We start from the raw sequence: 72,089 nt of genomic DNA on the forward strand, positions 1-72,089 counted from the left end.
TTCCCAGCACTGCAAAGAATAAGCCATAAAGATCAACCAACATAGAGCATAACAATTTTTGCATATCACAGTGCAGAAGTAACAGAGTACCTGTAGCGTCCTGCAAGACAGGTTTGTTTCCAAGTCTTTAGGGAAATTATAACTAAAACTGAGAAGGAGAGAGTACAATAAGAAGCAGTGTGTTACTTGCACGGCATTGTTTCTCTTGGGCCCATGAAATTTGGAAGCATTTATAGAGGTGGTCTGAAGCCAGCTGGATTCTGATGAATTTTAACCTCAGCCTCTTAGTTTCTGAAAATGAAAATACAGTAAACCTCTGCAAGCTGGTACAGCAGTCCCGTGAAGACTGGAAGCTGGTCAATCCTGCCATTAGCTCAATGTACCAAATTACACTAAATAAATGAAACCAATGTTTCCCTATCAGCTTGCACAAAAAATTCAGGCTAGAAGACTTTGATTAAAATACAACGAAAAAGTACGTATCTGATGCCTAGTCTTGCCAGAAACAGAAATGAGTTGTTACAAGCTTTTGAATTCTGCTGTGCAAAGAGAAGTCTCATGCGGCTGGTCTGAACCCACAGTAAAATTCATGTCCTGATACCTCCAGCCATATTTGCACGTTCCGGACTTTTGCGGAGCTCACGTGCGAACACCCAGCTTTTTCCCTTCGCCGTGTCTCAGCAGGAGCAGGCTGCCTTAGCACCCTCTCGCCAGCTACCAACGGATGGAGGCGGCAAGGGACGGCCCCCCCCCCCGCCCCGACCTTTACTGGGCGATAGCTTCTGCAGGACCGAGGCCAGCTTCTGGCGGGAGGCTGAGGTCCGAGGCCGGGCGGTGCGGGAGCGGGCGCGGGTGCCGGTGCCGGGGGCGGGCGCGGTGCCCGGAGCACGGCGCGTCCCGCCCCGCGGGGTGCCGGGGAGGGGTGTCCGCCGCACGTCACCGCCGCCCGCGATAAATGCCCGGCGGGGCGGGAGCCAGGAGGAGAAGCGCTGAGCTGCTCGGGGCGGCGGCGATCCGGAGGCCGGCGGGGGAGGCGGCAGCGGCGGCAGCCCCTCGCCGCGGCTCCGCTGCTGGACACGTCCGCACCCACCGCGGCTGCCCGCCGCAGCGAGCGGGACGAGGCCGTGCCTGCGCCCCCCCGACCCCGGCCCCGACGCGGGCCTGGCGAGGAGGTGGGCGGCGGAGCGAAGCTGGCTGCGGAGAGAGGAGGCAGCCGCCGCCGGAGGGGTAAGGGCGTTGGCGGGGGGCGGCCGGCGGCCCCCCGCAGCATCCTCCCCGCGGCGGGGGGGGACGGGGGGGGGCGGCGGCGGGGGACGGGGGGGGGGCGGCGGCATCCAGGCCCCGGCGGCCGCGGGGCCCTGCGGTGGGGGAGCGGCTCCTCGGAGCCGGCTGCGGGCGGCGGCGGCGGCGCGCCGGCGAGAGCCCGGTTCTGGCCCCTTCGCCTCTTTTTGTTTGCCTCGCAGCGGCCGGGTCCGGCGCGGCCGGCGTGGCGGGCTTCACGCTCTTTGACCCAGGGTGAGGGAGCGACCGTGGCTTTCCTACCTAAAGCACTCAGTCATGTAATAGGCGGTGTCGGAATACTGTGTTCTTGGAAGCGGTGCTGCTTCTTCTGAAGTTATCTATGCTTTCCTTTGTTTGGTGAATACAATAACCACATCTCCCCCCACTTGCTTGTCTGAGTTGACTACCTTTAGTTTTATTAAAACAAAAGCTTCAGTCAAAGTCGTATTTTGAAATGCACCAAGAGGGGATATTTCTTATCAACTTCATTGTGGTTTTCAGTACCCATTTTGGCAACGAATGCAAGCCTTTTAACTTCTTTTTGTTCTTAAATTCCAATACTGGAAGACGTTATCTGCAGTGTAATCTTCATTGATGTCTGGCTCCTTTTAAGTAGATATGAAAAGCATGCTGTCTTGCATGCAGGCAGTGAAATGTGCATGCCAGTGTACTATATAAAACCAGTTGAACAAACTGAAGTTCATGAGGTTGGAGATAAGCCATCTTCCCAAATCCATGGTGTATACTTAGTAGAGTAAAAAAAAAAGTAGCATCCTGGTTTCTCCCCCTAAAACAACAGTGGCAAACTCCATACAAACTACAGGTTTTGTTGCTTAGTAAGTTCACACAGGCCAGTACTTCAACCTCCAAATTACATTACTCTCTCTTATGCATTTACAGCCAACAGACCTGGAAGAAAGACTTTGTCCTGGAGCTAACTCCTGAACATTTTGAGATCATTCATCATGAAGTATGTAGTACAGGAATGGCTCAGAGTAACTACCTTGATATTCATAGCTCAAGCAGTTTCTGCAATGGTTCTTCCCAATGCCACGCTCTTAGAGGAACTTTTGGAAAAGTACATGGATGAAGATGGTGAGTGGTGGATCGCCAAGCAGAGAGGGAAAAGGGCTATCACAGACAGTGATATGCAGAGTATCTTGGATCTTCATAATAAATTACGGGGTCAGGTGTATCCACCAGCTTCCAATATGGAATATATGGTAAGGAAAAACTGATAGCGACATGCAGAAAGAAATGTTCTTAGAATAGTTACTGTCACTTTATAAAACAGCATACTTTCAGTCTTAGCTTGCTTGTATTCTCATTTAAAGCACTTGTTACTCGTTTGTCTTTTTTTTTTGTACAGGGGCGAACTGCGCGATAAAAATGCCTGTTTGTGGATCAAATGTCATGTTCTACTGATATTAATGGGTTTAATCTCTCATAGCTCTCCTGAATTTAAGTGGCAGTTCCTCAGTGTTAGGGGCCAATTTCCAAAATTTCATTACTCAAAATAATTGATTGTCTCCTAAGAATTTACCATCTAAGAAGAGTACTGAACTATGAAGTTTCAAAATAACATGGATTCTCTCCCACGCTTCTAGGTTGGACGGAATTTCTGGGCAAAATGAGGCTTCTATAACAAGAAAGTCTTGTATTTAAGTTGGCATGTGTTACTGGACTGGAGTCCTGTATGTTCCTGTGTTTAACAGATTAATAATGTAATACATAATTTCTGTTTGTGTTTTGTGCTTAAGAAGCCTCTGTATTTGGTTTGTTATTAGTAGACTTAAATCTCCCATGTTTTTGAACTTTGATTTTATGCCATAGTTCAAGGCTAACTCTCTCCCTCCTTGCTAATTAGATCAAATCAGGTCATTAGGGCTTTTAAGAAGTCCCGAGGTCTGACAAGAATGGGCAGTTTTTCTTCTGTATTCTTGTTTCTGCAGGAAAGCTCAAATCTCTTTCCTGTGTCCACACTGTGTATTACTTGTTTATCTGTCCAGGCACAAGAGAAATAGCATTACTACAGTTGGGTTGTTTATACCAAATATTACACAGGTTTCCTGACACTTTCCCTTGTAAAGTTATGACAGAGGATCATATTAACACATTTCAAGATAAAGATATCTTTCCCAGCTTGGAGTGATGTCTCTCAGCTTGGAGATCTGATTGAACTGAGCATATATGCATCCTGGAGAAACCACGCTTGCTTAAATCATCAATAAAGGTAGTTTAACTTAAGTTTACCTGTATAAGTGTTACTGTATTAGACTAAGGGCCATCAGAGTATTAGTTACCACATTGCATCTCCAGACAAAGGGCTGATAATATCTGAAACCCCTTTAACCTTTTCAGTTACAATTGTCTGCGCATATCCTTAAACTTTGTTTTCTGTTGTGACTTTTTCAGACCTTATTATAATATAGATTACCTTTTTGTTCCCAGTAACTCAGATTGATTTATTTCTGGAAAACTTAAGGAAAAGCTGTCCAGCCTTTTTGTAAAATGAGAATAGGGAAGACTGTATTGCTTTCCCATGTTAAAATACCACAAAACTTCTTCCCAGGATTCTAAAAAAGGGTAGCTTTGACTCTTTAGTTATGTGCCTTTTTCCATTCCTAATGCCATTCTACATTTGCCTGTGTTTGTTACATATCTCGGAAAGAAGAATTTCGATGTACTCATTGGAGTTAGATTTTTGACAGCTGTATTCTTCAAAGATTCCTCCTGCACTGCACACACTTTGGCCTAGACTTTGTGTTAGGTCTACATCTGGAACAAGTTTTTTGGGTTTTGTTGTTGTTGTTTTTTCTGTGCTCCCCTATGACCTCTGACCCAGAGTACAGGTAGCATGGAAAAGAGATTACCCAATTTTAATGTTGAGGAGAGATTCTTATGTCCCGTTATTCAGAACGCGACAGCAGCTTTCAAGAGATTGGGATTCAATTTTGGCATAATATCCAAGGGAATCAGGGATTGGGATGGGCAAGAGTTTGGGATTTGTGAATGCAAAGGGTCTGTGTAAAGGGTCTGGTCAAAGGGATGGAAACATGTTCAGGGACAGGGACCCATGAGAAGGGCATGGAGAGAGGCTGAGAGTCTGGTCAAGAAGGTGTTGAGAAATCAGTGGTATGGAGGTAAAGAGCATTTGATGAATAGATGTGGTTAGGGGAAGAACTGACTCTAGGCAGAAAAAAACTGGGAGCAGGAGTTTATGGAGGGAGGGTAAGAACACAGAAATTTGCTAAGAGGCTACTTAAAAAGACTAAGCCTGGGAGTGAGTGGGAAGGGAGATTGTACCCAGAGGAAGCAGGCAGGAGTCAGCATTGAGAACTGCGAGAGGATGGTTTAGGAGACAGCAGGAGCCCTCCACTGCTTGAACGGAAGGAGGAGATGACGGGATTTCTGATTGCACATATATTTTTATGACACCGTTTGTGATTGTGTGATTGTCCACCTTCTTTACTATACGAGGTGTCATAAAGGAATCAGGGCTGTTTTATTGTTCAATAAGAGTGAAATTTGAGTACAAAATTGTAAATGTGGTATGGAGCCACAGATTGAACAGCAAAGAAGGAGCAATAAATGATAGCCCATTAAGGAAGCATGATTTGTTTTGTGCAAAGAGATTCCTTTGGAAAAAACTAATATCTGGTCATTATCATAGTGCATCGATGCAAGAAATAAATTACAGAAGCAAACTCCATTCTATCATTTCATAACTTTTGACAGATACAGCTGTATAACTATTACTGCTAGCTTTTTGTGCATAATTAAACCAAATGCCTGTTTTGACATTTAATAGTCACTTTATTTTTCTAGATGCATATTAATAACAAGATGGACAAGTCCCACTTTTCCAGATAAAGAAATAAGCACACTTAGATCTGCTTTTCCAAGGGTCTGTCACCTCTGGGTCAGTTTTGTGGATGACAGAAAGTTCAAACACCTAAGTATTGATTGAATTAAAACTGTACTTGGCTATTTTTTGTAAAATAAAGGATGAGGATAAATGGGGATGTTTAATTTAAAAAAAAGTTTCAGCAGATAGACACATACCACTAAAAAAACCCCTTGCAATGTGATACATTGGGCCTTACCAAAGGTGCGTTCCAGTGCTCCAGCATAGGGAAACAATCCCTCTAGAGGTTTGCCTGATGTTTAGTGAGCTAGATAAGTACAGCTGGAATACTTTTATCCACTTTGGGGGTGCTTTATTAGTATAGACATGCTGGCAAAAAAATCTCCCGCTGTGGGCACAGTCATGTCACTGTAAGCTGCCCCTTGTACTAGTAAAACCTTTTCCTTGTAAATAGAGCTAGCTCTGCCTGTGGAAGTGAAGTTTTATGTCTTACTGACTCCAAATGGTCCGGGTGCCTCACTGGTACAACTGTCTCTCTAGAAGGCTGTTGTATAGTTGAAAAGTTTAAGATCTCCAAGAGTGCTTGGGGCTGGGAGAAGGTATCTGGGGTCTGCATGCTCTCATTGCACTGTTAAGAGTGTAACAACGAAGCTAAGCTAGCAGGTGGCTCTGGCTGAAATGCCTCTGTCTTGCTCCTGCTGCTGGCACGTATCTAAGTTGATGATGAGACTGATGCAAGGACTTAAAGAATCATATTTTATTTTTTTTAATTTAATTTTTTAGCTTTTTTTCCAGTCTGAGTCATGAAACCGGCTCCCTACATGGCTGAATCAGATGAGTACCAGTGCTGATAAAAGAGGGTGGGAGTGCATAGCTAACGAATGGGAGGGATGAAGACCCACACTTTGGGTAGGAGCTAGTGGTTATATGCCTTACTTGCAAAGTCCAGCCTTACCTTTGAGAGAACTGCAGGGCTAATGCCACTTTTTGGTTTAAGTCGTGCAAGGAGAAAAGCTTTTGAGGATGGTCTCCAGCATAGGTGGTCTTGGTTCTATTTAAAAAAAAAGGAAAACAAAAAGGTTGAATTACTCATTTTCTGTACAGCTGTACACTCTCCCCTTATGCCTTGAAAAAGAAAAAGGGTACTGGGCTATCACAGTTCAGAGACCTAAAGTTACTAGCTGCAGTAAGTTTCACTGTAGATATGTCTAATGAACAGAACGTTCTCATGGTTTTCTGGCTGAACTTGCCAGATGAAAAGTTCATCTTCCGAAGTACTGTGGCTCTGGTGGTGAGCAATAATAGGTTCCTAGGGTAAGAGGATAAGAATAGAGCATGTGAACAGAGAAACTTCTGCAATAAAACCCTCCAGCTTCCAGCAAACAGCAGCTTAGGGACTTCCTAAATCTGCTGTTATACTTTTTGTGTCCAATAGTCTTAGATGGAATTTTGTTTTATGAATCTGGATGCTTTTGAATCCATTTGTATTCTTTGAATCCATGGCATCAAATTGCAGAGCTCTATAAATTTAATTATGCACTGTGTGAAAAAGTACTTTTTTTTGCTTTAAACATGTTCTTTTTTTTGACGCCTTGTTTTTCTTTATTGTAAGAAATAATAATTTCCTCAGTGATCACATTTTTTTCAGCTGAAGAGTCCTTACTGCTCTTACTTGAAAACTGTTCTATCTGAAAAGCTATTCCATTTTGTTTTCCTTCTCTATCTGCTATGGCTCTACTGTTTTCCTGTTAATTCAAAGGGAACAAGCCAAACTGTTGATAGTTATGGCATACTGCAAATTGATATAGTTGTGGGTTTTTTTTCTTTTTTTTGCCTCCTAATAATTTCTAACATTCTTCTACTTTTTGACTGTGGCTAAACCAAAGCCGACATTTTCATAGAGCTATTTACAATCACTCCAAGATCTTTCCAGTGTGCTAAGAGGTCATTTACTACACTACAATGTATGTATAGATGGCTGTAATCTCCAGTAATGTGCTCATTATTTTGCATGTGTTCACATTGAATGCTATCTATCATTTTGTCTTCCAATCACTTAGTGGGTCTCCTATCTCTATCTTTTATTTTCCTATCTTGTTTTTAACTACCTTAAGTAGTTAATACCATCTTGCATTCCCTTTTCCTGGGCTATTGTGAAGAAAGTATATAGCAGAGGACCATGGACACATCTTGCCGGGAATTTGAAAAATGATTTTGTATTCTTAAATCTGTTTTCTGTTTTTTATCACTTTTTTCTTTACCTCATGATAGCTTCATTTTATTCATTTATTGATTTTTTTAAAAATTTAGGAACTTTGTAGAAAGCTTAACTGCATTTAATCCTTTTCCACATGTTCTTGACACCTTCGAAGTCTAATATATTTGGGAGGAACTCATATTATCCATATATTTAATATGTTTTTTAACTTGTCCTATGAAATCATCCCAATGGAAGTCAGTTTGTAGTCTGCAGTTTCTCAGGATCTATTGGAAGCTTTTTAAAATATTAACACCAGGTGCTGGTTTTTGTTACTGTGGTAATGAGGCCATTATTTTAGGAGAAGTTGTTTACCACACAGGAATTGAGAAGTTTCAGGATCAAGTTCTTCCAGATTCTTGAAGGATATTGTCTAGTCCTGGCAATTTGATACTATTAATATTTTCAGTTTCATCCAATGTTTCTTAAGTCTGATATGGATCCTCTGACTTGTCTTCTCTCTCTTTCTCTGTATAGAAGGATTCTGGTGTGAGAACCTGCGTAAGCTCCTCTGTAGGGAACAGCAGTCCAACAAATTCAGTTCACTCCTCTGCAGTGGCCTTATATGACCTTATGACTGCATGTTAGATCATTCTTTCCTAGACCTCTTCCTTCAATGCTGAGAGAGTTTTTGAATTGTCAACATTATGACTTCAGTAGAAAAAAAAAAAAATCTTTCTTGAGGTTATCATCAACAGTTTGTTATGAAAATGTATGGCAGATGCATGCTGTATATATGTTTATCCTGCCATATGCTGTGAACAATTGTTTCCTAGTAAAGAAAGGAGTAAGGAACATTTTCTTTTTGGTGCGCACAAGAATTTAACAGCACTGGAAAGAGAGCAAAGAGGGATGACATTTCCCTGCTGCCCTTCCAAAGCATCCGAACAATGCTTATCAAAGCGTTGTGTAAAATATCATGCTTTCAAATTTCCCACCCTCGGCCATTGACACCAGTGTGGCCTTCACACCATGTACACACTTGGGGTACATCTGTAGAGAAGAGATATCTGAGCTAGTACTGAAATCTGCAGGCAGTTTGGCCAAAGCAGTGTGCAGTTGAGGCTCTGCTGTTCTACCTTTAAGACAAAAATGGGAACCATTGTGCTTTGTCATATACTTGTCAATGTATGTAATAATCTCGGAATATATAAGGCAATACATTCTTTTTGTGGTTAAAATCATTATTTGGTGAATTGACTTTAGACAACCTTATGCACCCTACTGCCATCAATCCCACCCTTAAGTAAGTATCATACAAGAGACTGTGACCAAATCAGGAAATTGGTCATTGGTTTGTTGTCAATTGATGTGGAAGGCCTTATTTAGTGTTATTCAGTTAGAAAGGGTTTTATTGCATTATTAATAAATTCTTAGTAGATTGTAAAGTGTTAATAAAACTTGAAAGACTTGTTTTAGACACCATAACCCTACAGCTTCCTAGCCTCTTGATCTTTTTTTTTGTAAGCATTATTTGTGTGTCATGGACTGAATTTGCAAAAAACCTTCCCCCCCCCCCCCCATAATTACATTGGCAACATTGCACCTTAATAAATCTGAACATATTAATGACAACTGAGTTTTTTTCATTATTATCATGGTCAACACTTTAAAAATAGTCATTATTATTTGGATAGTGGAAGTTGTTAGTTCCCTTATATTCCAAACAGTTGTAGTCTGCAAAATAAAAGGACCCACCAAGAATAAAATTTACAAAACCAATTTTGATTGATGAATTTATAATGCATTTTATTTTAAACAGTTCTTTTATTATTCATTCCTTGATTTCATACATATTTTCCCAAACAGATGAGTAAGTCAAATAGTTCATGCAAGATACTCTTTCCGTGTATGTGCCTTTGCTGTACTGAAAAGTGTTTAGGTTCCCAGCTTGATAGATAGCAGTGCATTTCAACCTGGTACTTCTTGGCACCTAGCCACACACTGCATTTTGTGATTACTGTAATTGGAGAACATCAGTATCCTCTAGGGCAAGAAAGTCTTTACTTATTTAATTATTTTTAGTCGTCTTTTGGCCAGATCCTGCCAATAAATGCTAGGGTTGTCATTGCAAAGCCCATAGCTTGCTTCTATAAAATTTTATTTTGCAGACCTGGTAAGGAAAATGCAATTTTCTAGAGGTACTTTTTAGAAAGTTCTGGTTAGAATAATTTATTTGGTATAGCTGCATGGTTCTTAGGGACAATTATGGATGTGTATCTGGCAGCGGTATTGGATCCATATTTTGTTCATGGGGAAAAAAAAAGAAATATATTTATTCTTACTTTGTGTTGGTATAATACCTCTGAAGGTCTTAGTTTCAAAACCTTGATAGTGATGTGTTGAAAGTGCTGATACCATATAATTCCTTTCAAAACCATGACTGACTCGTGACTTATGTGGGGTCTTATATTTTGGGAGGCTTGAAGGTTTGCCTCTCCCTTCCAGTAACGTCATGAAGACTTCTAAGAAGAAGAAAATTAAGAATGACTGTAAATATTTCTAATTTTTTAGATTTTTCTTATTTTTTCCTCAGGCAAATTCCTGCTGTATTTAAATACAAATCATTGGACTTTGGATCATATGAACCCACTAGCGGATAGAGCTCTTGCATGGATAATAGTAAAATGTTGTTCATGTCATCATAGTGACTGAATAGGGATTGAAACAATTTTTTGGCTATTGCGATGCTTTTAGATCCTATGATCTGCATAAGTCTGGATGTAGCAGTTTTTCTCTCTCTATGTGTATCTGTCAGCTCCCAGCTGAGATATTTTGTCTGTAGTATATTTGGGAGAATTGAAACAGCATTAGGAAACATAAAGGAAGGCCTTGTAGTGGACTTAGACATTTTGGTGAATTTTTCTGTGCTGAATAGAAGTGCCCTGTTAAATTTCCTAGGCCTTTCCGACAAAACTTTTTCATGTCTCTGTTTAGTGTATCTATGTTGTCTGTTTTGCCAAAACTTTTCAGGGATGCTTGGTTAAAAACAATTCCCATTCCTTTTGAGCAGAGGACTTTGGTTTGTGGAATCCCTTAAGTGGCTGGAGAGCACTTTGGGTGCCAAGAACAGAGCAGCTCTTTTCAGAGTGAACCTGCCTGCTTTCCCTCTGGTTTTCCACTTTTCTGCTCCACTTCAAAGGTTGGTGGAAGTGCTTCAGCTCCTTTGCCTGTGCTCAAAGGCTACTGACAGTGCATCAAAGAACACAGTGACGTTGACTTATCCTCTTATTCTCTCTGGCAGTTTTAGCAAAGAATTGTGCAATGTGAAGTGGCCAAGAAAGCAAGTCGATAAGTCCACGGTATGACTTTTATTGATGTAATGCCAACAACAACTAAGCAACTCCAAGTAAAGAAACTGAAAGTGGAAAGTAGCAGAAAGGCTCACTGACTCAAAGTTTAAGGGAGCCTTCCCAAAATAAAATAATTAACAACACAGGGCAGACACTGTTCATCTTTTATTTTTGCTGTCAGAAAACTTCTTCATCCCCCATGTCAAGAAGATTATTAAAAATTAATCAGTAGTAGCAGAATCAGAGCTTAAATACAAAATACGAACTGAACACAGGAAGAATCAATGAGATTTATAAAAGTAACTCCATGTAGCTTGTCATCTTCATGATATCTGCCTGGGAATCTTCTTTAACTTAAGATTTTTTTTAGTTGAGAAAAAAATATTTATTGTTTAACAAAATTTCATTGAAATGCTGGATATGAATTTATCCTGTTACCTATAAATATAGTCCTCAGCCTTAGATTTGGCATCAGCAGAGTGACTATCATAGTTAAAAAAGTGTGATTCATTAAGGCAACCATCTTCTGTCCATATAGAGAAGGACAATTTTTACTTTATTATGAAGGAAGATAACAGGTTCTTAAAATGAGGCTATTTATTTCACTCATTAAATCCAGAATTTTGGCTGCCTGGTATATATCACAATATATTTGTCCTGAATTCCCTGTTGGATCTCCAAATGGTAAGGAACTCCTTCAATACATTTTCCAACTCTCTTTTTTTAGACTTTATTTTAGCATATTTCTCACAGTAGTGTCAAGTCATATATGATCAATGGGTGCTCTCTGGCAGTAAGTTCAATTCACTTATGTCAAATCACAGTGGTCATCTTCTAAAAGCATTCACTGTGACACATATTTGAGATACTGCGGCTAATTGCTGTTCAAAGTCCAGGAAATTCTGTAGCATCTCTAAAACTGCTGTATGAAAGCAATCAGTTATACCTAGTTTATCGTGGTAATCACTACTAGGATTTGAGGTAAGGACCTGTGCTCTGGTCAATTTGTGATTAGCTATAAATATTTATGAATACTATTTGTAATGAATGTGTGTAATTCATACTTTGACAATGGACAAAATGCAGAAATCAAGATCGGCTTTTACACTGTTGCTTCTCTTCCATTCGTGTCAGAATATAGAAGTGAATAGATGATTTTCAGTCATGTTCTAATAGAAAGCCTTTATGCTTTTGAAAGGTAGCAAAGTAAATGTACCGTTTCAGAACACCTTGGAAAGCTGAATATTCCAGCAAGGTTTTTTAAACATGCATAGAGTACACACACAATTAAATGTGATTAGTCATGTCTGCTGGTTCCTATTCCTGGTTTTACTTTTTGAACACAAAAAGCTCAAACACATGAAACTGTAATAGGGAGATACTTCTAAATATTGGTGCAATTTATTCAGTGTTCGGGAACAATATTTTTGGCCTCATACCTCTTTCCTGTTTCCAGGCAAAAGCCACAGTTTTCCTGCTTTTTACTGTTTTCCAAAAGTGTAGCTGAAACCTCAAGGTCTATTCAGGGATCTCTGCCCAGTTTAAAGCTCTGTAAACGCCAGTCCACAACATGGTAGCATGTAAGGTCCTTGCCATTCATTTCTAGAGAGGTAGTAGTTCTCCAATGGAAAATGAATGCCTAACTTTCTTAGTAGTGGGAAGTGTAACAATTTTAGCTGTCCTATCTCTTTGTGCTTAAAGGATATATCAGTACTAGTTAGTATGGTTCATTTTGTATTTTCAAGGAGAGTTGTCTGGTGTTTCAGTACCCCTGGGTTTTTGTGGTCACTCTGCTGTATACTGTAAAGGACCTTGGACTAGTATGGAGGCCACATTTTTTTCAAACTCAAATGACTGAAGGTAAGCATCTCAGTGGTGTGCAAGTTACTGACTTTTCAGATGTGCTAATTATCATTAGTTTCCATGGACTTCCTTCAGCAGCCTTGGTACAGATGAAAATGGCTCACCTAAGCATAACTGAAAGCCAAGCCGATGAAAACTGCCCGAAATGTCAGTTAATCAAGAAGAGATAATGTCAAACCGATCTATTTTATTTTTTTATGACCCAGTAATTAACCAGCATAGTGTATCAGAAGGAAGTAGTAGGTGTCATATTTTTGACTCTGGAGACTTTCTGACACTCTCCACGCCGACATTCTTCCAAGTGAAAATTGACAGAAGCTCCCTGTTAAACTGGCAGAAGATTGAAGGTGTTGACACTGTTGGAGCCCGTCCCTTTTTGGTTAAGCACTTAGGTTATGACTTGTGTGAGCAAAGAATACACTTGAAAACTGCAGAATACATTAACATGGGCACAGGTTGGTGTTTTAGAGAACATGATCAAAATTAGAAGAACTTGACAAGTGGAAGTAATGACCTGGAGTCAACATGATGAAATTTAACTGCAAGGTATGGAATAAGGAAGAAATCAAACAGGTAAAATACAAGGAATAAGATGTAGAGGTAACACTGCAATAAAATGATGCAGGAGTTGCACCGAGTTAAAAGATAATATGAGGCAGCAGTCTTTGAAAGGAGACTTCTCTGTGTGAAACTGGTGAGACCTTGTTTGAAATGCAATGTCCAGTTTTGGTCATTTTGTAAGAATGGTCTAGCCATTCTAGAGAGAATGAAAGAGATTAATGGGATTGATTATAAACACAGAATATGTGATTTATGAGGAAGATTGAAGGAGTGAAGCAGCTGAATTTTTTTAATCTGGGAAATAAATAAAGGTTGTTACAGGAAAGAGAGATTTCTTTTTTCTTGGCAATAAAACATCAGCTAGCATTGCAGGGCAGGAGGTTTAGGTTGCATACCAAGGAAATCCTCTTTACTCTTACAATCATAAAACTCCAGAAGAAAATTACAGTAAATATTATTCTGAAACTACTGTTATTAGTTTTAATTTTAAAAATGTAGATAATACACATATATTTGATTCTGGCTCAGTGGAAGAGGCTAGATAGACTACAGTCAAGATCAGTCTCTTGAAGTCATTTTCAGCTGTACCTTTCTGTCATTCTGTGCTGGTGCCGTGCAGCTGATTTCTAGTTCTTAACTGTATTTCTGGCTTATTTGCCTATGGCATTTCTCATTCTATGTTTCATCTTTCCTTTTTTTCCTTCTCAGTGTCATTAGTCTTAAAGAATACAGTGGGTTCTACTAAAAAGTAAATAAATACACATAGTGTACTGTGGTATTTACTTTACCACTCTCTCCCTATATTTAGAATGTATACAGCAATGGGGTATTTATACTATGCCATGGTAAATGTTTACTTTCAGTGGTGCCCACTGTACTTACTTTTCCATCTTTACTGAGCTTAAATTTTAGCTCTTTTTTTCTTTCCATATAGTCCCATTCCATATGATTTTTTTCTGCCTTCCTACATATATGAAAATCTCTCCAATTAAAATGGTATCACTGTACTTTTTTTTATTTTACTGGAAGATGGTTTTTGAGCTACTGGGCTTGCCAGTTCTGTTGCAATACCAGTTGGTATAATTGGTGGACTCACTTATGCTGGTCTGCCTTGGGTGAGAATGTACTCATTTGATTTAACACTCACACAGCACAAATGGTGAGATTCATCTCACCAAGCTTTTGATCCCTTTGGTGCAGATGCCTGCATTTGAGCCAGTGTCCTTTATAATTAGTAGAGGAAAATGAGAATTTCCAACACATAGTTTATCTCAATTAAAGGTGGGTAGCTAAAATTATCTCCCTCTATAGATGCTTATTTGTCCATGTAACTGCAAAGGTAATTTAGATAATTAGCTCAGATGTAGGTATCTGCTTTGAGGCTGTTTAAATTCAGAGGAGGATAATCCCACCCTATGTGATTAGTTTGGCTGTTGATGAATTGTAATTTAAGCTGCGGTATCCTCACTGAAACATCAGCTCTTCCATAAGCAGAACATTGGTTTCAGTCTACACACTACTTGAACCCCATGTTGACAGAGGTTAAATACCACAACTTGTAGTCCAGTCTGTAAAGTTAAACTCGTGTTAGTTGTGGTTTATTTTAATGTGATATGTTGTAAACCAGAAGCATTCAGAAGATCCGTATTGCATGCAACATCCCTGCTGCAAAACTCCTAACCTTCCAGGGTAGAAGACGACTCGGCAGCTAGTCAGTAACTGCTACTACCATTCAGTTTAATCTGCCACCAGGGTTTTAGCTTCAGCTAGTCTAGCGTATGTGGAACGTTTGTGAAATGCTGATAGTGCCATATCTGTGTGAATGTCTTTGATGGTGTACTAGGTTTTAACAGGATACTGATGAAGGCAATGCCTGTGTTGGCAAGTGGCATGGTGCAATAAGAGCAGATTTGTAGAGCAAAAGAATTGGTGCTGAGCACCTGACATTCATGCTGTCTGCATTTCAGGGGTTTTTATTTTGAACTAGGCCTAATCTGTGTGGACTGAATACCCATGAACAAGTGTTAGATGCACTCCTACAGCACACCTCCTGGCATTTTGTCTGGAAGGGATCCAGTTTGTACTCCAAGAGTGCTCTGTGATACACAGTAAGTGCGAGTGATCAGGACTTTCATTTCAAAAGCACACCCCTGATCTAAATTAAAAAAAAAACCCTAATCCGCTTTGAGTTCAGTCATGGTGGTATTGCAACCCCGTCTAAAAGATCAGCATCATTTCCTGACTGCTGGCTTCATGAAAGGGAATGTTTTAGATTGTAGATCTGTGTGAACTCTAAGAAATGCAGCAGAAGTAGCATAAATAATCATGATACTCAGATGATATGCAAGTTGTTTTCCAGAGCTGAAACAGGAAGACGCTAGATAAAGTATACAACCCTACTGAGACTGTAAGGCTGAACTATGTAGAGCTAAATGTTTTCTTCTCTTACTGTGAAATAGATGCTTGCAGGGGCTGAAAGTTTAGTCAATGCTCCTGCTGTACATAGAGGCTCAAATATAAGTTTGAAACAGCAGTTTTACTGTGTGGCTATACTGTTTTGGATAGCAGAAGCATCTGAGCTATAGACCATGCCATCTTGTCAGTTGTAGACTATTCAGAGTAGATGATGAAGTCTAGAGCAGCACTGAGCTTTGAACTAAGGGGTTTTGTGTGTGGATGAATTATAGCAGGGAAGAAACATGCTTCACAGCAATGATACATAAAAAGTTAATGTAGACCATTTCTGTCACATAGGAGAATACAAGAGTAAAAGGGAAGTGGTTATGCTGGTAACTTTCTACAGAGAACTGTATGTCCTCTTGGATAGCTAAGAAGCTGGTTTCCAGCATCTGGATCTTCTGTTCTGAATGTACATGTTTCATTAGAAGGAAAGATTGTTTGTCATAGAGAGGGGTATTATTGAGAACTTAGTTATGTTTGCATGACCTAGGGGTTTTAGGAAGAGTACATTTGGCAAAGTTAAGAGCTTAATCAAGATAGTATCTTGATTAACTATTGAATAAGCACTTGCTTGAGGAAGTCTGCCTTGCGGTATCTTGATCTTGAATATCAGTAAACTCAATATTACCTATGCCTGTTTTGTTGGTTTTTGGTCATTTCATTCTGAATTTGGAAATTTCTATATAAAAAACTGAAGCACAATGAACATCTCTCTCTAAAGTTACAATCAGCATCACTACCCTACCACTCAGCAATCTCTGCCAAATATTTGAGTTTTTCATTTTATTCAATAAAGCACAGACAAGCTCCTGTGAATGCCACCAAAAAAAAAAATCATTAGAATAATAAAAACATGATTTGTTTCTATAGAGGAAGGTCTGGATTAATGAATCTGCTCACCACTTGGAACTAAACCAGTAGGCAATAATGGGGGAGGGAGGGACATCATCCTTTGCTTTCATGAGAACCTAAATGTCCAAAGTCACTTGTTGCTACAGTCTTCAGAAATACATGTGTACTCAACACTCCAGCCGTCAGCTGTCAGCATAATGGTACCCAAACCCCTTTTGCTGTTAGTACCATTTAATGTACCAGATGTCTGAATTAGCCGTGTGAATCAGAAGAAATGTACACCTGTGTGCTCACAGAGCAAATGTAGACTTGTGGTGATACCATAATCTGTAGCTTAATTAAAATGGTATTTTTTTTACTTATATAGTTCATACTTAAAGCAGATGTGGACAAAAATCTAGGAAAAACTTCAAAGAGATGAAACATCAGATACAGACTGGAATATAAGAGATTTAATGTCTTTCTAGTTAAGATCAGGTCCGTAAACTTGTAAAACTGGTACATGACTTATAAAAGCCATTTACATGACTTGTAAGATGAAGTCATAGTCTGCATATACAAACAGTTATCTCTGAAAGCTGAAATTAGGAAGGATTCAGTGCCTAAGTATAATATAGAAAAGGTAATGGAATCAAGCTTCCACAAGCTGAAATTTCTCATTTCAAATGGTGATCACTCATTATTTCCTGTAGATTTGGTGCACAATTATTTGTGTACGCAGAAGGTTAGAAAGCACTGAACCAAAGGCCATCTTGAAAATTGTACTCTGGTAAAATGTAATTTATGAGGCAGAAAGCTGTACTTGTCATGATAACCCTATATTCAATAGAATCATGGAAGAAACTATGGCACTGAAGAGGTTGTGGAGCACCAAATGGTACAGCATATACCATTTTCTTAGACTTGAATATGTATTGATTTGCACCTGTCTTGCCTTCTTATGTCCAAAGCAGAAAAGTACAACCTGCATTTCTCAAGCCAGGTGCAGATGTGAACTTGCTCTACATGAGGAGGAAAGAGAGCTACATAACTGGGTAGCTACATCCACTTTGACATCATGAGTACTGATGGACAAGAGGGCAAAAAACCTCTTTAGTTTCTCCTCATCTTTGCAGTAGCACTGTGTCTTCCCATTGCTAGGTAACATCTTTTGGTCTTAATAATTAGCATCACTGAGTGATCTTCTCTTGCAAGTAAAAAATGTAAGATTTGAAAAGTAGAAGGACACTTTTCAATTTAAGACATGTTAGCAACTCCTTTTACATTTGTTGCTACTCTAACAGATTTCTGTGAAACAAAAGAAATAGCTTCAAGTAGGTTTGTGTTGCTGGGCAGTTGGTGATATGTTCAGTGTCTACCTGTCTATCTCAATGTAGAAAACCAACCCTGATGATGATCACTTACCCAAAAAGCAGACCACATGTAGTTTTCTGACAATGTGAGCAATACTTTTTCTTGATAAACAGGTTGAATTAGACCACATGTAGTTTTCTGACAATGTGAGCAATACTTTTTCTTGATAAACAGGTTGAATTACCTTGCATGTAGAATCAAACAATTGGCAGTCAAAAAGCTTGTTAGACTGCTGCCTAGTTGCACTTCCATCTTCTTGTGGTCCCATCAGTACCCTGTATTTATCAAAGAAACCTGATAGTGCAAAGTCATTGAAACCTAGTCATGTCAGAGCATGAATGAGGGAACTAACGGATGAGGAATCAGATGCGACACACACCTATATTTCAAAAGACCGTAGTCACCCTTTTTATGAAAAGAAGTAACTTCCTGTATTTTCAAGTAATGGTGTTTGAAGAGTTTATTCATCCTTCATCAAGCAAAAGGATCCTTGCCTACAGCTATGCAGAGATTTCTTTTGAACTTTTTCTGTACCAATTGTTTCAAAGAGTTAAGTTGTTTTAGCAGTGTCCTTAGTTTAAATCTGTAAAATACCAGCTGATGATGATAAATGTTGTGGAAGAACTTTTTGAATTAAGTAAGTTGAATGCATCAGAACTATGTCAGGTCAGTATATATTTCAGTAGCAAGATTTTAATATCACTAATGACGATGTGGTTAAAGTATGAGAAATGCCTACTCCTGATAGGATGTAAAATACCTATGTTGCTGTGACTCTTCATATTCTTCCACTTTTATTCTGGCTTTTTTTAAAATGCCAAGCACCTTGGCATTTTAAAGATTCACTAATTAGTTCTATATTTGTTTGAAGTTCTTCATTGTGTAACTTGCTCTGAATGGACATTTTTGTGTGTTTTTGGAAACCTTTCCTTATATATTTGCTTTCCTGCCTTTATGTTTTTTCTTCACTGCTTTAAGGAAGAAGGGAACTCTAGGAGAACAAAAGCCTTTTGAATTTTATGAAATGAAACGTGAAAACTTATGTGTATATCTATCTTTGTATATGGAGTTGCTTTCATTGAAGCCAAAAGCTGGCCATCATGTAAGTGAAACAAGGGAATGCTATTAAGAGCACAGGAATAAAACTCCTATTCCAGTAAGCAGGTATGTTTTTTATGCTTATACAGATTATTTTACATTTGTTCATTTAGTCTGCTATGTGAGCAAACACAGAACAAATATGATAAAATGCATTATATGTAGAGCTAATCTGACTGGATTGGTATGAAAATACTTTAAAATTAACAGTCTTTTAATCCTTAGAATTAACATACACAGTTTTTCTTCATATAACTTCAACCAGAATAATTAATTTAGGAGGGAAATTTGGATCTCCTATTTTAACTACTGGAAGAGAAGGACAAAAATCAAGGTGTCATGACTAAGGTAAAGCAGCTTCTTCCTGTTCTTGATCCAGTCTTTGAAGCAATGTTTAGGCATGTTGGCAAAGCAGTACAAAACCTTTTGAATTGTTTAAGTTCCAACTACATGTAACTGTAGAAATTACCTTTAAAAATACCTTTAAGCTAATTTTCTCTACGTTACCTGTGATTCAGAAATTCTGTACCTGTTCATGATGTTATTAGCACCTGTGTAAAAGTTTTGCATCACTGGAATAGTCAGATACAAATGTAAGATAAAGTTTTCCAAAGAACTGCGTCAGGGATTAGGATGTCAGTTTCCCCTTTTTTTATTAAAAATCATTAGAGTGATCCTGGAGATTGAGAGACTTTTTCATTTCTACATTAATTTGGAGTTGTTTTGTATTGCTTCTGTCTTGGTAGGCGTTGGAGACCCAAGTAACTGTGACTTCTAATCCCTTCTACCTTTTTTTTTCCACTGGCTTTAGGAGGTTATTGGTGTTTTATTCCTTTTTTTCCTTTGAAAGTCTCTGGCAATCAAGAAAGTGACTTGGATCTCAAGGAAATTTTTTGGAACTGGGACATTGAGTCATTTCTCCCAGAATATTTCATAAATTTGATGTAACATAGGAGAGGTTTTATTTTAAATCTAACTTCGATTAACAGACACTTCAGGAAGTGGTGGCTTTGATGAGAAAATGAGACAGCTGGACAATGAATACTGCAATTAAAGAGGTTGTTTCCTAAGTGCGATTTACACTTGACAGATTTTTTACATCTGAATATGTAATGCTTTTAGTATTTACTCCATCACACCCCAAACCAATACTTAAATAATTAAAATGAAGAAGAAATTAAGCTATATCCTGCTAATCGACTCGGTGTACCTCCATACTATGGACTGCAATTTGGCACTGAGATACCTGAAGTAGCTTTGAAATAACTGGCTCCATTAGCAACAATAACCATTGTATATTTGAGCACATTTGAGCTCAAACATAGTCTTGATGAAGAAGAGGCAATGTTAAGTTGTACTGTAGGTTGATATTTTTCATGACCTCTTCTCATCCAAAAAACCCCTGGATCAAACTAAACATTGGCTGGCAGGACAATAGGCAGTGTTTTCTGACGACAAAATATGCTAGGTATATGTGCATGATATCCATGCAAGGTAGTTTTTATATCTGGCTATAAAAACAAGGGGTTTAGGTGTTAAAGGTTGAGGAACAAATGAATGAGTCCTTTTTCTATGGCACACAGAGAGATTTTCCTTAACAGCTGACTGTTCTGAAGTGACTTTGTTGTGTGGTACATGCATTGGGGAGAAAAGCAAGACATGTCGCATCGTTTGCTGCAAACCCAAAATATATTTTGACACATGATTCATGTTTCACAACATGTTGAAGTTGGGGTTATCTGTTGATTGATTAGCCTGCTGTGTGTTTGGGTTATGCAGTATGATTGGGTGAATTCAGTCTGTACACAGAAGCAAATATTTACTGTAAGATTTCTGATTATTTTTATCATAAACCTTTTTATTCACCACTTCTCATCAAAATTTTAGTGTATGAAATGTGTGCTGTGACACTGTGTACATTTTTTTATAAAAAGATACCTGTCTTTTAATGCTTGTATTTAAATTCTGATATATGAGACAGTTCCTATGAGATAGTATCACAGACATTTTACAAAGGTACTGAAATATGAATTAATCAAGTTTTAAAACTCATATTCTTTCTCCAGTGTTATAAAGATTAGATTGCTAAAGCTGTTTTTAGAGAAAATGGTGGGGGATGCTTTACAAGAGAATATATTGTGGCATTCTGAGGTTCACAAGAGCTACAAGAAATTTTAGCTGGCTTTGGAGGTGGGAATTTTTAAAAGTGAGCAGGTGCCCACGTTTTGGTCTAGCATAAGTCTAATTTACTCTAAATCTGTATTTCAGAATCCACTTGGTAAAACCATTCTTAACAGCAATTATTTGGGAAATATGTTAACTTTACGACGTGTTCATATTCAGAGCTAAATCTAAGTATTACAAGATTTTGAGGCAACTTAATGTCATACAATATATGCAACTAAGACAAACTGTAGTGGCTTTTATTTTAAAAACTTACAGTCTCATGATTCCATTGTAGAATGATGAAGCAATTGTACTATTTATAAGAACAAAATATATACATGGAAAAAGTGTGTTACTCTCTGATTTTTACAATGGGTACAATAGGAAGAAGAACCATTTATGATGGTGTGACAGGGAAAGGGAAGAGGAAAAGATTTATACAAACTGTCATATAAAACTCTGATTTAAGATTAGAATGTTTTCTTGTGGCGATTAAAGAATGCTATGGCTTATGACATTGACATACTGGCCCAGTAGGATGAATAGAAAATTCCTACTGTTTCCTAAAGTCAGTGGGTTTTGTATCCGTATTTGGGCTAAAAGCTTAATTCTTTCATTATTATACTGTTAGAGTAATTCTGTCAAAATAAATGTTGCATTTTGGGAGTCAAAATGTACCCTGTAAATTTCTTACTTGCTGATGATATTAATAATAACAGACAAAATGGAATGCAATGCATTAGAGACTTATGAAGAAAAAAACTAAGAACAGATATTCTAGGATTAAACTGAGTGATATTAAAGTCTTTACATAATCATGGTCTTGCATAACCAAGAACATATTTGTTTTTAATGAGTAATCTAATTAATAAGGTGAAAACTGCATGTCAAAATTAAAAGAAAAATAAATTCTAGCACATGGAATTTGTCTGTTATGTTTGTGTATTCTTTGGCTGTGTTAAGGAGTTTTTTACCTTTAATCTGTGCCAAAAATTTGTAGACATGATCTCCAATGTCTGCATGGGAATTTGGGTTTGGAAATACTGAATTACTGTTATTTAGATAACACAGTCTCACTCTATGAAACTTAGTCTGAACTTATGATGAAAAAATTGAGGTTCTATCAAGAGATGTGTTTTCTTCCTGGAAATATTTCAGTTTCCTAACCTGAGCATTGGTATCAGAGAGTCAGGTATCTGGAAACTATTTCTGCAACTATCAGGAGATTTAAAAAGTCCAGCAGCGGTATGGATACTTTGCACAAGGGGGACCACTTTGAGCAAACCCCAGCTTAGCACAGTAAGAACTATACATACACAGTATGGTATAATGTCTTTCAAGAGGAGTGGGTTTTAGTATGCTTTTGAAAGAAAGAAACTTGCATTTGCCTTTCAGCTACAAGCCTATTCTTTCTTGTCCCTTAAAGAATAAAAAATAAGGATAAACAATTGTGATAAACAATAATTCATAATTTTTTTCTTTAACTTTTCCTAAGCATGCCTCTTACTAACATGAATGCTTCCTTTTTTGCCAACCTAGCCATAAAATCAATGAATGACAACCTTACTCTAGCTTTCTTATTTTGTGTTTGCACTGTGTATTATTTTAAAAGAGCTGATTATAGAAAAGGAAGAGAAAATTGCTTTCACTTCAGATAAACTATTGGTTTAGAGGAAATAAAGCCTTATGTTGAAAGTGTGTTGGATAATACCCTTTTGGCTAAAAAAGTGCCTATTACTAAAAAGAAATCTCACAAGACAGAAAATGCACTTAATTTAGCTTGGAAAGTTGAACTAAGCCTTTCAGTTTCATATTTGTGCTTTATTCACTGCAGCATGGCTGCACATGCTTTCTAAAGGGAGTGCTGTGAAGGGATTAAAATTTTTTTTCTCTTGTGAAAACGTTTTTCTTTCTTATGTAACACAAATGGGGCATAGAATTGTCAAGTCTCACTTTTTCTTCAGTCTTCTGCCCCAGTAACAGAAGCTTTAAAAATGGACAATCCTTTTTCTTTTTTTTTTTTTAGCATGAGATACACACCAAGTATTTCTAAGGAGATGTCCCTTTCTTTTCTTTCAAATTTCAGACATGGGACACAGAACTGGAGAGATCTGCAGAGTCGTGGGCTGAAACCTGTCTATGGGAGCATGGGCCTGCAAGCCTTCTTCCATCAATTGGACAGAATTTGGGGGCACACTGGGGCAGGTAGTTTAAGATACTGTTTTATACTATATATTTTTTATTTAAGTCTAACAAAATTTGTTTGTTACTTAAAGGAAGAATGATAGAAGCTGCGACTTTTGAATGATCTAATAGACTACTACTGGCTTTCATAGGTACAGACCTCCAACATTTCATGTCCAAGCATGGTATGATGAAGTGAGAGATTTCACGTATCCCCATCCTCATGAATGCAACCCATATTGTCCTTACAAATGCTCTGGTCCTGTTTGTACACATTACACACAGGTATGTAGGTGGGTTTGGTTTTTGTCAGCTATGGAGAAGAGTGGTTGAGACTTCCAGTTAGGTTGCTGTATGACACGTAGAACATATTAATCTTGCAGTATATACCATAGCACTAAACCACAAAAGGGGCTGCTTGTTATTAGACTCCATAGTTAAAAGCATTAGGTATCGGTGACATAGAGTAGGGTTGTCATGTGAATCTTTAGATTTCATCCTCATAAATATCACTTCCTTAACAGGACTAAGGAAGAAGCTCACAAACGCCAGCATTAAATTGAGTGTTACTGCTCAGTGCACTTTGCATAATCTAGTCTCTGTGCTGGTATGCTGGTAGTCCTTTCTGTAATATGCTGAAGAAACAGCACATTTAAAAAAAAAAAAGTTTTCTGAGGTGAATTCCTCAGATTAAAAAACAGTTTTTAACATGTTGCTTTAACTTCAGCAAGGTTTTGAAATTGCATAAGAACTAATTTATTTGGTACTTCTGAACTCTGTGTAACTAGCCTGAATTTTTCCAGAGGGGACCAGTCATGTTTTCAGTGAATGGGAATACATGATCCTCAGATTATACTAAAATCCCCATAGAATTTTCAATATAATATTAGAAAACTTCTAAATTATTAATTTTTAAACATTTTTTTCTGTTTACTAGCACTATTTCCCATTGTATCTAATCTTAAGACGCAGTTACCTCCATATTCTTATTTACCATTTCTGTAAAAATACCTGTAATTACACTTATCCATTACATGCAAAATCTACAATACATATATATAGTTCTTTGTGGTACTAATTCTTCACAGTACTTATCTCTTTCAACTCCTATATCCTGCTGGAACTACACAGTTGGCTTATCTTGAATTAATAAAAGTTTAACACCTGTCATATTTGTCTAATTTGAACGTTCCAGCCTTTGTCGTTCAGATCATTTTGAGATCTGCAATGAAGATTGTTTCAACAGATGAATAAAGGAGCACAGCCACCTTAGATTGCGACAGGAAAGCATTTTAATTTAAAATCCATGACTTGAGTCTTTTCGGTGTATGAGTTTTTTTGTGAATAGTTTTATCCTTTATGTTACCTCCTTTCACTGCTGACAAATATCTATTCTCTCAGTCTAACCAATCTAAACCCTTCTGGGTCCTTAGGTTGTGCTGAGAACTCCAGGGCACAGGAACCTAACATCTAACTCACGATTATCTATTAATTGTAGTTCCAAGAATCAGTTCTTCGGATGATGTTTTATAAATATTTTGCTACACTTCCAAATATATGCTTAGACCATTTACATAAAATAAGAGCCGTATCTTTTGTATCAAGGTAAAGCTTTTCTTTCTAATAAGGATATAACTGCATGGCCTTTTGGCCATTGTAATTAGGTCACTTCAACCCATTTATAACAGAGGGGAATGTAACATCACTTTTGCAATTTGAGTTTTATACGTTTAAGTTTGGAGACAGTTTTGATTTTATGTTAATCAGCTTTGGTTTTCACATGTCTTTCTCTTTCCTTTTCCATAGGTTGTTTGGGCTACAAGTAGCAGAATTGGTTGTGCAATAAATTTGTGTCATAACATGAACATCTGGGGGCAGATTTGGCCAAAAGCAGTCTATCTTGTATGCAATTATTCTCCTAAGTAAGTAGGCTGACACCCAAAAATATCTTGAGGGGGCAAGATGATTTATAATAATCCAGGAAACAATCTGAAAAGAAATCAGTCTGGGTTTTCTATTTTTTGTACTGTTACAAAGTAGAGCATTGTTCCCAAGGCAGCGTTTGGCTGTACAAATACTCTTGTGATTTTCTAGAGCTTCAGTTTTCTGGCCTGTGTTTTAGCATACAACATCAGAGATCTTTGCTGTAGTGTGATATTTGTCTGAAAATTAAATGTATCTCCCCATTGTGACTTTAAGGAATGTGTAATATGAAGCCCATGGTTAAGATCAAATTCTATAGGATATTCTATTTAGGAGAGCGGATCCTGTTCTCGTGTAATTGAGGAATTTAGTCTTATGGTGCTATGCCAATCTGAAAAGATCTTACAGCAGCTTACGGCAGTACTTCAGGTTTTTTTTCATGGACTTTTCAGTTACTTCCTGTGCATTTGGTATAGAATCATAGAATCATAGAATCATTTAGGTTGGAAAAGACCTTTAAGATCATCAAGTCCAATCTTTAACCTAACACTGCCAAGTCCACCACTAAGCCATGTCCCTGAGCGCCACACCTACACATCTTTTAAATACCTCCAGGGATGGTGACTCCACCACTTCCCTGGGCAGCCTGTTCCAGTGCTTGATAATCCTTTCGGTGAAGAAATTTTTCCTGATATCCAATCGAAACCTCCTTTGGTGCCACTTGAGGCCATTTCCTCTCATCCTATCACTTGTTACTTGGGAATATCAAAACAATGTTATTGTTCTAAGTGTCTGATGTTTTTCATCATTTATTTGTCCACATATTAAATGCTGTTTAATGTTCATATGTTAATTTATTAAGGCATGTTTTGCTATTTTTTTTTTTTTTTCGTGTAAAGGGGTAACTGGTGGGGTCATGCTCCTTATAAACCTGGCCGCCCTTGTTCTGCATGTCCCCCTAGTTTTGGAGGAGGTTGCAGAGAAAATCTTTGTTACAGAGGTATGTACTATTTCAACAGTACAACTATAAATGGGAAGAGACATGTAACCTTTCTTTTGCTTTCTTTCCTCATTATGCTTTAACATAGTGGAATAGAATATATTATGTATGCGCCCAAAAACCTGGTAGGGGCCTACTTTACTATGATGAATGAGATGATAATGTACTTAAGGTACGTGAGGCCGAGCCTCACCAGAGGGAGTGGAGCGTGCTGAACTCTTGCTGATTTAAGTGCCGATTGAGGTCTTCTAGTACACAAAGATGTAGGCTGTCGCTGGGTGCTATTTGTATGCCTTTTTGTAATTATAGTGGAAGTCTATGCAGTCATTTACTTATAGGGAAACGTTATCTCAGTGACATAGCCATGTGCATTACTATAAGAAGAATCAAGAACTAGACTAGTAGACATTAGTAATTAAACAAAATATCAGCTGGGATGATTATTAACTTCTTACAATTTTCATAATGCTATTCATATTTTTTAGCATTGAAACACAGCATGTTATGAAGCTGCTATTTCTTTTTGTTTTACTCTGTGTACAAGTAATTTAGCAATTTTTGTTGATAACTTCTGAAATTTCTCATGGACCCTAAAAGCTGCACAAGTGTGCCCAAATATCTTCCTTATGGTTCTTGCTTAAGTAAGAAATGTAGATTCAGTGATGAGTATTTCAAAATTATTTTCATTATGTATGAATAGAAGGACCTCATTTTCAGGTGTATGTTTTTATGAAATCAACTTCTTTAGTTACAAGTCACTTATGAACTTGGTGAAACTATTCCAATGTATAATAGAAATATCATCTTTGTTCTATTGGTTTTCTGATAGCATAAAGATACTAAAACAGGAGTGTTAAGAGCATTTTCACACACATTTAGTTGTGCTGCCTGTGCTAGGAAAAATCTACCTTTTATCAGCATCAGAAACATATTTGAGATGTATTATTAATCTTGAGGTCTTCAACTTATGAAGCAGTGGAAAGTTTTCCTTGGTTTCTTGCTTGTATTCATACACCATTTTATGAGAACAAAGCCATGTTACCAAAACATGGTAAAGGATTTATATTCCACAAACACTGTTTTTTTTTTCCTGAGAGATTTTTTTTTTGCCCGTTTTCTGAAACAGAGGATTCAGAAAGGCCTTATTCTCCCCATGAACCAGAAGAGGAAACCAATGAGATTGAACGGCAGCGATCCAAAGCCCAGGATGCAACGGTGCAAAGCCGGCCAAGAACTCATTCACCTTCAGGCTCCACAGGCACTGATGACAGTGAGAAAAATGAAGTGATAAGCACACAGCAAATGTGTAAGCAATTTACCTGATTTGCAAGTGGTCAACAAATTTGAATTATATAATATCAAATTCATTGCAGTGAAATTGCTTTTTGCTTGTTTTAGCTCAGATTGTTTCATGTGAAGTAAGGCTAAGAGATCAGTGCAAAGGAACAACTTGCAATAGGTATGGTAAATTTTACAGTTGTCATTCTGAGATTATTCTAAAAGGCTATATTTGTATGTGAGCTGGAATATTTTCCCTTTTTGTAGTCCCAGGATTCAAGACCAAGTTGTATTTTATTTTCTTAGGTATGAATGTCCTGCTGGCTGTTTGGATAGCAAAGCCAAAGTTATTGGAAGTGTACATTATGAAATGGTAAATATTTTTAAATTAGATTTTGTACCAGTAGAATGTTTAATGAAATGTCTTTTCTATTGGAATACTAGTTAAAATAATATTAAAAATGGATTTTGAAGAAGTCAATATTCACCAAAAATAAAAGCCTACACCAAATGTTTAAGAGAGCATCAGATGATCTAAGTTTGCATCTGCTATTCTGCATGTACTGTCCGAATGTACTTCATGCTTCTTATACATGCACAGAAGTAGAATTTTTATGTCCACATACTTGCATGTAAACATGTGAAGGTGAGACTTAAGGAGAAATATAGCACTTGGTGGGTACAGTCATATAAATTGTTTCAGTAAGATAGGCCTACTTGTGTAAGCTTAATGCTAACTGAAAATACATAATTTACTCTGTAGAACTGAAAAACAGTATAGGAAATAATAGCTACTGTAAACAAGTATACTGTAAATGGGTATAGTTTATCTCTGAGTAAGGCAAAGTGGTGTTTTCTTCATTTGAAATAATACCTACGTAGACCACATCAAACTTAATAGACTATCTATCTACCAAGTTTTTAATGACACATTGTAATTAAAACCTGGGGTTTTTTTCGCAAATAAATTACAATGTAAAATAGTGGTTTTGTCTGACATGGAACTGCTTTTCCTACTCTGTTTTTCAGCAATCCAGTATTTGTAAAGCTGCCATACATTATGGCATCCTAGACAATGAAGGTGGTTGGGTTGACGTCACTAGGCAAGGAAGGAAAAATTACTTTATCAAGTCTTACAGAAATGGCATTCAGTCAGTTGGGTAAGTTTTCTTAAAATTAAATTGTATGGAAATGTTTTCACCCGTTTCTTTTTATTTCATACAAAATATGTCACAGTAATAACATTTTGTTCATACTTTTTATCATAAAGAATATGAAAATGCTATAAAAAGGCATGTGGATATACAGGTATTGTATCCATTCTGAAACTTTAGCCAGTGTTTAATGGTGGACAGAAGTGATGCAATAATGATGCAAAAGAAGGTGAAATAATTTACAAAATCACCTGGGCAGTAAGTTAGAATTTGTAGTTAAATAATCTCAATATTTGGAATATTCAATTAATTCATTTGTATGTGTATATATTTATTGTAGAAAACTAGTACATACTGGCACTGAAGTAGCTTGTTTTACATGTTTTGGACAAAGCTGGTAATATTTCCAGGGTTGGACCATGGACACAGCAATCTATGACAGCTAACAAGGCAATAATCTTACAAGTTTGTGTTTGGAAATGACCATCTTGTACTGTGCATATGAACTGTATGAATCGAGTAGAAATTACACCTCTTCCTATATGTTTGATAGTTTCAGCACAATTCCACAATTTACATACGATATTTTGCACCAATATTTTGCAAAATTTCTGCATTGGCCAGTGATGGAATAATACTGCATACTGTGGAAGCTTCATTTGGAGGTGTACTACACTGTTCAGGTGCTTGCCCCAAGGCTGATATATGAAAACAGATCCAAATACTTGTTGACATGCTAAAAGAAAAAGCAGAAAAACAGTGCATAGAAGTGGAGAATACTTGTCTGTTTCCATATGTAATTATCCAATGATAGGACAACATCAATATTAGTATGTTTGAATCTTAAGATATTAGTATTTGCAAATTACACTTCACTATATCATAATGTATTCTGTAGAGCTGTACACTGCTGTCCTTATTTCTGTCTATAGTTAGTATATGTAATAGTAGCATGTGTGTAATAGTTAATGTAGGAGTAATATCAACCTGAAAGAAAACAGAATTTTGCTGAGTGATATATTTGGCTCAGGTGTGAACCCAAGGGTAAGGAAATGAGTAATCCTTAGAGGCTGTGCTCTCACTCTGTGCTGTGCAAACGAATGCCATGTGCTATGACACCTGTCATAATTTCTCTTTTCAACAGATTTACCTAATCCAGGATAGACAGAAACATTGACCAGGTAGACTAAATTCAGTGGTCTATAATTAGGGCTACCTGGGTAGCACTTAAAGCATTGATATCAGTCTGTTTCTTTGGATCATCCGATGATCTGACTGTGGTTTAAGTTACCCTACCTAAAAATGAAGATACAGAAAAAAATCTCTTTTTTAAATGCTCTCAGACAAAGAAGGAAGTAAATCTTGATTATATCAATACTAACATATTAGAAGCCAGCTTTCTTGCAAATGTAGTAAACTGTAGAAAATCTTCAAACTAGAAGGAACTTATTTCCCATGACTTGAAATCTCTGTGTTTCTGTCCTGTATGAGACAAAATTGTATGAGTGTCCAGTTTACAGAGCGTGTTTAGCACCTATCCTCTGAGAATCAGAACTCAGAGTGAGGTTTTGACACTGGGTTTTGTTTGCTATGGGCATGGATGATTGTATCATTGCTGAACAGTAATAGCCATTTTGGTTTTGGTTCTGTGATTCAGGTGTTGTAAAAAAAATTAGATGCCTTATAAATAAAAGACTGTTAAAGGACCAAATCTATACCTTCCTATCTACAAGTATATTTCAGGAAACTCCTGCCGCCATGTTTGCGCACAGATGGCATAATTCTTTATTGATGTCCTATAGTATTTAGGACATCACCTTTTAGAGTGAATTTACAACATATTGTGATCAGGCATGAGCTTCATAAGTCAGCCTATAAATCAAAGTCTTTGGGATAAATAAATACAATTTACCAAAGTTCAGCCTTCAAAAGGCCCATCAATAAGGCTGGGGATACCTTGCCGCTACCTGACTCTCACCAGTGTCTCTAGATGGAGCCTTGCATAAACTATGTATCTAGTCAATGAATAGAAGAAATGAAGTGGATCTCACCTCAAGTGCATATTGCAAACCAGAAAGACAGAAAAAGGAATGTCAGTGCAACATACAGCAAACTTCCTAATCTTCAGCTCCTTTGATTTATAATCAGGATTGCTAATACAGATGTTTTTTCAACTGTTGCATTTTCACAGTGTAGGATACCATTTTTAACAATATCTCAATAAGCTAATCCACAGTAGAATACAGTGAACTATTCCCACATCAGTGTTGGACAATGCTAGGGCAACAGAAGTATGAGCTAACTCATTGGAATCCAATAAATGAGCAAATATGAAATTGGTGGGCCGTACAGCTAAATAAACCAACGCAAGCAAACAGTTTCTGAATACAAACTGCAGTGCTGTGGAGCACACAGAGTAATTTGCCCCAAAGGTGAATAGGGAATAATTTCCTTGGTATTTTTTTAAATAATAAATAATTTTATGGGTGCCAAAAGCATCATCAGGTTCTTTGTTACAGATGAAAAATATTAGAATCAGAGGCATAGCCAATGAGTTAAAAGAGGAATAAAGAGGAGGAAAATAGGAGATAAAGAGGATTAAAATAGAAGTGTTCATCAATTGTAATCTAACAACAGAATATATATACCTGACTTTATATAAACAACAGGAAATAGATACATCTGGGTACCATATAATTACTGAGAAAAACAGACTGTTACGTGTTATACTGGGTTTTTAGGATACTGCTGATAATTGAACATAGACATAAGATCCAAAAGTAAAATTTAATGAAATTTTTCAAAAAGGCTACCAGGAGAAACTCTTCAGTGTTGGAGCTGTTTGTAGGAATGAACCTTTAGGGGGAAGTGAATGATCTCTTCTGGTAGATGGATGCTTCTGAGCAACCACAGATTTTGAGGGACAAACAGATTGCAGAATTTGTTCCTAGCACACTTATTTTCTCAGCAATTAAATTACTGAAGGAGTTTAACCTGCATTCCTGGTTTTGAAACAGATTGACTGGGAGTACAAAGTAAATCTGTCATTGCAATAAATAGATTCACAACTGGGGAGAGGGGGTGATGTGAGTAAAAATTGACTGGGGACAATGTCTTGAGTTTATTTCTAGATTCTCTAATAAAAATTCTTCTAGCTGAAAGAAATCACTGAGATTATTTACTGACTATTTCTGTTGTTTCTTTTTCAGAAAATACCAGTCTGCTAACTCCTTCACTGTCTCTAAAGTAACAGGTTAGCACTTATTTCTTGTAAACTCAGTACTACTTTGAGTTACATTTTTTCTAAATAGCACATATTTATTTGTTTCTGGTTTACTTTCTTCAGTTCAAGCTGTCACCTGTGAAACAACAGTGGAACAACTGTGCCCATTTCAAAAACCAGCCTCACACTGTCCAAGGTAAAATTCTTTGAGTTTTATTAATTTAAAGTGCTGCCAACATTTTCTGTCAGTTACTAATTATCTATAGTTGTCATTGATAAAGGTGACAGCAGTAGCTGTAAAAGTGAAGCCAGAAATGTTTTACTGATATTTTAGTCTTTGGTCAAAGTAGAAGGCCAGTTAGGTAAAGATGATCTACAGGCTTTTTCACTAGGAGATTCTTACTTTCTTTTGCCCATAAAGATCTTTCTTTGGTCCCTTGGTAAATCTTAGTGAAATCATAGTTGGTTAGACTAAAGACTGCGAAGAAAAATGTGTTTTTATTTTTCATTGTCCACTATTACATTTATGCACCTTGGGCAAAATACACTTTATTTCAGTTTGTTTGCCTGTAAAACAGATACAATAAAAGGATATGATACAGACATTTATCATAGAAGTTATCAACTTGTTTGGGAGTTCTGGAGGATAGAGTGAGCAAATATGTTTGCAAAAAATTTGAAATGTATATGGTTAAGGTAAGGTGTGGTCTGCAGGTCAGTTAACAGCTTTAAATATATGTGCCATTTCTTTGAAGCCTATATTTTAACTCTTTGAAAGGAGCCTGTGCCACAATATTTTGAGGAAGGAAATCAGTAACAGTTTTTAAAACCATAGATGAGTCAAAGGTAAATACACTGTAGCATGATTTACCGCAAGCTAAGCTGGAGATATCCACAGGATTACTTTCATAGCAATCCTACAGCCAATACAGGAAGCAAGTACAAAGCCAGAGCTGCTAGGAAAACATCCCTTCATGTAGCACTTGGGTCCGTGGACTTGTTTGGTGTTTGGCTATGACTCCTGGATTTCTAGCTGGAAGATGTGGAGAACTAAGCGAAGGAGTGGAATGCAGGAATGGATGGGTACAATCTCATACTTCTATCTTTTTCTTTTTTTCTTTATTATTAAAAACTAAAACTAGCTCCATTAAGAGAAAAATAGGTTCTGTCTTTAAGAAAATTTAAAAATAAAAACAAGGTTAAAAATGACTGATTAATTGTGATGTATCAACTTAAGGAACTTCACAACAGCAGTGATTCATTCAAGATTCTGCACATGCTCTTAATTTAATTCTGAAAATGTAGTCTCAGAAGTTACAAGCAGTAATCAGCTATGGCATTGTTTGCACAACCTCATTTTTCCCCTCTCATGCCCTAATCGTAAATCAGCAGGTCTTCAAAAGGCTGCTTTCACATCTTGCTTCCTTCAGACAAAAGTCTCTTTCCTAGCTGCATCAGCCTGTTTGAATTACCTATCTGGTAAGACTGTAGTATGCCCAAGTGGTGTGACATGCCGAATATTGATTGGAGCGTGGATAGCATCCCCGAGAAGAACACTTGCCCAGGGCTGCCCCATGTAGGGTGGCTCCAAAGCCATTAGTGCATGACCCATTTTTTAAATAAAACAGCACAGAATAGACCTTGAGCTGACTGACACCTCCTCCTTGTAGCATATTGCAATTACCAAATGTCCTGGTTTTGGCTGGGATAGAGTTAATTTTCTTCCTAGTAGCTGGTATAGTGTTATGTTTTGGGTTCAGTATGCGAAGAATGTTGATAACACACTGATGTTTTCAGTGGTTGCTAAGCAGTGTTTAGTCTAAAGTCAAGGATTTTTCAGCTTCTCATGCCCAGCCAGCAAGAAGGCTGGAGGGGCACAAGGAGTTGGGAGGGGACACAGCCAGGGCAGCTGACCCAAAATGGCCAAAGGGGTATTCCATACCATGTGATGTCATGTCTAGTATATAAACTGGGGGGAGTTGGCCTGGGGGGATCGCTGCTCGGGAGCTGACTGGGCATCAGTCAATGAGTGTGTGCATCACTTGTTTTGTATATTCCAATCCTTTTATTATTGTTGTCATTTTATTATTGTTGTTATTATCATTATTAGTTTCTTCCTTTCTGTTCTATTAAACTGTTCTTATCTCAACCCATGAGTTTTACCTTTTTCCTTCCAATTCTCTCCCCCATCCCACTGGGTGGAGGGGAGTGAGTGAGTGGCTGCGTGGTGCTTAGTTGCTGGCTGGGGTTAAACCACGACACCAAATAAGATGCTTGACACCTTCTGTACAACTGTTAGCTTCCCACATGGTTTTCCTGTGCATTTTGGAGCTATAGCAGGCATGAATCACATAAAGTTTTTCTCAAAGGTTAACAAAATGCAATTGAATAAAGACAGTCTTTGTTTCAGTAGCTTTCTGATCTCCTAGAATCATCTAGGAATCGCATTACTTTCCAAAGTTTTTCATTTTAGTCACAGATGCCAAGTGCTCACCCTCATTCGAATTTGCTAAATTGGCTTGCATCACCAAGTCATCAGCACCATAGCAGGTCCTCATTCTGATCTGCTTCTCCTGAGAAGGTATTCAACTGTGCAGTTTGTACAGGATTCTGTAGAAACAGATAATAATATAAGAGTGAACAGTCTCTCTTCTCACTGGCTTTTCTACTGGCCTCACATATGTTGAACAAGAACACCATCTGCTTATCCAAAGGGAAGAAGACCAGACCTGTTGAAGTATGTTTTCAAGCACTTCATTATGAACCACAACTTACATCAGCAATGTTTTCACCCGTATTGTTAAAGCCTCAAAAACTGACAGCCTTTTAGTATTGGTATGGACCCATATTTATGCATCATCAGATTGATTTATACTCAATAATGCTGATGTTGAATATGATATAGTAATACTCTGATACCATTCTTTCTAACTGTGTGTGGTTTATTTTTGATATTTCAGAGTGTATTGTCCTCGCAACTGTATGCAGGCAAATCCACACTATGCTCGTGTAATTGGAACACGAATTTACTCTGATGTAAGTATAGTGATTTACATTACATTATATAATGAAATATAAAATCCTATGAAAAGCTTTAATGTAAAGATAATAAGAAATAATATAGATATCCAGTTTTCCTCCATATGCTGATTTTTTACACAGTCTTTTCAAATGTTCTTTTTCAGAGGCTCCCATTTAAGTTAGTAGTACTCAGCTGCTGAAGATACGGAAAGTTTTTTGAAAACTCAGTGTAGACTTCAGTAGTCTCTGGACCCATATTTTCAATTTTTTATCAGAATTCCCACTGATTTGTTCAGTATTGGCAGTGTATACTCATTTAAATCCTTGCTCTTTAGACCCTGATGCAACCGTAACTTCTGTGAGATTAAACTAACCAAAAAAAATTATTCTGAAAATAAATGTCCAGAGTCTCATTATTTTGGATATTTCTTATCTGTGTAGATAGCTAAATATTTGCAGCAGGATTTTGATATATTTGTGTAAAGTATCTCACATTGTCACATTATTTTAACAGACAAATACTGTATTTTTTTCTGGTTGTTGTTCTGTTTCCTAGTCAACTTTTTTTCCCTGTCTTTTCTACATCATGTTTAGTTCTGAAGTGGGGAGAAAGAACGAAAAAAGAGTTCTTTTTTATGCCCCTCCTTTGTCATCTCTGTATGGACAAGGCAGGATGTAGTGGCAGAGAGAGCAGTTCACATTTTTGCCAGTAAACTGTATGTTTTAACTGTCTTTTAGCTGTCATAAGGAATAGTATGGCAACCAGCTGGGTCAGATGATGATTTTCACTACTTTCCAGCGCTTTGAAAGGTGTGAAAATATTATGCAAATATTTCTTGATCATTCCATTAGATTACCTGAGTAACTTGTCCTGAAAACACTCTTGTCCGTAAATCATGTTACATGTGTGAGGAGTACTTCCAGTTCAGGAAGATAATTGATTTGTGCGTGCGGAACTGGGTCCTTAATGTGTGTAAGAGGGGCAGTGAAAATAGATTCAATGAAAGTCCATTGTGTGGAAGAAGATTTTCTTTCAGTTCTGTGGTTGCAATCAAAGGCTACAGCCAAAGTTTCCCAGTGAGTTAGAAAATACTTTGTTGTAGGAGAAAGAAGACCCATTTCTGTTTAACTTACACAGGAGAACATCTCAGAATATGTATTTGCTTTGGTTGGAGAAGTCCCAGATGACTTTAATTAGTATTATAGGGTTATGCCTTAAAATTATTTTAGATGTACTATCTCATTATTCATCTCCATTGTATAGAAATGTGTGCAGCCATATTGCTTTTAGGAAAAAAAGGACATAAATACAGGTAAGAAACCAGGGATGGGAGTCTTCTTATGAACTTCAGATGCTGTCAGGGTAGATATCTACACTGAAGGTGCTATTCTAGGTTATGTTTACAGTAGTTTGCAGTACATACAGTATAGTGGTAAAGGAGATAAATAGGCATCTGCAGAGCAGAATTCATTTGACCTTTTCAGAGCGTCTACCTCAGTATGAGATTAATTGCCTAATAGAGATGTCTATTCCTCTCCATTTCCTACAGAAGGGTCCTAGGGCATCTAGCTCAGGTGTAGACAGATGTGTCCTACCTATATTTGTACAGATGTTCCCATCGATGGTATCAGCATTATGTGATTTTCTACAATGTTCCTTTGTTGCTGACATTTAAATTATTTTAAAACTCAGATACTTTTTATTGAAATTTTCACTAAATAATATGATTGAGTATTTTGTGCATTATATTACTTAACTAGTTTCAGGTAAAGTATTTATAGAGAATGATCTATTTAATAAGTGTGTCTTCTTTTGCAGTTTTTCATGTATTCACAGATTTGTTCATTGATATAGAGAATTTATTTGCCCAATTGTCATAGCAAATGTATTTGAAATTGCAGTCCATGATCTACTTGGCTGATTCCACAAAACAGATGGGGTTTCTGTGACATTCCTGCAAATTCTTTTGTTTCAAAAATGCATATATATGTATATGGATGTATGCATATATGCACATGACTATTTATTTGCACTACTGCTTAGAGCACTTGCATTCAGTAAAGGAAGAATATTTTTCAGAGATATTAAGAAAAAAAAGCAAATAACATTAATTGATGTGACTAATGCAAAAAGTTATGTTTACAAAACCATTTTTGTAGTATTCATGAGCATAATCTAGTTAAACCATTCCTTTTCTGGCTTTGGTCTGATCAGACATTTGTTCTTAAAGTAATTTCCTATTTTGCAGTGACTTCTTTTCCTCCCTGTTCCTGAGAAGAGTTGTTCTCTGGTTTATCAGTAGTACCCCATAGAATTTTTAGCCTTTTTTCTTCTCATTCTTTTTTTCCTTTGATATTGCAATGACTGTCCCTAACTTGATTGAAACAAACCCCCCATTATTTCTTCCTCCATTCTTCCAGTCTGCTAGCTATTGTCTCTTTATCTGTGGCAGATAAATCACAGCCATGGTTCATATAGCCAGCATCTATAAACTTATGTTTGTGGGGAGTTTTCACATAATACCCATCCATCTGTGCTCTCTACCTTCTATTTTTTAGTTGATCTCCTTTTGTTTCACTTGTCTGGAGGTAGATTGCAAGAGATAAAGTATCTCTTATTCTGAGCTTATGGTACAATTACTGTCTTTTCTGAATAGAGCTTTTATGGTATGAATAAGAACTCTAGTACGTGTCATTCTCAGCAGAAAGAAGTACAAATTGCTCATTCTTCCTATGGCCCAAACACATCGCCACCTTTGTGCTTTGTGTCCCTGCTGGCCCCACTAAGAGTTTCCATGTGGCAATGCTTTGTCTTGTTGGGAGACCAGGAAAAAAAGAAAGTTTCCTCCTATCTTGTGCTGAAGAGGTGGTTCCACCTTTCAACTTTGGTTAATCCATTTTGTCTAAAACTTTTTGAGTCTTATTTCTGTAATTTCAGAATCGTGTCATGTTGACAAGCATTTTAACAATATCTGTATTTTTAAAGCACTTTTCAATATGACCTCATTTATGAAATAAAATAAAAACCTTCCCAAGAACTGAATCAGGCCCAATGTGATTGTCTGAACTCTGTTGGAGACTATCTTGCAGCACCTGCCTGTACAGAGATTGTCCTTTGTTGTTGCTGTTAGTCCCTGGATTATCAAGGTACCAAAATAACAAACATTTTCATAGAGGGAAGGAGAGGCTACAATAGTTCAGTTGAAAATTCTTTCACTTGCAGATTTTTTTGGTAAAATTGTATTTTAATGGACACACCTAAGATGTGTATATGGTAGAAGTTCTTAACCATGTTCCAGTTGCCTTGTAAGAATTTCTAAAGAGATTAAGGTTTATATTTATCCTGTTTTCACAGTAGGCAACATTTTCTCAAAGACAATCTCTTACCAGTAGTGACTACATTATGGGTGTTGACTGAGCAATTCTACAAAAAATTGAGCCTCCTTTTGGGGGCTAGAGATCAACAAAGGTCTTTTATCTAAATAATTTGATGGAGTTGTGTAATTTCATACCATCTGAGGACTCTGGCCATATTAAGTTTTGGTTCAGTAACCATATATGGAAATATTTCCCTAATACTTGTGCAAAAGTATTCATGATTCTCTGCTGTGATAAAATATAAACAATATGATGTCAAAAAGCTATTGAATAGTTCTGTAGTCCTGTGATGGTGAGGGAGAGATCAATGTGGTTAAAATGCCTTTGCAGAGTACTGCTATGCTGTGGTAGATATTTGGTATTTTGCTGAGTAGCTGAAGAAGGAAAATAATTAAGCAGCTTGGTATTCAGATTCTATGACCTGTTAAATACTAACAAATTTCAGAGGGTTCACAGCACAGCAATAAAGCATGGTCATATAATGCTGTATGAAATGTTTATGTTAACTTAAAAATGCTGCCTTATATATCCTTTGGAGTGAGTTCACCAAAATTAAAGAAACAACCCCAAATCTCTGATGAAGACTTCCAGAACCTGGCATAAGGCTGCTAATGTAAAATATCAATTATATGCTGAAAATTTATGATAGACCTAAGTGTGAAATCCTGTTCTGCTTAAATTAACAGGAGGTTCACCTTAACAATTCAAGGAAGTGTGATCAGGATGACATAATATTATTAAGTATAGGAAATATTATGGCATCAGAACTGAAATCTGATTCCATTTAGATGAAGATTGCCAAGCCAGTGAAACATTCTTGAAAGCTCAAAGCAGATAAGACTTTCTCAAAAAAATTATATTTTTTACATATTGATAAAACCATATGCATTTATTCATGTCTGTTCTTACAAGCTAGTTCATAATTATGAATTTATACTCATTTAATTGTTCATATATTCAAAAACTATGCACATTTGTTCTCTAGTCTCATGTGGAAAGCAGCATCAGAATATCGGTTTATTTTTCATCTGAAAACGGCCTCTGAGTTGGCCTCATCAACCCCATTCTTCTGACCTCTCCTTTTTCACATATCCCATATAAGTGCCTTGCCTTTAGCTTTAAAATGTTGTGCATTAGCCTAGCTGTACTTCATTGATCCAGTAACCAACTGCTTTGTCAACCCTAACAATGATCCCCTCCTTTACTGGAAATAGTTTCCAGCAAGTAGTCAGCCTCTTCTGTCAAAATCTCCATCTCTTGACTTTTCCTTTCTTTTTTACTTGACTAGAAACTTCCAAATAACATTGGAACAGCCAGTATCTTAGCTACCCTCAAATGTAATTATGAAGGTACCTACCCGTCTAATGATGTACACAAAGTGTAGCCTTTTGGTTACTATTACAGAGGTAACAATCTTTGATCTTTCTTTTCCCCAATTGTACCTCTAGCTTTTTTTATATCTCCACTGTAAACTGAAGACAAAGTTGCTACTGTATTATAGTACTAGTAATTAATAGTGTTCTTCTAGTTCTTCACTGTAGTTAATTGCCTGTAAACCTTGTCTTTTGTTTCTTTACACTGTAATCCTGTACTGAGGAGGCCATTTTTCCCCCTGTATATTTGAAACTGCACATGATCAGTCTGATCTTTAGTTACTCCCATAATATGAGTACATAAAGGATACTATAATCCTAAAAATTAGGTAACTACTGGTGTTCAGGATATAACAAAAGTATTGCAGCCCTGGGAGGGGAAGGAAAAAGTACAGAGGAGCATAAATGGCATCCCTTCTAGCATGTTCAAAAACTGCAGCCAGCAGTGTGAAAAGAAAAACTCTAAGGTGTCTTTGCAAAAGATTCTTTGCATAAACAATTTAAAATCTTTACTCCTAGAAATATTGTAACATTAAAAGACAAACTATATAACAGTGAAACTGACAAGTTCTGTGCTTGGAATAAGAGTAGGAAAATCATTGCTATTTTAAATTACTGATTTTATATAGCCTTGAGATTACAAAATAGCTATAGTAACAGATACAAATTATTCCAATTATAACTGGAAGAAATGCAATTCTTGTTTAAATAGTGGCCTGTGTGACCAGCTGTTGATATTTATATTGGCTAAGTTTCTTAGGTTGGTTGTGGAAAGACCTATTGCAGTGGACTTTTTCCACTAAACAGCTTGGCTTTAAGTGGAGATTCACTGTAGCTGGAACTACACTTTGCTGTGGTGTGTATTGAAGATTGAGACCTACATTCTGGAGTATCTAAGAATTTTCATTCTTCTGGTGATTAATTTTTAAAATGCTGAAAGAGTAGTAGAGGACTGCAAATTTAAATCAATTATTTAAATGAACATTATCAAGATTGTCACTGAGCAATTCTTCTGTGGATAATATTTATGCTATGTAGGTTCATGAGAGAAATTAGTGGCCAGAGAATGTAGATTTCACTCACATGAAGCTGCTGTTAACTTCACAGAGAATTTTCATAGAATCATAGAATGCCAGGTTGGAAGGGACCTCAAGGATCATCTGGTCCAAGCTTTCCTGGCAAAAGCACGTTCTAGACAAGAGGACCCAGCACCCTGTCCAGCTGAATCTTAAACGTGTCAAACATTGGGGAATCCACCACTTCCCTGGGGAGATTATTCCAATGGCCGATTGTTCTCATTGTGAAAAATTATTCCTCTTGTGTCCAGTCGGAATCTCCCCAGCATTAGCTTGTACCCATTACCCCTTGTCTTTTCCATATGACTCCTTGTAAAAACGGAGTCTCCATCTTCTTTGTAGCCACCCTTTAAATACTGGAACATGGTGATAAGGTCTCCCCTAAGCCTTCTTTTCTCAAGGCTGAACAAACCGAGTTCTCTCAGCTTTTCCACATATGGCAGGCTTCCCAGTCCTTTGATCATCTTTGTGGCCCTTTTCTGGACCCTCCCCAGCCTGTCCACATCTTTTTTGTATAGCAGGGACCAACACTGAACACAGTATTCCAGGTGTGGCCTGACAAGCACTGACTAGAGTGGGATAATGACTTCTTTATCTCTCCTGGTGATGCCCTTGTTGGTGCAACCCAGCATCCTGCTGGCTTGCTTTGCCGCAGCAGCACACTGTTCACTCATATTGAGCTTGTGGTCCATCAGGACCCCCAGGTCCCTTTCCGCAGAGCTGCTCCCCAGCTGGAGAGATCCCAGCCTGTGCTGCACTCCTGGATTATGTTTTCCCAGGTGTGAGACCTTACACTTGTCCTTGTTGAACTTCATAAGGTTCTTGTTAGCCCACGCTTCCAGCCTATCCAGGTCTTCCTGCAGGGTGTCTCTCCCTTCCGAAGTGTCCACTTCCCCACTCAGTTTGGTATCATCAGCAAACTTCATCAGGGTACACTTGATCCCATCATCCAGATCACTTGTGAAGATATTAAACACCATTGAGCCCAATATCAATCCCTGGGGGACCCCACCTGTGACAGGTTGCCAGTTTGAAAAGGAGCTATTTACCACCACCCTCTGGGTGCTGCCTGTCAGCCAGTTCCCTGCCCACCGCACAGACCACTTGTCTAGACCATAAAGAATCAGTTTCTCTAGGAGGAGGCTGTGGGAAACCATACTGAAAGCCTTGGAGGAATCCAGGTAGACAATGTCCACTGCTCACCCCACATCAGTTGAGCAGGTTACTTTGTCGTAGAAGGCGATCAGGTTTGTCAAGCACGATTTGCCCTTGGTGAATCCGTGCTGTTTTTTCCCAATCACGTGCTTCATTTGGCTTGTGATACTCTTCACTGGGTGAAAAACTGGCTGGATGGCTGAGCCCAGAGGGTAGTGGTGAGTGGGGTTAAATCCAGTTGGCAGTGGGTCACAAGTGGTGTTCCCCAGGGCTCGGTGTTGGGCCCTGTTCTGTTTAATATCTTTATTGATGATTTGGATGAGGGGATTGAGTGCACCCTCAGCAAGTTTGCAGATGACACCAAGTTGGGAGGCAGGGTCGATCTGCTTGAGGGTAGGGAGGCTCTACAAAGAGATCTGGACAGGCTGGATCGATGGGCTGAGGCCAATCATATGAAGTTCAACAAGGCCAAGTGCTGGGTCCTGCACTTCGGTCATGGCAACCCCATGCAGCACTACAGGCTTGGGGAAGGGTGGCTGGAAAGCTGCCCGGCAGAGAAAGACCTGGGGGTGCTGGCTGACAGCTGGCTGAATATGAGCCAGCAGTGTGCCCAGGTGGCCAAGAAGGCCAATCGCATCCTGGCCTGTATCAGGAACAGTGTGGCCAGCAGGAGCAGGGAGGTGGTTGTTCCCCTGTACTGGGCGCTGGTGAGGCCGCACCTCGAGTACTGTGTTCAGTTTTGGGCCCCTCACTACAGGAAAGACATTGAGGTGCTGGAGCATGTCCAGAGAAGGGCAACAAAGCTGGTGAGGGGCCTGGAGCACAAGTCTTATGAGGAGCAGCTGAGGGATCTGGGGCTGTTCAGTCTAGAAAAGAGGAGGCTGAGGGGAGACCTTATTGCTCTCTACAACTACCTGAAAGGGGGTTGTAGTGAGGTGGGTGTTGGTCTCTTCTGTCAGGTGGCTGGAGATAGGGCAAGAGGAAATGGCCTCAAGTTGAGGCAAGGGAGATTTAGGTTAGATATTAGGAAAAATTTTTTTACTGAGAGGGTTGTCAAACATTGGAACAGGCTGCCCAGGGAAGTGGTTGAGTCACCATCCCTGGAGGTATTCAAAAAGCGAGTGGACAGGGTACTTCAGAACATGGTTTAGGGGGCATGGTTAAAGGTTGGACTTGATGATCTTGAAGGTCTTTTCCAACCAAAATGATTCTATGATTCTATGATTCTGTATCCCCCAGAAGGACTCATTCCGTAACTTTCCCAGGGACTGAAGTAAGACTGATGGGTCTATAATTTTCTGGATCCTCCTTTAAGCCCTTCTTGTAGGTGGGGGTGACATTAGCCTTCTTCCAGTCTTCTGAGACATCACCTGATCTCCATGATGTCTCAAACATTATGGAGAGCGGCCTCGCAATGACATCAGCCGGCTCTCAACACTCTTGCGTGGATATTGTCAGGGCCCATTGATTTGTAGGTATCAGGCTCCCGTAATAGTTCGCATACCAACTCTTCCTGCACTGATGGTGGGTCTGTGTTTGCATCAACCTGGGTTTTTGTTCTCAAGGCCTGGGGCCCAACAGTGCTGCATAATTTTGCCTGCATAATGTCTATGGAATTAGACCCTGATTTAAAAATTCTTCTTTTGAAGCAACTGGAGAGTTCTCACCTCCTGACTCTATTTAGCTCCTTAGAATTGAGGAGCTAAACCCATTAGTCTGCCATTAATCAACTGTCATAGCTAAGGAATTATTTTAGACCTCTATCTTCTGTTTGATGCTCCTATTATGCCTTTAATCTAATTAGCTTTTAGTGTTTGTCCATGCCTGGATAGGAAATTGTGATGTTCCCTTTGAATATAGATCATTTCACCGATGTTTGAGGTTTTGCACCTAGAGACAGAATTATTGCAGTCTATGCCTCAACTTTGGGGTAGGACATCCTCTGAGAAACATATGACTGCAGTGTGCCTTTGCTGTTCTACAGTTCCCCTGTTTGGCTCTGGCTGGAGGTGAAACTGAATCTCCTGATCTATAATAATTGACTAAGGTTTGGGTTTTACTGCCTCTCTGCTGTTGAAGGGAAGGCTGATAAAGCCTTTCATTTTGAAAGGCTCAAGAATTCAAACATATTCCTGATCTTTGAACTGAAATGGCCTGAAATAAATGATTTTGGGGTCATGCTGCAGGAGATCTTTGAAGAGGCAGTGTCTGTATTCCTATAAACTGGCCTAATTCCTACAAAATGGATTTAAATATTGTAAGATTAATAAAATCAGTCATGCAATAAATATAATTATTTTATGTTTCCTAGAACTTGGTTTAAATGTCTTTATTAGTTTTCTTCTAAACAATTTTGAAATAAAAGGATGAATGAAAACTAATTTTCTCCTCATTCTTTCTTAGATATCCAGTATCTGCCGGGCAGCAGTACATGCTGGTGTAGTCCGCAACCAGGGTGGTTATGTTGATGTTATGCCAGTAGACAAAAGAAAGGTGTACATTGCTTCCTTTCAAAATGGGATATATTCAGAAAGGTACAGAGCCCAGTTTCAAAGATTACACTTTACCCTTCACCTCGATAAGATTTACAAAGTCTTGCATTGTATCTGTTTGTACCTGGGGCAGTGCTAGAAACCAAACAAATAGGCTAACATGGGTGATTTACGAAGCTTGTGTAACAGCTGTGGTGACTTTGGAGAAGCTGTGGTACCAGAGGTGCCTGCCTCCTCTAAGCTCATAAATCATTGCTCTAGAAAGCTGCTTATGAAATAAAATAACCCTCTTTACTTTGCTGGTTCTGTTGCAACTAACACAATATTTGATAAGAAAATTGCCTTTGCTTTCTTTGGGATTTTTTTAGAATTAACATTAGTGATTTATTCTGTCCAAGCTAGAGGATCTGCAATAGATGAGTACTAGTAGCTGATGCAGGTTCATTGGTTTGTGATGAAATGTTCATTACTACTTTACATGGTATTGAAGCAGTGAGCCTGGATCATAAATAATATTCACAAACATTAAAATTTACAATCATTAAAACATATTTTTTAATTTTTTTTTAATGCTTTGACTGTTTTTGACAGTGGTTTTCTGAAAGACATGGAGATGCTGTGAAAGTTCATTTAGTTGTATTCAGTGTATTCATGTGTTCTGTGATGATAATGCGTGGCTGCATGTTGCAGATTAAATTTAATCCCTGAAACAGTTCTCCAGGTTCTAAAGGAAGAAAGAGAAATTACCTTAAAAAAAAATCTTGTACCAGTCTTTTAGTCCTTGTAATGCTAAGAATGATTGTTACCTCTAAAACTATAGGCTTTCCAAGAAATTTGTATGGGAAAAAAACTCCAAAAGTTTCTGTAGAGAACTTGGAAGTAGGAAAAGATAGAGTATTTTTTTCTTATTTTTAATTGGGGGTGGGGGGATGTCTTGCCTCTTTCACACAAACCTGGAAACTTGTAAAATACAGATTTCCTTTGCTTAGTGGATGACTGAATTTACATATTCTTTGGCCTTTCCCCATGACCATCCCATTCCCTCAGAAAGAGTGCTTCCTTACTGACACTTTTGTTCTCCATATAAATCTCACTGAGTATAGATGTAGCCAGGAAAAGTGTTGCAAATTTAATCATTACTTGTACTTTACTGTCTTGGTAAAGTTTAGAAGGTCAGCGGTTTGGAAAACAGTCCCATGCAAATTTTCTGTGAAGCAGAAGATAATGGATTGTAATGCGTTTGCAGGCAACCTGTTTCATTGTGCCCTTCCTTACTTTCACCTCCATTTCCCTTTCCTTCCCACATATGCCTCAGACAGGGTTTGCAAAAGAGAAAACAATGGGACCATTAAATATGACTTGCTGGTTCATTTTATAGGACAAAAATATTTATTCTAACAAAATTTCATTGCAGTTGGGTATTTTTGTTTCATATCTTTTGAAGCCAGATATTTATCCATTCAGAAGGCATCTCCTTTGTTTTTGTAAAATATTAATTCTCTTTCGAAATCTATTCTTCAGCCTATAAGCAACTAACAAACAAGTGATCTAGTTCTGCAAGTTATCTCTGAATATAGTTATTGGAATAGTGAGCATAAGATGCATGCTTTCTCTTTTTCCTAAACCTTTTTTTAATATTTTGCTTCAATAGAGCTTTATTCTTTAAACTAGAATCCCTCATCACAAAGGATTACTTGAATTTTTTTATGTTATAATTTGTTCCTAATAAGCTGCTTGGAAGAAAAATTAATCTGAAATTCATGTAATTTTTATTTGTAACAGTTTTAAAAAAAAATCTTAGCTAAAGTTATGAGTAGTCACAAGAAGAGTTGCAGGATCCTAGAGTTGTAATTAACAATTCAAAAAAGTTGTCATTGAAGTTGTCATTGGAGTGTTGCAGTCTTAAAAATAACATCAGGAATGTTTTTATGTTTCAGTTTACAGAACCCTCCAGGAAGCAAGGCATTCAGAGTATTTGCTGTTGTTTAAGTCTAGCAAGTAAAATGTGAAATAGGCAACTGAAACCAGAGCACTTGGAAGAGAATAGTAAAGGCCATTTCTTATAATTCCTAAAATTTGTATAAAGCTGTAACATTATTGTACAGAAGATGTATACTGCTTTCCACCAAAAAGTTTAAATTACATATATATCTTAATGAAAAAAATCTGTAAAAGTAAACATGGGAGAAAAATTCAGTTTAAAATCTATAATGATATATAACAATATTTTGAATCCTGTGTTAAATATTGCTATATTTTCTTAGCAGTTACTCCTATACAGTTAATTCAAAGCTCATAAATGTTCTTTGTTTTCTTCATCTGAATATATTGTTGTATGGTGCTTTATATATGCCACTAACAGTAACCTTAAAACTATACCATAGGGAGGCCTGAGTTTTTATTTCCAATGTACATAAAAGAAGCCATCCCAATAATTCAATATAATAAATCATGCCTTAAAGTAAAATAAAAATATATATAACTTTTTGATGATTTACAGTAGCATTAGCCATGCAAGCATAAATGAAGAGCTAGACTGTTTTCAATTTCACACTAATCATAACAAGTACAAATACCTGTTTTGAAATAAAAAGTGGAAAATATAAAATATAGGGAAGTCCTGGGTCGTATTAGCATGTTTTCCTCTAAAGAAATATCTTTAAGAGACTGGGCCATTTGTGTTTATTATTTCTTCAGTATGTTAATAAAATGTTTATTGGATGCTGCTAAGCTCTTTAGTTTGAATAACCAATTCATTATGGCCCAGTCCTTCACAGATATTCAGTGATCTTGGGATGGGTGAGTGAGAGATAGGCATATATAACCTTGAAGGATCTGAGAAAATTTTCATATTGAGAAGTAGAATAACCTGAAATTAAGGAATAAGCCATCAGTCCTGCAATGCAGTTCTGCACATACACATGCTTTGGTTTTGCCATGTGACTCCTTCAATTTACGTAAATTGGGTTTCAGAAAAAACGTTGAATTATACACATACATAAAAATTTTCAAGCTTGAGGCCTTAAGCTGTATGTGATATCCGTATACTATACATTAATATGAGGGTAAATGTTAAAAAAACCTTAAAGAAAATGGTAACAAAGGCTCACCTTGCTCCTCATGACCTGGCAAATACTCCTGCAGGCCAGGAAGTATAGTGGTACGGAGCCCAGTGACAATTACGTCATTTGTTGCTTCACCATTTTTAAAAATTCATTTATGGTGAACAGCCTTGTGCATTAATTTTACCATATTATGGTATATGAAGAACATGTAGTGGTGATAACTGTTTCTTTCTATGAAAAGTGTATTGGTGCTTTAAGACTGAAAAGCTGTTAAACTTTATTTTTGGTATACTTTGTTTCTGTTGTTGAATTTATTTCCTTCCAACTTGTAAACTTATTCGTATTCTTCATATTTCAGAATGCTATATTCTGCCTTCTGTTTTGCTACATGTACTACCTCATGTAGTTAGGCAAGCTTTGTTAGCTTTTTTAATCTGTTTTGAATAAAATTAATTTACATAGTAAGCATACCTTTGACAGCCTTTATTTTTGAATTGTTTGTTCTGCCTCAAGAATAAAAAACTAACAGCCACCCAAAATTTAGGGGTTTTTTTCTGACCTAAACATTGCAAGTGTAGGACCAAGCAGTAGACGTAGTCTGATGTTCTAAAAGCTATAAAGGCCATTTAGGCATACAACTTCCATTAATTGCATTGGAAGTTTTATGGATAAATCTTCTGGTCATTTTTTCAAGTTTTGACCAGGGTCTTTGGGAACAGATTGCCATCTCATTGTAATGGGGAACTCTGTGTCAGGAAGTGATTATAAAAAAGCCACCACCTTTTATTCAGTCCAACTATTTGCTGTTGTGGTAAATGTTCCTAGTGTGAATGTTCCTAGCTACATTTGTTGGGGACAAGCAGGTTTTTATATTGCACATTCTTTTTTGGCCTTGTAAGACTGATGGTCAACTTGGGAGTGCCATTTGGGAAATTATTCAATTGATGAGGGAGACAAAGAGTCTTTGATGTATAACCCCTTTTTTTGCAGGTGGTGGCAGCTTGAAAGAAGCTTTATATGGCTTTTGCAATACTGGCATTAACCATTTTTCAGAACTGAAATCAAAGTGCAAGTAGACTTTGATTCTGATGGGACTCCAAGTCACTCAAAGGCTTGAGGTAGACTTGCACCGCCTTTCCTTAAAAGCACCAAAGCAGTGACACAGGAAGGCCTTGCAATACCTACCGTTGGGGTTATCAGAACTTAAAGTGGAGTAAGGCCACTTCTGAAATTGAGGAAACACACAGAACTGCCGAGGGAGACATTTGAAACAACACGGTGTGAATGCAACTGTAGTGTCCCTTTCCACACAGGCGGGATGCTTTCATGCAGGCTGGCCTTGTCCCCTGCCTGGCCCATGGTCCCCAGCCGTTTCCTCAGGAGCCCATGGGAGACCTGTTGCGTGCTGCAGAGCCTGGGCAGTGAGCTAGCTCCCTGCTCTGCTGCCCAGGCAGTAGAGTGCACCCCTTTCTTTGGGCAGCGCAGAGCCTGGGGTGAGGGGAGGAACAAGACAGTCACACCTTCGGTCATAACCACAACTTCCTTGCTTTGGGTAGATGGGTGTGGAGTCCCATGTGGAAACACAGTTGCCACACCACATTTCTACCTTTTTCCTCCATTTGTTCCTGACGTCTTTTTTGTTCTTCTGCATATCTTCGCTTCCTCTCCTCTCTGTTATCCATAAAGTCCAACCTATGTTTGCTGGGAGTTCCTGTGCAAGGGGGCAGGGGTGGAACCTTTGTGCCATAATGGTGAAGTTAGTGCTTGGTGGGAGGAGAAGTGGGGGCTACCTCCGACATGTGTGAATGGTTGCTGCGAGCAGCTCTACTAACTGACACAGTGACAAGAAGAAAGGGAGATGAGTAACTCTTTCTCCTCACATCTTCCCTTGCACAAATTTTGGAGTCCCGTTGCTTTTCCACGTGCAATGATTCTATCCTGTTATAATATAAATATTCCAGCTAACATTGGCTTTTTGAGAAATTCTCTTCTGTATTTACTGTAAGTAATGAGTCAATGAGTAGACATTTCCAAGCAGTTGTAGAGTGGGAGCTAAACATTGGTATTTTTGTCTGCACACGAAGCAACTGTATGCCAGATGGTCACAACTAATTCACAGAAGGCCCAAATGAGTTACTAGCAGTTTCAGAAAACTTGTTGCAGCTTAATGAAAAAATATAGAAGAAAGTCAGCTTTTAAATGCTGAAGAATTGTTTGGTTAACTGAGCAGTTACAAAATTATGTTCTCAACTTGAAATAAAAAAAAAGGATAATCAATAAGAAAATAAAGCTTCATTCATGCTATTCATAATATTTAGCTTGCCTCCAAGGAAAGACCTATAAGTACCCAACAAGCATTATTACAACTGATCCATAACAATCCTCTGCCAAAAAATAGAAAATAAGCTGTTTTAATATGTTGATATCTGCCATTTATAATTTTGAAAGGCCTAAACTATCAAGAAATGTAAACCCATAAAATACAGTAGGCCCTTAAAAACTTACATGAAGCAGTGAAGAGTACATATCAACCTTTTCCCATGATCCTGTGGTATTTCCCATTATGACTTGCTCCATGAGGAATCTTTTCAAAAGAAAAGCATAGGAATCATTTGGAGAAGAGTCAAGTATTTGTCAAGCGTAGTTCACTTGTCTGGTGAGCTTTTCAGTAAGGATCAATTAAGGCATTTTTCTGCTATGCGGCATCCTTTCCAGCTGGAGTAGCTAATTTCATAACTAAACAAGAGTTAGTATGAAAGAAAATGGTTGGACCCAAACGGATAATTCTTTAACAGTCTCTCACCATTTTGATGGCTATATGAGGATACTTTAGTTTTAAGGAACTTGGGACCCATACTCATGTCAGCAGACAGCTCGTAGTACTAGCTGGACATAAACTAAGGAAACGAAGAAACATTTCGTAAACTTTGTGGATACTGAGGAATTTTAGAGAGTTTGCAGACTTCCTTGTGTCTGATTTCTCCACAGGGGACAGTCTGATCTAGAAATTATACATCAAGTATTTTTGGAACCAAGCCTGAAACACAGGTTGGGATAACGTTTGTAAGTTTACAGGTTTCTAATTGATGAAGTACTCGGTTTCAAGTTTTATGTAAATGTCAGACTGTCAGCTGTCTATGGATTCTCAGTGGATTTAAAAGAAGAAAAGTAATAGCTTTTTTGTGTCTATTGATACATATGCTCAGGAAAATGCACGACACTACTTCATATGGCAGAGATGTAACCAAGTTACTCACATAAACAGTGTCTTCTGTGTGGCAATTGCTTTTGAAGTACATTTTGAATTTGGCTTGAAACTCAGATAACCCAGCTTCCTGTGAATACACAAGGGAAGGTTTATTTCCTGCAATTTCTGTAGTCTTACAAAGGGTCAGATTTAGAAATGTAAATATTTGGAAGTTACAAAGATTATTCATACAGTGCAATATTCTGTACTGAAATTTATATAAATACTGTATGAAATACTGTACTGTCACACTTCTATGTCTTAAGGCTTTTTCTAGCATCTGTGGAACTCTAGGGAATTATACAAGGAATGAAAAGCCTGAAGAGTTTTGTTTCATTCAGTGTATAATATGCATCTTACAGAGCTTTAGATATACAAATGACAGCATACTTTAGTATTCAGAAAATTACATATGATTTTATAAAGACATACATTATGCATATGGGAAAAGAAGCCATGCTGTCAGCCGCAGCTTTAACCTGCTTTTGCTGTCAGGAATAAACGATGGAAATAGTATTTTATATATGGTCACTACTGATTTTATTGATATTATTGTTATTGAATGAGAAGTCCTTGTCATGTACTAGGGGACTGTGAAAACACAATAAAATGTGATTCCTGCTCCATATGAACATAGGATGATAATGTGACACCTGAAATTTGCCATCAGCTGTTCAATGATCCGTGCTAAATGTCTTGTTCATCTTAGCCTGTTTGCTAGGAGACAGATGCCTACATCATTAAACCATCATAGCACTTTGCAAAAAGTACCAATAATGACTCTTAAATTTTCAGAAGCCAGCAAAAGCCCCCCAGTCAGACCAGCTCAATGTAATAAGGCACAGGAAAATATGAGGGGCCAAAGGAGGAAAGTAAAGAACATGCAACCAAAACAGCCAGTCATGATGCTCCATGTCTTACTAGCCACACTGATTTCTGCAATAGTTACCCTAGTTATTCAATTCAGTATCAGGGGGATACTGCCCCCAGTGCTGTATCCAATATTGGTTTTGTCTTTACTAACAATGGGGTGAGTGTCTGAAGGCTAGCAGCAAAGTTGTTGGTTAAGAACTGAGATACACTGGCCAAACAACATGAATAATTTTGCAATGCTAGATCTTTTAACAGGCACACAAAACACTTCAGTTGCCAGTGGCAATAACTCTTGGGCTTTTAAATTCACTAATTTCATTTAAAGAATAAGCATTATAACAAAATAAAAATGTCAGCACATGCTAACTGTTTAGTAACAAATTCAGTTGTTCAAAGAATTCCCATTTATTTCAGCTGAACAGAAATTGCTGCAGCTAACACCAGCAATATTAGCAATAATCTCCTTGAAATTTTATTTAATATAAAGACTGCTTATGCAGTTTAACAAACTTTATTTGGTGTGTTTGCTGTTTTTTCTGAATGAATGTTTTTTATGAAGACAATATCCTTATTAGGAGTATCATCTTAGAATAAATATAAGAACTTGCATTAGATTTGCTTGCATATCTTTTTGGAATTACTTCCAAAGGCTGAGAGACTCCTAAGAATCTGTAGTAATACTAATTATTTTTAGGATGCTCAAGAAACAAAAAGTGCTAGGGGGTAGTAAGACTTCCAAACTTAACCTACAGTTGAAAAACAAGTACTTCAGTTGCTTAATTATTTACTTAGGGCTGTTTATATGCAACATAAATAGCAAGCTGGCTTTGACTTCTCACAAATTGCTGCTATGGTATATCCCAAAGATAAATTGGAAACAGTTGCTAAATAAATCTCCCTGTAGTCAGTTCAATCTTCATTCCTTATTTATCTGTTGAAATCCATCTGTTTCTTGGTGGTGGTGGGTGGGTTTTTTCCTACTGAAAGATCATGTCTTCTGAATAAGCATTTCTTTTATTGTGTCAGAATGACTCCAAGACCTTTGGGGCTGCAGGCTGTACTAAGCAGAGAAACAGAGCAATCGTTTTATGCAGAAGGACTTAGTCCCAGATTTTGGATTTAGCCCAGTTCAGTACACAAAGAAGTACATTGTATGAATTGATTTAGTGCTTACTGTACTGGAGGTGATAGTCCTATTCTGGCACAGCTATAGCTGAGCCAAAGAATAGTTTTGTGAAATGCTCTGAAACCCTGTCTTATATCCAGTAAGAATTATGGGGTAAATTAGATCAGTTTGCATTTTTAAATAAAAGGTATAGCTAGACAGATGGGTTTGGTGGCTTGCTGATAAAGACTTGCCCTTCTGCCACTGGTTGAGGGTTTAAGCATGTTATAGTGAACATATTCAATGATGTGCAGATTGTGCAGATGCAGTGATTTTTTTTGCTTGGCACTAATGTTAAAACAATTTGTATTTGGAAGCTTCTGCTCCAGCAGCTTCAAAGCCCACATAATTTTAAAGCAGTTTTCTAAAAGTTACAATTATTTTGTAATATGTTATTATCTTGTAATATGTAAAGATTTCTCCTAGAAATGAGGAAGTCATACCTCGAATGAGATGCGCTCTTGCATCTACTACACAATAAAAATACTGTTCTTTGATTTAGGACTTCTTTCCTGCTAATGCTTCAGTTCAATTTGTAGTTTTCATTACAATCCCTGGAGAAGTACAGTCCAATCAAAACACCTAAAATATACTTAAGGTAAACCACCATCTCTACCATGGTCTCAGAAGACATTCTGCTCTTATTTATCTCACATCAGTACAGCACATAAACAGCAACTCAGAACCACTCCTATAAAAATTACAGTCTATGAGTCCCCAGAAGGCTGAGTTTCCAACCCAGCTTCTTATTTAGCACTAGTCAAAAACATAGGCAAAGGACTCAATGTCTCTTGTAATATACTGAATAACTTAACATTCGTAGTCTGTCAAAGAATTGGGCTTTAACAAGAAAGGTGAGACTAATTTGCAGCTGAAGGCTAGAATAGCTGAGGTCTCAGAGAATATGAGAAATGCCTCTTATGGTAAAGCAGGACACTGATGTATTAGGAGACAAACTTATGTGCCTGTATCACATGGTCCCTGAATAGAACTGGTAGATGCTGCTACAATATAAAGAATAAATCTTAATAAAGATTGATCTCAGTACTTTAAAACTGTCTGGTTACTGTCCCAAACCAAATAATCTTCAAATAACATTTCAAAGCTCACTCTTTTTCTTCGGTGTGTAAAAATAGGCAAATACGGAGGTCAGTGGGGCTGAGAAGGAGAATTTGTCTGTAGTTTGACTGGTAGGTGGATAAGAGCTTGCTGAGGTATACTGATGCACAAAAATCTGATGTAAATTTTAAGGTTCATTCACAAGCACCCAAACTCTCTGTAAGCAGTTTTCCAGTAAGCTTTGTTCTTTCTGCAAACAAATCACTTAAATGAGTGTCCATTTGAGTTACATTTACCTGTTTTGTAGGACTGGCAGAGGAAACTGATTTGCAATGAGTTTTTGCAAATACAGCCTTAAAGTTATTTAGTGATAACTGAGGTGAAATAAGAAATATTCCTCATTGTATTTCAGAAATACATCTTTATACCTTGAAACTGCTTATAATACAGAGCTACACCTCTCAGAATCCTCTAATGAAATAAAAACTATTGGGGAACTCGTACCTCTTAGAACTGCTCTAAGAGACTGGAGGTGATGGATCATGGTCAAATTCTTCAGAAAAGTATCCACTAAGCAGAAGACAGGATGGAGGGTGGTTTGTTTTATAATTTTGCTATAGGTGTCCCAAGTTGCTTAGATTAGTGAGCAAGTACTTCTTATGATGTCTTCTAACCTGAACAATCATCAAGTTTCTCTTAATTTCTAGAGCTAATTACTTAATTATTTAACTTTTTAGATATAAGGGTGCCAACCCATAATTTTATTTTGAATTTATTACAAAGAACTTAAAAATTATCTTAAATTCCTGTAGTCTGTTCAACAAAAAAACTCTTCCCTTTGCTTGTTCCTTCCAATCTGTAGTTCACTGTGTATCATCTCCGTCAGTTCATTGATCAGCAATACTCTCTAGACATATGTATTCCTAGACAGCAATGTGTTAGGAGTGAAAATCCAGAGAATATGCATTGGTGAAAAGTTACAAAGGATGCAATAATATGTGGGTTATCCTCACAGTGCAAGGAAGATAAGCTGCTCATGAGGAATGCAGTTTGTGTCCTCAAAAAGCCAATGTAAAGGAAATAGCTTCTTTCAACCTACTGACTGCATGGTATGTGTTAGCTGAAAGACTTGTTATTCAGTACAACTTCTGGGTTTGACCCTGGAGTTACTGAAAGTATCTGCACAGTTGAAGTTGCTACCCAAGTCTCACTCTCATAACTCATGCCTAGTGACAGAAGTGACTGTGAAATAGAGGTAGTGTCTCTCCTCCCACCTAACCCAGCTGCTTTGAGTCTCAGCAAGAGCATAAATGCCTCTTTTCCTTCCTAGTCAAAGGTGGGAGTTACAAAGAAAAAGAAAATCTTGAGAGGATGTCTGTGGTGATACTGCACTGCACAGCGGGGCTAGAGGGATGGCAGACTCCTTGCAGGGCTGTGTCACTGGAAATGTTCATGTGAAATCACAGAGGGAGGGAGGGAGTCCTGCTGTACTATGAGCATGTCCAAGGAAGCATGATAACAAAGGCATCTTCAGCACAGTAACAATACTGACAACAGACAGTTTTTGTGCACTAGGAAATTTAGCAAACTGTATTATGAAGCAGTCAAGCTGTTTGTTGTTAGATATAATGCTGCAAATTTGATAAATGAAAGGTTGGGTTATCTTTTCAGTTAAACTGGGGTAAATCATTTAACAGAATAACCCCACCAATATCTGTGATGCTCATCAAAAACTGGAGTAATGATAGCCTTGCTTTTCCTAATTATAAGAATACTTACGAAAGAAGCAAGTTGTTCACCAAATTATGACATCAACATAAAGTTTTAGTTATGGCAGTGTTTCAAATGTTTTTAGTGGAAGAAGGATCAGCATTGCCTGTTCTGAATAATGTCTTATTGGTACTAGGTGCTTTAATAAGAAGAGACCTTTACAAAAAGGTAGCTAATGCATTTCACTGGGACATTCAAGTGTAGGGTGATCACAAAATCACAAAACAGCTGAGGTTGGAAGGGACCTCTGGAGGTCATCTGGTCCAACCCCCCCGCTCAAGCAGGGCCACCTGCAGCTGGCTGCTCAGGACAATGTCCAGACAGTTTTTGAATACTTCCAAGGATGGAGATTCTACAACCTTTCTGGGCAACCTGTGCCAGTGCCCGGTCACGCTCACAGTGAAAACGTGTTTCCTGATGTTCAGAGGGAAACTCCTGTGTATCAGTTTGTGCCCATTGCCTCTGGTCCTGGCACTGGGCACCAGTGAATAGAGCCTGGCTCTGTCCTCTTTGCACTCTCCCTTCGGGTATTTATAGACATTAATAAGATCCCCCAGAGCCTTCTCTTCTCCAGGCTAAACAGTCCCAGCTCTCTTAGCCTTTCCTCACAGGAGAGATACCCCAGTGCCTTAATCATCTTTGTGGCCCCTCATTGGACTTTCTTCAGTATGTCCATGACTCTCCCATACTGGGGAGCCCAAAACTGGACACAGCACTCCAGGTGTGGCCTTACCAGTGCTGAGTAGAGGGCAAGGATCACCTCCCTCAATCTGCTGGCAATACTTTGTCTAATGCAGTCCAGGATACTGCTAGCCTTCTTGGCCACAAGTGCCCATTGCTGGCTCATGTTCAACTTGATGTCCACCAGGACCCCCAGGTCCTTCTCTTCAAAGGTGATTTCCAGCTGGATGGCCCCCAGCATATATTCATGCACAGAGCTGCTTCTCTTCAGTTACCGGACTTCGCACTTCTCCTTGTTGAACTTCATGGGATTCCTGTCAGCCCATTTCTTCAGCCTGTTGAGGTCCCTCTGGATGGAAGCATGACCTTCTGGTGTCTCAGTCACTTCTTCCAGTCTTGTGTCATTAGCAAACTTGCTGAGGGTACACTATCCCCCTTCACCCAGATCAATAATGAAGATGTTAAGCTGGCTTGGACCCAGTATAGATTCCTGGAGTACACCGCTAGTTACTGGCCTCCAACTAGACTTTGTGCCACTTATCATCATTCTCTGGGTGCAGCCATTCAGCCAGTTTTTAATCTACCTCACTGTCTGCTCATCAAGGCCATGATTCATTAGCTTCTCTGTGAGGATCTTAAGGGGGACAGGGTTGATCTATTGATAGAAAGTATTCTTTTTATGCCTTTGCTCTAGTGCTTCCCACTAGTCTGCAAATAATATGCTTGAACAGTGGCTTCAGGATCAGGAAGTTTAATGCTGGGATTAGTAGGGATTAGTTGATGTTTCTCATTCTTTAGGTGGGGGCATTCTACAGACACTGACAAACACTATTGTTGATGTTATACTACAGTCATATTTTCATAAAAAACCTTTCAGTCTCATCATATGACTCTTCAGGCTGAGTATATGCCTGTTACCTTCATCTAGCTCTAAACATTGTCTGGAATTTCCACTGCCAGGAGTCCAAAAAGCCCACCTGAGAACATGGCTTTTACAAAATGGGACAGTCTGCTGAAAGTGATGATGAGTTTTGCTATTTCAGATGCGTGTTACTCAGTCTTGTAATTACTGGCAGACCTCTTCAGACCTAAAGTATTGTGTCAGTCTATTCATGTCTATTTATATCAGCTGAAGATTCAACTCAGAAGTTTAATGTAAAAGTCGGAAGCTTTGCAATACCACAAGATAACATAATACTCTGCAAAACCCAAATCTTTTCTACATTAGCTCCATAAACAATCCGGAGAGATTTGAGTGTGGTGAATGAACTGGTGTAAGAAAATGTTCTTTGATTTCACTGGAACGGCTCTGTGTAGAGCAGAGGAAGTGAAGTATTCAGGGTTAGAAATGTTTGAGGAAGTGGCATGGATTATAGAACATCCAAAACAATGGGAGTTTATTTCAGAGGAAAAAATACTAACAAAGAGGTATACAGATTATTCAAAATACTTCTCTTGGAGGCAAATCACAAGAATGACTGTCTCTCATTTTACTTCAAACAGCCTGAGTAGGACTATTTATAATTCCATGAGTAGGCTTAGTCTTCTTAGATCTTGCTCTTTTCCTTCCACTACACACATTTTCTCCACAGGCTTATCCCCATATGTCTTTTTGGGGTGCTATGCTATGATCCAGTTGGGTATATCCCTCTGGATGCCAGCTTTTTTACACAGAAAGCTGACTAATCTTGGTACCTCCTACTTCTGTGAATAACATTAGTACACCAAAACACAGGAAGATCTTCCAAGCAAGGTAGAATTTACTTTACCCAAAGGAACGGAGCAGACATGGGAATGGTCTCATTGCAAGACGCCTCTCTGCCCAAGATATGCCTTAGGCTTGGTATTCCCTGCCTTCTGTTATGTGGGCTGGTCTGAAACTTGGCATGCCTGAATCTTTTGGGAGTGAAGTTACAGTTTCTTTGGCTTTCAGACAATCTCTGTCCTTGACGCAGCTGACAGCTCCCTTGACTTCTTTCTGCCAGGGCATTTATGCCCTGGCATAATGAACAGGGTTTATTGGTTTAAGGGACACAGCTTTAGTAAAACAACATCTGCTAAATTTACTGTCATGTTAGAAGCAACTCCCTGTAATGGCCCATTGTCCCAGCTGTCTTTGAGATGCATAGCTGAAACTTTTCTATCCCTGAAGCTTTTGCTTCATTTTCCACTTTGGCAGACAATACTACGCAAGAAAAATAACACCAACATTTAATCACAGTGATTTTTAAAAGCTCAAGCCAGATTTTCAGCTGGTGTCAATCAGACCAGCTATCTTGACTTCAAGGGCAATTTGCTAGTTTACACAAGCTGATGGTATACTCTACACTCTTCAAAAACAAACAGAAAACAAACATTGGCAAAGCTTCTTAAAAGGACATCTAATTTGGATTCATAGTCTGCCACTTCCATAAACTTATACAACAGAGCATGCATGATTTCCTGTTCCCAGGCTCATTTCCTGGTCAACAACACAAAATGGTAACTCAGGAAGCAAACAAGACTCTCTTTAAATTGATGGTATTTTTAAAAATTTACCACTATTGAAATAAATGTTTTGTAAATACCTGGTTATACAATGCAGCATATCTCTTCCAGCATGAAGGTTTCAGGAAACAAAGCAGAAGAGAATTGGATTTGCTGCACGGATGGGACAGAAACTCTAGCCTGCACCGCAAAACAATTTTACTGTCATTAGTTTTCTTTGTGTGAGAGGAGCTCTTTTGGCAACCCCTGCAGAGCCCCCAGCACACAGCCTATTTATGCGGGCTGAACGCAGAGCCAGAATTTAACCTAAGCACTGTAAAAATAATGGATAATGTAAAAAGCCAGCTGTTTGGAGCAGTCTCACACAAACTAATAGCTACTTGTTTCTATAGACATAGGGGACTCATGTTGAGTCAGTTCTAGGTGATATTTTGCCTGGCCCCAAAAGTGTCCCAAATGCTATGAGAGTGCTCTGATTTTTTCTTTGCATTTAGTGAATATTTATGGGGACTGAACAAGGACCTCTTTAAATTAGTTATGTGGATTTACTCTCTGCTATTATGAGGTGGAATATAGATTACATGCTATGATTTTGTATGGTATTGCAAAACCTAAACCTCTCATCGTTAATACTGCTTCAGGAACACTCAGAGGGCAAAGTAGAGATGCCTCTTGTTTTCTATTAATTGGGACAAAAATCCAATGATGCAAAGGTTCCAAAGTGAACGTTAATGAAGCAACAATGGTGGTGTTTTTATTAAATAGGTACTCATGTTTTTGTTGGTATATTGTAACCTGTACACTTAGGGATAAATTTTCTAAAAAGTCTGATTTCTGGACTACAAGGTTAGAAACTACAGGTGAGGATATAATATCAGCATAAAACAACACTTAATGCACTGTGGTGCATTAGTCCTTTGGAAAATCTGTCCCTTGTAGAAGGCACTAGATGAGATCAGAGGTCTTTTGAAAACATAGTGATTATAATACATCCTTCTGGGAAAATATAGCTACACCAAATCATGAACGCATTTAAACTGCAGTAATGAAAACTAACAATGTGATAGTCATATTTTTTCCTGCTCATTTCCATCAGCCTCTCTTGTTTGTACAATTTTTATTCGTAATAGCAAACCAGTATATGTAGATCTATGCAGAAAATATTTAGGGGTGGGGAAAGGAGGAGGATAAGAGAATAAGAAAAAAAAGGAAATACAGCTTTTGTATACTGTTAGCATTATTTCTATATTAAAAGATGTGTGACAATTGTTGCACTTTGTATTTCTGTGAATTGCCCACAAACTGATCATGATTTTCTGTAACTGTGGTTGTTACTCTCAAGAATTCTCCCGGTCTTTTGTGAACAAATTTTGGTCTTTCTGTTTTTTCCAACCCTTTACTGTATCTTTACTCTGCAACTGCCTTTCAAAGAGACAACAGAAAAGGAGAATAGTGAGGAGTCCTGAGTACTGCTGCACATACATGAATAACCTTCACAGAAGATTGACCTGATGCTTGAGGTGAATTTCTATTTCTCAAAGTTACAAAGGTCAGGAACATGCAGCATGCCAGTGAAACTCAGGCTAACACTTGTCATCAGGAGTTATCTCACACTGCATTATAATACCTGGCACATGTAGCTTAGAAGAAAAGAGCACTCCACATCTCCCAAAGAACTGGTCTATGGGATAGGGCTAGGTAGCCAGTAGGCCAATTTCATAGGACTCTTCTCAGCTAGGAACAGCATGTCTATGGTTATGCCAGTAACCCTTAACACCAGGCACAGATGATGGTACAAGGAAATATCAGTGCTACAATCCAAAGATAAACAAAGTAGTTGACAGACTGAGAGACAGATATGCAAAAACAAAAAGAAAAAAAAAAGAATTTATGGTTCTCTATACTTTTGATCAGTTCTAGGAGGCTGTTCATTAATTTCATGAAGCTGAAAGACTGTCAGCCTTTTCCTGTGGCTCTCGCAGATGGGTTTTTATGCAAAATTTTACCTCTGGGCACTGCTTTTCCTGAGTGCGGCCTGCATCTGGGAACCTGCCTTCCCTTTCTCTTTGGCTTTTGATTTTTTTTCTTATTCCTTTCCTTCTGTCGCAGAGATTCATGCAACCTAATACTCGATGTAGCTTAACACTTCTCTTAAGGATTATTGATTTTCCTCACCTGATTTCAGAAATGTTGCTGATGCTTGGGAATGGATGAGCAGAACCATTTTCTAATCAGACAGTAAATAAAATATGCTAACAATTGGTCTGGAATTTACTTCTTTGAAATCAAACCATTTGACCACTGTGAAAAAAAAAAAAAAAATCTATACTGTCATATGCTGAGGTGGTTTTCAAATCTCAGTAATAACTTTGTACATGGAATACTATAATTCATATAAGCACTATTAACCATCACATTTCACAGAATCACAACATGGTTGAGGTGGGAAGGGACACCTGGAGGTCATCTGGTCCAACCCCCCTGCTCAAGAAGGGACACCTTGTCCTGGTTTCAGCTGGGATAGAGTTAACTGTCTTCCTAGTAGCTGGTACAGTGCTATGTTTTGAGTTCAGTATGTGAAGAATGTTGATAACACTGATGTTTTCAGTTGTTGCTCAGTAGTGTTTAGACTAATGTCAAGGATTTTTCAGCTTCTCATGCCCAGCCAGTGAGAAAGCTGGAGGGGCACAAGAAGTTGGCACAGGACACAGCCAGGGCACCTGACCCAAACTGGCCAACGGTGTATTCCATACCATGTGACGTCCCATCCAGTTTAGGAACGGGGAAGTGGGGGGGGGCAGGGATTCACCGCTCGGGGACTGGCTGGGTGTCGGTCGGCGGGTGGTGAGCAATTGCACTGCGCATCATTTGTACATTCCAATCCTTTCATTATTGCTGTTGTCATTTTATTAGTGTTATCATTATCATTATTAGTTTCTTCTTTTCTGTTCTATTAAACCGTTCTTATCTCAACCCACGGGTTTTGCTTCTTTTCCCGATTTTCTCCCCCATCCCACTGAGTGGGGGGGAGTGAGTGAGCGGCTGCGTGGTGTTTAGTTGCTGGCTGGGGTTAAACCACGACACACCTACAGCTGGTTGCCCAGGACCGTGTCTAGGTGGCTTTTGAATATCTCCAAGGATGGAGACTCCACAATCTCTGAGGGCAACCTGTGCCAGCGCTCAGTCATTTAATGCAAACATACAATGGAAAATAATGTATGCAGGACACCACCACTTTCAAGAGGAAAAAAAATTACAAAACATTCTGAGGTGCTGGCTGGTTTCTGGTGAATCACCCTGAATAACAGGAACTTTCTTTTTTTCTTAACTGTACCAAAGGAGGCTGCATCAATCCAAGGATGCCATACAGTTGACATAAAGCAAGGTGAAAACAAGACTTTCAAATCTGAAGGCAAAGCAAAGATGACATTTATGATACTTTTACCTGATTTATGACTCAGTTTCTCTGTATTTGGGGTGTGGCCAAAAATTTGACTCATATATTTGTTATCTTGAAAAATAATACTGTATTTTTTCATAATGTCCTTTGTTATTAACATAATTTCCTTCCCCCCATTGTCTAATATTTTATTTCTTGGTTCTTTTATTGTTCAAACTTTCCTAATGCTGCCTTAATGAGATGAAAGACCTTCTTTAATACCAAAAATATACATACACATTAACCCACTGAACTTTCCTGACTCTACTTGTGGTAACCTCTCCAGGAAATTGTCTCATGTTCTTTAGCTATGGCCTCCACACCCTTAAAAAAAAAAACTACTTAAAGTGATTTGGATTTCTTTTATTATTTCTTTTGTTGTTTCTGTTTTTATTTTGTTTGTTTGTTTTGTCTTGGTTTTACCTCAGATGCTTTCCAGCACATCCTTTTAAATAATTCCCAGGATTGTTCCTTCCAAAATTTAGTAAACGATATAGTTTCAATTTCCTGTGAATTGATTTGCTGCCGCTGAAGTCTCTCAGTGGACTTACGGAGCAGAATAACATGTTTTCTTTTTCTGACTGCCTTTCCCTTACTGGCTTTGAAAAGTGGTGAAATAGTTGCCTTTTTTACCGACTACTGAGAAGAAAAACAGAAATTAGTTGAAAGACTGCAAAATATCCAAAATATCAAAACATCTCTCCTTTTATGCCTTTTTTTTTTTTTTAGTAGGAGGAACTGGGGGAAATAAATTAATTAAAACAGTTTTCTTGAAGGGGTTGCAGGGTTTTGAGTCAAATGATGGACTCAGTGAGCTTGAAGTCTCCTCCAACATACTAGGAATTTATAGCAGAAAAACTTATGCTACATTTACACTGAATTTCTTGTGGCTGGGTCAGAGAAGGCTTGTGACGAAATTTGCCACTTGTCCATACTGTTTGCCTATACGGGAACCCTTTTAAAACAGCTCTGGCTTGTATTTCCTCGGGCAAAACTCAGTGGGAATCTGGAGGGTAGAATTCACTTCAAGGCACCTCCACATACTCTGGCTGGTCGGTCCTCCCCCGTGTATCCCATCCATTTTTTTTGCTATTATCAATATGACTGATATCAGCCAGATAAAATAGTCTGAGTAAAGGAAGGAAGGGAGTTATTCTTGTGTTTCTGTCTTCTGTGACATTGCCTGCTTCTACAGCATGCCCTGGAAAGACAAATGGAATTTATAGGAAGCCTGAGCTTAGGCTTTTAGGCTGCCAAAAAGACAACGCAGCTGCAAACAGGATGCTGGGTATAGTGCAGATGTAGCCTATTGATGTATGTCAGGGTGTGAATATAGAGCATTTAGGGCCTCATTTCATTTTGGGTAGGCTGAGGCTTGTTGAATTGTAATAACTTACATAAGTGCAACATCATTTCAGATTGGAAGTTTGGTTCATGATGCCGATCCCATTCTTACAAGCAATACTTGAAACTGGTAGTTTTCATTTATCAGTTCTTGCAAATTTTATCCTTTGATTTCTGATATCTGGCAGTTGCCTTAAAATTTTACTTGCTGGAGTCATGTGAATTTGAAAAATTCAGAGTTCATTTAATGAAAAAAGTTGTGACAAGAAGACATTGCAATAAAAATCTGCCCTTTGGGATATGTATAAAGGATAAAAATCTAACAGATGTTGACGATCAATCTGCCCATCGAGGGTATAGTTTTTCTTTTCTTACACTGATGAGTTTCGACAGAGTACTGATTTTCAGAAGAGTGAGCAGGGTAAATTAGGTCCTAGAAGTTCAACTAGAGAGTCCTCCTTTATGACAAATGTTTGTATTCATTACTCATAATATGTCTATTATGATTTAATGGGTTGCCTTGTTTTTTCATATTGGTGATGAAAATAAGTATAGGAAAAGCCCCTACATTTCACATTAGTGAGAGAAGCCTTATGGAACCCTAGGTGGAGCAGAGCCATACTGCACTCTACACATTTTGAACAATAAGACAACCCACAGAAAGCTCACAATCTAGGATTTAAAAATAAAGTAGCCATATAAAAAAAGACACAGGTATGGAGCTTTCTAGTAGCTCTTAGGACCCTTTTCAAGAATCCCTTATAATTTGCTTTTAATGTAGAGCTACGTGAACATTTCCAGCATTTTCATGCAAGTATATAGTTGAATAATTGTTCATCTCGGAGACAAAAATTGTCCTGCTTGAGAAACATGTAGGAGCTCATGATCAATTTTGAACTAGAATTTATTTCTTTTCCTTTCCATTACTGACTATATTCCCATGCCAACATTTGCTTTTTCTAAAAAGTCATCACCCACAGAGTCTATTGTCCACATCTTATTATTTAACACCCTACATATTTGGAGGCTCCTGAAGGGGTAGTTTAAATTGCGTATGATTATTTCTATCCCCATAGGCAGTGTTTGCTTTTTATTCAGATGTATAAGCAATCCAATTTAATTTTGATTTTGCCGTTGCCAGGCTCAGTGAAAATAGAATCAAATCTACAAAGTTTGTATAGACAGCAAAAATAGCCTTGTTAATATGAGAGGTAAAAGCAAATAGGCGTATTTGAATGTAGGCAAAATCATTTGTCAATATAGCAAGATGAATCTCTAATAATGTTTGAGGGAAAAAAAAATATGGTTGCCTTTATAATAAACTCTATAAAAATCTTAAATTTTATATAGAACAAAAAGAAATCTGCAGTTGCGCTATAAACTACTGGTTGCTATTGAAAAAAAAAGGTTTGAAATCAAAATAGCAGTTTGATTGGAACTTGTCTGAGCAAAGTTTTATGGGCTACAACGATACATGTATATTGATGTATTTGAACTACTAATATCTCAATATAATACTCCCGCCCTTATCCAAGAAAGAGATTCATGTTTTTGGCATAATTCAAATTACCTTCAATAACTTTAAAAACAATACCTTGAAAGATGCTTGGACAGAAATAAGTATGCCCATCAGGTGTGCCATTTGAAGACATACCTTCTCTTATATTAACATAACTCCCCCAGTTAGAAAAGACATCCTACACTGGTGGTGGATAAAAAGGCTGTTACTGGTATTCACCAGCCCCTTCTATCTAATCAGTTGGAGTTTATCGACATCTGGACTTTTAGACTGTTGGGCAGCCTGCTGGCCTTACTGTGTGACTTCTCATCCAGTGTTATCAGGTTGGGCATGGTAACAGTGTGGTTACAAAACTTCTTGTGCCATGCCAGCTTTTATCCTGTATGATCAGAGCATAGGTGCAATGATCTCAAAGCTGTCTACAAAAAGACCACAGCTGTGTGATGGTGCCCTAAAGGCTACAGTAAGATGGAGGACCATGAAAAGGCAACAAGCTGATGGGTAGCTGCAGCAGTTTCAAAATGCATCAGTTTTAAAGCTGAATTAAATATTTTTCTGCCACAAGAAAGTTTTTATTAAAGATTACTCAGTAAAAGTGAGTGCAGTGCCTTTGGAGATTGGCTTTTCCCATTCTGTCTGCTATGGCTTCTACAGAATGTTATTTTACAACAAAAAGTCCCTTGAAAAGTCTTTTTGTTCTGAAACTGAACTAAGTATGTCATTAAAATTTACATATACTTCATGTAAGACTAAGAAAATAGTTCCATATATAAAGTTACACTTCTTTCCTTCCTTTCTCTCTTCTTCATTCTGCCTATGCTCTAGCCTCACAGGACTTATGACAGTAAAAATAGGATACGTATCATGACAAAAATTCGGTAGTCCCATTTTGCAGAATGCATTATGCCATGAGAGATGCAATTACTTAGTTGAATGTAAAAACGTTAAGTATTACACTGGGTTGCTCTTCAGGAGAACCAATTACTGTCAATGTCATGTTCAGCTAGCAGAAAAGGTTTTATATTTTAAATGCTCATTGAGTCCTCCCTCAATGTAAAGTTTTTCTTCTTAGTAAAGTTACTCAAAAAATAATTTTATCCTTTATGTTCTGGTCTTTAAAACAAAATAAAACAAACCCCTCTAATCCTGATGAAACTTCCATAAAAGGAGCTATCAAATGACACTGAAGTAAATGGGAGAGAAATTACACACTTAACTAATAGTTTTTCTTTTCCCCTCTTTGGTACTTTATCTATAACATACCCTATATAGATCTAAGGTTGGACAGTGTCCATTAAGCAGGCATCCAGTTGTGTTCAGCACTATTGCTCTGCATTTCCTAACAAGCCAGCTACTGAAAAATCATTGAAATTCCTGTCAGATCCATAGCCCTCTACAGACATGGGGCTGTACACTAAGCATTTAACATGATCTTCTGGAAAGAAGAGTCAATAATATTGTCACATACATTCATTTTGTTATAGTAGGGTTGGCTATCACCCATGAAACACATAATTAAGAACCATTTTTCATGAGTAAATCTCCTTGCAGTCTAGCAAATAAGAAGCACACTTAGTGATTACTGTGTTCAGTGCCCATTTCAGAGAACTTTGAGAGACAAATGCCAAGCATGCAATACCTGTCAGTAAGACCTGTTTGTGATACAAGTTTATTAGAAGTCATGAACAGGCTTCTTATTTAATGGATGACATCTTTGGGAGTTAGTTAATAGTACAGCAGTTACTGCATTTAGTTAAAATATTTTCGAGTGGTCCAGGGTGGCAGTCACATTACTAAATTGGTCCTTTAAACAGTGATGTGAATACTTGGGGTGGGGGCAGTTCTGGGGAGTTGATTACCCTGAGAGGTTTTAGTGGTGAGTTAGCACTAGTTAATGAAAATGCACCAGCTGAGAAGCTGATCCTTGCTTTTGATCAAGACACTGACACCAGTTTAAACTCCTAAGGAAAGATACAGTATCTTACATTTTCTAAAGGAATTGTCTAAAATGAGGTATTTGAATCCATATTTGGGCAACTGACTGATTAACTCAACATTCACAGCTGTTGAGCACTGCGGGTTCTTTGTGAATTTTGATTTTGATGAGAACATAAATAAAGAGTAAGTAAATCTGAATAACCATGTATTTTTCTTTGGGTTTTGTAATTTGTTTTTGTTTTTTATTTGTCATGGTTTAACCCTAGTAGGCAGCTAAGCACCACACAACTGATCACTCACTCCCTTCCAGTGGTATGGCAAAAAAATTTGAAGGGTAAAAGTGAGACAACTTGTGCGTTGAGATAAAGACAGTTTAATGGGTGAAGCAAAAGCTGCGTGTGCAAGCAAAGCAAAACAAGGAATTCATTCACCACTTCCCATTGACAGGCAGGTGTTCAGCCATCTCCAGGAAAGCAGGGCTCCATCACGCGTAATGGTTACTTGGGAAGACAAACTCCATCACTCTGAACGTCCCCCCCTTCCTTCTTCTTGCCCCGGCTTTATATGCTGAGCATGATGTCTTATGGTCTGGAATATGCCTTTGGTCAGCTGGGGTCAGCTGTCCCAGCTGTGTCCCCTCCCAACTTCTTGTGCCCCCCCAGCCTCCTCGCTGGTGGGGTGGGGTGAGGAGCAGAAAAGGCCTTGGCTCTGTGTAAGCACTGCTTAGCAGTAATGAAAACATCCCTGCGTTATCAACACTGTTTTCAGCACAAATCCAAAATGTAAGCCCACAGAAGCTACTATGAAGAAATTTAATTCTATCCCAGCCAAAACCAGTACATTCTCCACCCCTTACACCATACTATTTATGTCATGCTCGGGTCCCATTCTATCCAATACAACCTCATTAACCACCATCCCCCTTCCCATCCTTTGATATATACATGGATATCATTCCCTTAGTCTATGGACCACCACTGTGAAATATCTGTAAAATGTCCACAAAATGTCCATTGAGGTTTTTTTTAGTCCATGATTTTGGGCTCCATCTGTTATGGTTGTCACTCAGGACAGGAGAGGTGGTGTGTTGCATGGAGTTATTGGGCACCAAAGCCAGCTCAGGTCAGGTCACTGCTGCACTTGCACTGCTTTTTGTGAGGCTCATCCTCCACTGGTTCCTACTACATTCTGGCAACCCAACCAGTAGGCACTACACTAAAATTTCACAAAACCAAAATCCTGCCCAGGACACAGTAGAACTTGACCACAACAATAGATACCTTCTCTATCCATGCAAAAAGGACAAATATTTTGTCTTGATTAATCTCTCAGACCTCTTTTTCACACTTGATTATACAGTTGATTATAGAAGAATGCTGGCTTTCCAGAATGAATTATTTAGACAATATGTTATGATCATTTGAGTTTTTATTAGTCATAGAGTGCAGAGAAGAATTATTTTTGGTGTGAATTTGCGTTACACCTACACTTGGGAGTCTTTCTGTATACACTGAAGTGCATTACTGGTTCTCTGAAGATGCACTCTCTGATGGAACCAAGGTTGAAGCCATGCACCTAGGTGCTATCTAGAATGCCCTGATTGCAATCTGTACATAAAGCTTTTCAGGAATTTTCTCATTATTGACATATGGTGTGAACTAGAACTGGGAAATGACATAAAATTCCTTGCTGGTAAAAATGTTATGTAGACATTTGGTCCTGAAACCTTAACAGATCACAGGAAATCAAACCTGCTGTCCTGCACCATTTGGAAAGGGAGACATACCCAAAGAGTACCAATGGGGAGTTTCTCTTCTGTCATTCATCACTACATATGTGCATCCATTTCCTCCCTTGAAGACTTTTCAATAAAGCTATATGTCCAATGTTCAATTGGCCACATGCTACTGGTAAAAAGTGCCATCATATTGGGTTGCTGTACTACAACCAAATGACCATTTGCAAAGATAAAGTCAATTCCTGCATGAAGTTAGCAACCGACACTGACCGCAAGCAGGACAGAAGTAAAGCTCAAGATCAAAGGAAAGCATGCTCAAATTATTTCTATTTGAGTGGGCAATTCTTTCTAACCTGATAAAAGAGGACTGGGCCGCAGTTTACCATTTCTGCATCTTTGTAAAGGATTACAGAAATCCAGGAAAATCAACTTCAGGTATAAAGGGTTTAGGATTTGGAACTCCAGCTATTGTGAATGCCACTATGCGTGAAGCAATGAAGAATAGAGAAAGTACATTATACTCATCCTCTGCTTCCTGTACTGGTTGCAGTATTTTTAATCAGGTTTATAGAACCTTATTTGTATCTGCTTGTCTATAAATCCAAGAAAACTTCCTCCTGGAAAGGCACTTCCAAAGAACACCAAAATAAAAATGCTGCTGTAACAAGAAACTCCACTTCTCCCTCTGGGGAGAATGAAAGAACAAATGACACAAAACAGATGTTAATCATAGCAGATGCTGATTGTATCACTTAATGCACAACTGGAAGATACTCGGATACAATGGGCAGCGCATCATTATAGAACCTGTTTTAAACAGAACAGAAATAAAAGAATTAATCAGGTAGAATTCACATTTCTTAGATGCACACAGAAGATGACTGAGGACAATTGTTTATTTTGTGGGTTTTGTGGAATTTTGTTCAGAAACCACCCTTGAACACTAACCATCATTTTTTATGACTCACACTTTGCCATGTAATTTTTAATAGCCTCTGCTCTTGTTTTGTCAACAGCTTCATTTAGTAGCTGCCTCATTACTTTTCAAATTACAGGAGAAAGTAATTCAATTTAATGAAAGCTACTAGCGCTTTGAAGTCAATATTGATGTAAAGCTGCAGGGGGAAAGTAGCTAAATTTAATAAAAGCAGCAGTTTCTAAATTAAGCTCTGTGGCATCTGTGCTTTTAAATTGTGTTATGCTTATTGTAGATGTAAAATCAAAGATGTTTTTCAAGTACACACCTGGATGCCAGCTCTGGAATAGAAAAATTCTGAACAAGGCACAGCAGTGCTGTTTTTTCTGGGTGAAGATTCTAGATGGGATTTAGTTCATCTGTAAAACTCATATTTTATAATAATATAATTGCTAGTACAAAAGGCCAAAGTTGCCTCCAGGTGAAATTCACCCCTGTTTAGACACCAAGCGTAAAGACTGTATTGCTTGCACTACTGGGCTTAATAAGCAATACAATCATCTGTAGTCCTTTTATTGTCCCTTGAACAAAGGTGAGCAGCATTAGCAGAATTCACTTCACTGCAGTTATGGAACATTTTGATTGGGGAGGACAATCAAACCGTGAAACTTTGCCTTTGCCTCTTGCCCTTTTTATAATAATGAAATATATACTAAAACATTATTGAAATCTTATTCATTTTATAAGAGGAATGAAAGGACTCTTATACAAAACTCCTTTCATGAATCTACTTTGCCCCTTCACATGCTGTGGCTAAGGTTAAAAGATATAACAAATATTATGATTCAATGCCCGATACTGACAATTTTACAAAAGCAATCTTCCACACCATTTTATGTATTTCTTTGACTATGAGCAAACAGATTCTAGGGTAGGAAAGAAAAGTTATAAGAAATATACTTTTAAAACCCTATTTATTTAAGTGCCCTCTGTAAGACTTACTTACATTACTCTGCATACATCTCAGCATAAATTCTTGCCTAGTGACTTCTTGCATGCCTGTTTATGTGCTTTTATATAAAGAAAAAAGAGGTTAACTCAGTTTTTTATTTCAAAACATTTTTTCTTTTTCGTGGATGGGAGACAGAAGAACGAATCCTTCGGCTTCTGTCATTATTTCATCTGGCTGTTTCTGACATTTTTATATCATGTGTTCCTTGGGAGAGTGCCTTTGCCACTTATTTTGTACTGCTGGTAAAGACTCATAAGTTCTGTTCTTAAACCACAGCAGTTGTTTTCTTTTCTGTATTCTCTTAGGAGGATTTATTGTATATTTTAAATGAGTGTGTTGCAAAATCAATTTATCTTTAGATTTCTGCATGAAATTCACCCTTATCTACAAGGGTGTGAGTGTCCAAAGCCACTTACATTGTATCATTAGGTCTTAGGTGGGGCTTAAGTGTTTCTTTGGTCTTACACTTATTTGGCACAGTGATGAATGTTGATATATTTCTAAGCAACCAATTCCTTTTATATAGAATCATAGAATCATTTAGGGTGGAAAAGACCTTTAAGATCATTGAGTCCAACCATCAACTCAACACCACCATGCCCACTAAACCATGTCCTGAAGTGCTACATCTACGTGTTTTTTGAACACTTCCAGGGACGGTGACTCCACCACTTCCCTGGGCAGCCTGTTCCAATGCCTGACAACCCTTTCAGTAAAGAATTTTTTTTCTAAATTATATATCTATATCCTCACACAAGTTCTCTATAAGGATGGATAATACTATTGGCTTAAATTTCATTCTTAACTAATTTGAAATGAGCAATATTTACATTACAAACTGTTCACAGTTTTGACCATGTAAGAAAAAAAAAAATTATAGTACCTACTGCAATTAAAAAGAATGTGTTTAAAAATCTGATGTATGATGGGGATGTTGCTATTTTCATATTAGAACTGTCTCCACATACACGTAATGGAGAAATAATTCAGCGAACTGCAATTCATTCTGAACTTTTTTTTTACAAGTTCTGGTTTCTCTTTTAATTTCCTTAAAATAGTTTTTGATTATTTGGGGCATAAAATAATTTAAAAAACCTAATACATATATCAAGCCTTTTATTTCATATTATGTTTGAAAACATGCTCAGTAACCCCAGTAAGAGAAATACTTATTATGTCTGTTAAGAATTTTGCAATCAGTTAGCCAAATGGCAATTTATTCATGTAGTTGGCTTAAGATTGGTATTCATTTGATTTAGCATTACAATTCCAAAGGTATGCCATTTCCATTGTCCAAAAAGATGTATTGGCCTGTACCATTTTATTTCTTTAGATACTCACAACAAGAATGTGAAAAAAACTTAGTCTGGCAATATCTAGATGCCTTGAAGAATGCTGTACATCCACGTAACCAACTGAACAGGCGAATCAGTACCAACTGCACATGCACTTTCTTAGAACACCTGTACCAACATATCAATATTAAACTTTGCAAGAGCAATGTCAGATGCCCTTTGAAAGTCTGTC

The 72,089-nt window shown here is 37.9% G+C and overlaps 1 protein-coding gene across 4 annotated transcripts; it reads left to right on the forward strand.

Moving 5' to 3' along the window:
• The first annotated feature begins 1,002 nt into the window (after positions 1-1,002).
• CRISPLD1 (cysteine rich secretory protein LCCL domain containing 1) lies at positions 1,003-47,839 on the forward strand. 4 transcript variants are annotated; one of them, XM_052787674.1, is made up of 15 exons: positions 1,005-1,227; positions 2,182-2,504; positions 23,139-23,257; positions 23,389-23,521; positions 25,043-25,158; positions 26,059-26,159; positions 27,286-27,465; positions 27,558-27,618; positions 27,744-27,810; positions 28,467-28,597; positions 31,801-31,844; positions 31,938-32,010; positions 34,775-34,850; positions 44,221-44,351; positions 46,247-47,839. In XM_052787674.1, the coding sequence occupies exons 2-15, from the start codon at positions 2,247-2,249 to the stop codon at positions 46,296-46,298; spliced, it is 1,542 nt and encodes a 513-aa protein (XP_052643634.1). In that variant the 5' UTR covers positions 1,005-1,227; positions 2,182-2,246; the 3' UTR covers positions 46,299-47,839. The 4 variants fall into 4 exon arrangements, with proteins under 4 accessions (XP_052643633.1, XP_052643635.1, XP_052643634.1 ...); XM_052787673.1 differs by lacking the exon at positions 46,247-47,839 and having other exon boundaries at positions 1,003-1,227; positions 44,221-46,150; XM_052787675.1 differs by lacking the exons at positions 44,221-44,351; positions 46,247-47,839 and adding an exon at positions 36,100-36,545 and having other exon boundaries at positions 1,004-1,227.
• Positions 47,840-72,089: the final 24,250 nt, after the last annotated feature.

Source organism: Harpia harpyja, chromosome 5, assembly GCF_026419915.1.
Source record: "Harpia harpyja isolate bHarHar1 chromosome 5, bHarHar1 primary haplotype, whole genome shotgun sequence".
Taxonomy (NCBI): domain Eukaryota; kingdom Metazoa; phylum Chordata; class Aves; order Accipitriformes; family Accipitridae; genus Harpia; species Harpia harpyja.

What these genes read in the sequence shown, in the direction of transcription:
- CRISPLD1 (XM_052787673.1), top strand. Translation starts at nt 2,247, where the DNA reads ATGAAGTATGTAGTACAGGAATGGCTCAGAGTAACTACCTTGATATTC. An exon ending in TTTGTACACATTACACACAG is followed by an intron (nt 23,522 to 25,042) that starts GTATGTAGGTGG and finishes CCTTTTCCATAG; the next exon opens with GTTGTTTGGGCTACAAGTAG. An exon ending in GAAGTGTACATTATGAAATG is followed by an intron (nt 27,811 to 28,466) that starts GTAAATATTTTT and finishes TCTGTTTTTCAG; the next exon opens with CAATCCAGTATTTGTAAAGC.